Source organism: Panthera tigris, chromosome C2 (genome assembly GCF_018350195.1).
Source record: "Panthera tigris isolate Pti1 chromosome C2, P.tigris_Pti1_mat1.1, whole genome shotgun sequence".
Lineage (NCBI taxonomy): Eukaryota > Metazoa > Chordata > Mammalia > Carnivora > Felidae > Panthera > Panthera tigris.
Window position 1 is genome coordinate 83,751,635 of NC_056668.1, and position 72,089 is coordinate 83,823,723.

The 72,089-nt window shown below is 38.9% G+C and overlaps 1 long non-coding RNA gene across 1 annotated transcript; it reads left to right on the top strand.

Moving 5' to 3' along the window:
- The first annotated feature begins 10,443 nt into the window (after positions 1 to 10,443).
- On the top strand, positions 10,444 to 39,261 carry LOC122230745. Its single transcript, XR_006207813.1, has 3 exons — positions 10,444 to 10,511; positions 38,296 to 38,363; positions 39,105 to 39,261. It is a non-coding gene; the product is annotated as an uncharacterized LOC122230745 (long non-coding RNA).
- Positions 39,262 to 72,089: the final 32,828 nt, after the last annotated feature.

The following is a 72,089-nucleotide window of genomic DNA, read 5'->3' on the forward strand; positions in this document are numbered from 1 at the left end:
CCTGCTTCACATTCTGTGTCTCCCTCTCTCTGTGCCCCTCCCCCACTCACACTCTGCCTCTCTCAAAAATAAATAAACATTAACAAAATAAAAAGATAAAAAGAATAGTATTAGTCTCAGTTCTCAGCACTCTGCCTGGAACAGAGTAAGCGCTGGAAGTGCCAGCTGGCGCTACACTTGCTGATTGGTTTTGGCCAGCCCTGACAGAATTTGCTGGTGGCCACATTGGTGGCTACGGTAAACTTTGTAGTAGGGTGCTATGATATAGAACGTTCCAGATCGGCGGACTTCTCTATAAATAGCATTCCTTAAGGCTCACAAAGAAATGACTTCTGTGACCAGTAGTCGCACGTGGCACAAGTGCTATGTCAGGCCTGGTCAGGAGCTAAGCGACACCCTGTCTCATCTGGCTCACTGCTTCAATCTCATGTCATGCCCTGTGGTCCTGGAACTCCACATCCACCCATATCTGTCCCTCTTAGGTCTTAGGATGTGACACGCTCTCTTCTCTCTCAAACACACTACTGCTTCTACTTGGAATGCTCTTTCTTCACCACCACAGCCCCAGGCCCACCAGTCAGCTTGCTCACATCCATCCACATATCCCTTAGGTCTCAGTTCAGATGTCATTTCCTGGGGAGGTTTGTCCCGATGCCCTTAGACTGGTTTGGAAAAAAGTATTAAAATGCAGTACGGTCTCTAATGATGATTGAAATGAAAATTGTTACCCTGAAAACTGTAATGACATTTGCTTAACCAATTGTACATTTGTTTTATATAAACCATATGCTATTTTTTAATATCAACTAAAAGTAATTTATGCGTTATATTCTCTGCTTATTCAAGGTAGTTTACTCAGTTTCTGAATTATACAAATTTCTTTTTTTTCCTTCTTTTTCTCTTTTTGGCTACTTATTCCCTTGTGCCAGCTCTTGACAAAATCAAGATTGACTTTTTTTTTTTAAAGAAACAATGAGTTGAAACTTTCATACCATTGCAAAATCTAGAAAGTGTCAAGTGGCTTCTACTTTTCTTACAAACACTTATCTGAAACAGTATTGTACAACATTTAGCTATTGCTCACTGGTTTTAGCCCTCCTCATTTTGTAAACAAAAACAATAGAAAAAAGACAGAAAGATTTATACCTAAGCCTGACAGTGTTACCTGTGAGAGGTAGGTAAAAGCAAATTTTTACTCCTTTTGCTTCCTGTGCATTGTCTAAATTTTCTATAATGAACACACTTTGTCATAATAAAAAGTTACTAAAATTTTATAAAGAAAACAAGAACAACTTCAGTGTTCTCTGAATTCAACAAGGCTCAATAAGCAATAAGGGTTGGGAAGAAGAAGAATTCACAAAAAGTAGACTATGTCCCTGTCTCCAAGGAGATGGATATCCAGAAGATGTTTCCCTTTTAAACCTTTACTCTTTCATTCTTTTTTTTTTAACTTACCACCTGCCTTCCTGACCATTCTTTCAGTCCCTCTTTTCCAGTTATGTCTCCTTCAGATGAGATTGTTCCCCCTTCTTCTTTCCATGTCTTCCTCACCAGTGTTTTTAATCTGTATTCCACACACTGATGGCAGACAAAGGAAGCATGTGACATCGCATTTCAAGGTATTTGGGAATGTCTTTGTAGTTAGTGCTTGGAAATCTTTAAACAAGAGGTGCCTGGGGTGGCTCAGTCGGTTGGGTGTCCGACTTCAGCTCAGGTCATGATCTCACAGTTTGTGGGTTCAAGCCCTGTGCTGACAGCTCAGAGCCTGGAGCCTGCTTCAGATTCTCTGCCTCCTTTTCTCTCTGTCCACCTCCCCCCCCCCCCCCCCCCGCCACTGCTTATGCTGTCTCTCTCTCTCTCTCAAAAATAATAAATAAACTTGAAAAAAAAAGAAATCCTCAAAACTTTTCATAAAGTTTTTATAGGCATCAAGATAGAATTTTAGTGTTTTTTAAAAAAATTCCATATTATGAGAAATTAGCTATTTGGAATTGTGTTTTTGAAGACCCTTGGCTAGATTTCCTGTTACATGCCCAAAGGGCCCTGTCACTTATCATACATTTAGTATTTACCTCTCTCCTGCTGGAAGTGGCAATCTGGAAATAGTGAGCTGTGACTCTTACGTAGTTTCTAGTACATCTCACCAAGATCTGTCTGTGCCTTTCTCAGAATGATAAATTTTACATTTCAGCAAATAAAACATGTAAGTCTTTGCAAGAAATCTCTGAGCAAAAGTTGTGCCAGCCTCTTCATTAATGCCACAACTCAAGACCAGAAGAGGGTCTGCCCACTGTCCTTACTTCAGATGAGTAATAGAACTCCATGACCAATTGTTTCTGTCTAAAGAGAGGTCAGAAAGGGGGTCACAATGCCTCTCCCCTCTGAAGCAAACACCGTTTGTATAAAATTCATTGTGTCTGCTCCACAAAAAAATGGGGGTCCAGATCTGTTTGGATAGTTGATTTTTAAAAAAGTAGAATCCAGTATTATAGGTACAACATACTATTTGTTGTTTTAACTGGCATTTCTTGTGAGTCTGAACATTTTTTCATGTATTTATTGGTTCTATCTAAATATCTAGCTATATCTTATTTTGAATATTTTCTATTCATGCCCTTTGTATTCTTTTCTATTACTATGATTATCTCCATAATGATTTATATGAACTTCTCATATATTAAGACGCTATCTTTTTGTCCCACATGTTTTAAATGTTATTATTTTCCAGTGTATTTGTCTTTTAGTTTGTTTCTTATGTGAAAATTAAGAATGCATGTAGTTGAATCTTCCAATCTTGTCCTTTTAAAAATGTGTTTAAATTTTTTTTCAATGTTTATTTATTTTTGAAAGAGACAGAGCATGAGGCAGGGAGGGACAGAGAGATAGGGAGACACAGAATCCGAAGCAGCTCCAGGCTCTGAGCTGTCAGCACAGAGCCCTACACGGGGCTCGAACTCACAAACCATGATATCAAGACCTGAGCTGAAGCCGGATGCTTAACCGACTGAGCCACCCACATGCCCCTAAAGATGTGTTTTTTATTACTTCTTTATTATCCTTGTTTCCAACTCATTAGAGACCGAGAGAGAGAGACAGAGAGAGAGAGAGAGAGAGAGAGAATCCAGTGTTTTCAATGAGTTAATAATCAGCCTTTAAGTGTTATTGAATCTGAGAGTGAGGAAATAATAATAATTCTAAAACATAATTTTTTAGAAAAAAGGAGGAGGGGAGGAAATATAAATTGGCATTAATCCTGAAGTTAGGTGGCTCTGGGTGTGCTCCCCCCATTTTACGTGTCACAATGGAAAGGGAACTTAGGTGTCAGAGGTCATCTCTGTCAGCCCCCAACCCTTACTCAATGGAGGAATCCTGCCCACACTATTTTTACCATCCCCTTGACAACTGCCAGGATAGCTCGATCTTCTGCTACAACTCTGCATGTCAGCAGGACATACCTCTCTTATGTTATGCTGAAACCTGTCTGCTTGCCAGTTCCACATGCCGAGCCTAGATCTGCCCTTTGGAGCCACATAGACAAAGTCGGTTCAGCTAGGAAAACTTCACCAGCTAGAGAAAGCTGACATATCACATCTGAGACATCTCTCCAGGGCACACACCTTCAAATCTTTTCTCTCCTCCTCCCACACGATGTTGAGACTCACCACTAGCCCGTTTGCCATCTACTGGACACAACCCAGCGTCTGTCTCTTTTCTTGTATGGGCCCCGCACTGAGCCCAGATCTGTGTGCACCTGATGGGGCAGAACTGGCACAAATATGGCATGCTCCTTCTGTCTGCCTGGACCCATGCCCACTCAGGCTCCCTTTGCTGCTTTTTACTTTCTTGGCCACTGCCTCTGTGTCTCAGGAGCCCTAGAGCTGGTGGCCTAGGTACCTTGCCTTGTCTTTATCCCATTCCACCCTCGTGTGGAGGCTGGATTTTTAATTTTGTTTGTTGGGCTTGCTATTGCTGACAAAACCCTGGTAAACTCCTTACATAGCTGCTTGGCAAGAGCTGGCTGAAGACCGTTTATTTATGCTCATTTCCTTCTTCTAGTTTTAAGGTCCCTGCCTTTTGTTGACAATGGCAGCAGTTTTCAACCCGGGTTTGTGGGTCAGGGTTTTGGTTCTGGACCTTGGCCTCACTATCCTGTTAGACCAGTGTTCAGGCCTGGCTATTCAAGGGCCTCCACTGAGACTTGGCTGTTGGGGAGGGCAGGGCAGGGCATGGCTGGGGTAAAGTAAAGGTGGGGCTCATAGGGCTGGGTGGGGCTAGATTGCATGGGAAACTGACTTGTTTCTCTACATCAGTTGGGACTGGTGATGGCACAGCTGGTAGGTGGCCCAGGTGCCACCTAGCAATGGCAATGGGGGAATTGGACTTAACTGAGTCATAGTCCTGGCTAACCAGCTGGGAAACCCTGAGCAAGTCATGGGTCAATTCTCAGAGGATGACCCTGGAAGGCGGTGCCTTCTACTGCCATCTATCTAGCAATTGTTCGGGGACCATGCAGCTAGCAGGGTCATAGGAATCATCCCATTCAATTACAGCAGCAAATTCAGGACAAAAGTCCCATTCCTGTGCTCATTTTACAGATGAAGAGATAGTAACTTAGAGAGGTTAAATAGTTTGACCAAGGTCACAGTGTTTGTAAATAGCTGAGCTGGGATTTGAACCTAAGTGGTCTAAGTGCCTGTGCTCTTAACCACAACACTATGCACCCCCGGACTCCCCACCCCCAATTCTGCCCAGTTCTGTGGCCTATATGAATTCAGCAGGAGCTCAAAGGTCTGAGGAGAACCATGTTCATGTTATTTGTCAGAAGTATTGAAGCAGCATCCTGGAGACCCACGTGTTATGTTCCTGAATTTTCCACCACTGAGTTAAGGCCACTTACACTCTGCTAGCCTATATGAAACAGCCAGTGAACATTCAGGTATCAAGAGTAAATTTCTATCAGCAATGGCTTTATGTCAGTTTTGCTATCACCCTCTCCATATTCAGGGATAAAAACCCAGAAACAGAACCAAGCAGGAGTTTACCTTGAGTGGGAAACCTGTCTAAAACATTGTTATTAATTATTCATGTTGGCTGAGGCTGTTTCCTTACAATATTTTTTTGTAGACATAAAAAAATTAATTGCTCTGGCCTTTTCTCTGTGATTTCCTGATGTCTTGGCATGCCAATGCCTGAGAAAACTTAACCCACAGAATGAGTAATATTCTGTAGCTAGGAACTGGTATTTCAATTGCCCAAGGTTGTGGAAATCTTCCTGCAACATGGGAGTCAGCTCCTTAGAAAGCAAGCAAGCAAACAAGCCTGCCGTTCTCTGCTGAAAAAACCCCTCCCTCTTTAAGGATTGTAATTTGCCTTCCTTTAACACAACATGATATTGTAGTTATTATTTCCTGGGCCTTAGACGTTAGTTCAATAGGGCACAGTGATTCTTGGGTTTATGTAGTGCCTTCCGAAGAGTGCTACATTTTCATATTTATTATCATAATGTGTGCCTGTATGTGTGTGTGTGTGTGTGTGTGTGTGTATGAGAGAGAAAGAGAGAGACAGAGAAAGAGAGAGAGAGAGAGAGAGAGCAAGCCTTGATTAGAGAAATGTTTTCATATTGAAAGATAGCAGATCTGAGGCATCAGGAACTGCCAGCAAACCTGTGAGGGGCAGAAGAAGAAACCAGAGTCATATTTTTATAGATTCATGTACTTAGTGCAACCTTCCAAGAAAAACACTGAAGTCTGGGCATAAAGACTGCATGGCACTTAGTAGGTGCACTCAATATATGTCGGTTCCATTCTTCCCCTGCAGGGACCTAATCGTGTTTACCACACACTTGACATTTCCATAACAGCTAAACTTGGTGCTATCACATAAAAGTCATACTTCTTTCTCTGTAGTTGTTTATTAAGTTTATTTTGATCCCAATGAAATCACTAGGAACCCTCCGGTACCATTTATCTAAATATGGTTCTAGCTCATACGGCTTCGCCTATGTTCTCTCTCTCATTTTTGTACCTGGGTATAACTTAATCTTCTGCCTTTTTGTTTTCTTTCTGCTTAAGTGAAAAACGAGAATGCCCAGATTGCTCCAGGACACACCTGTGCACTGTTGCAGAGCGGCTGATCTTGAGGGAAGGCTGGTTTTGCCACACAGGTGGTGACTGGGCGGCCTCAACAAGCCTCCAAATAAAGAAGGGGGAAAAACAAAGCCAGTGTGTGTGGAGGTGGGGGCTGGGATGGAGGAAGAAAATACCTTTGATGGGGTATTTAGCAGATGTTGCTTAATTACTCTGAGTACCAAAATGTAATTAGAAAGCCAAATACATGTCCTGGAGAAGTAGAATTTTAACACGTGTGCATATACACATGGACCCACTCTGTCAGGTGCACATTTTCTTTCTACATTTTCTACATTTTCTTTCTCAGGTAGTTCCTCTTCCTGGACATCATGATAGAAAATTAAAGATTAGAGACTCCATCCAGTTAACCCCCACGCACTGCGGGAGTCACAGTTCAGAGGGAGATTGCCTCTAAACGTACCTGACTTTTCACTGGGGTTGAATCGCTTCTTTTTTCTCAACACTGAATGAAATCTGTCCCAACTTTGACACCACACACTGAAGAAGAACTGAACATAGCATACAGCTGTTATTGGCATTTTTGGTGCTAGTGCAGCAGGCAAAATGAGGGGTCTAGATTTTGGAGTTCTGGAACACAAGCTGAAATGCTTGTCAGGTTGTTTTTCATTGTACAGCAATGGGACTTTGTATGGCTTGGATTAGAATGGAGATAAATGTGAGTCATTTAATATTTCTGCTTTCTACTTCCTGTCTAGAGCACAGAGCATGCCCAACCCATTCTTTTTTCCTTTCAGAATTAGTATTAGCATTAGGAGGCTTGTCAACTCTTTGTTCTCTTTTAGCCATTTCCCGACATTTTTTTGGTCTCACCTTCTTCATTTACAAAATGGGAATGATTCTTGCATGTTGTGATAAATGAATAGTAGTCAATAAAAGAGGCACTTTGAATCTGTAAAATACCATGTGAAGTATTTTAACCTTAAAAAATTAGACTTCAATACAATATTAATGAAATAGTTATTTGAAGATAGTCAAATAGTCATTTGAAGATATTCTGATAAAGAAATGCACCTGAAAGAGTAATGACATTGTATTTGATAATTATCTATCAGATTGGTAAATATAAATTCAATCATAAGTAGTGTTTGTGAGAATGTGGGTATGTTGAATCAACTCTTCTGTGAGGTATACCATCAGTATATTTCAAAATTAAAAATGATCATACCTTTTGATGAAGTGACCCCTCTTTTAGAAATTTATTCTCAGGAGAAAATCAGAAAGGTATTTACAGATATATTCATAAGTTTGTTCATCTCAGCTTCATTAATAAGATTGAAAGTGGGGAATAAGATACATGCCCACGAATAGGAAATTATTAAATGGATTGTGATATACCCCCGAATAGAATAAACACTCTGTTCAAAAGGGGGACGTAACTCTGCTGATATGGAAAGATACCTAGAATATCTTGCTAAGTGGAAAGTAAATTATAGAACTATATGTTTATTATCCATTTGGATGGATATGCTTATCTTTATACCTATATTTATATTAAATACATGAAGAATATTTTTGTCTATAGTAGTCTTTGGAACAGGAGGTAATTGGAAAGGACCTTCACTTTGTACTTTATACACTTTTGACATGCTTAAACTTTTTTTTTTTATAATGAATGGTGTTATGTTGTATAATCAGCCAAGATAATAACAGTAAAGAAGAAAAAAGAACCCAAGGGGCACTGAAATGAAAAAAAACCTCTGAATTCTACTGCTTCAGCTAATTTCTCTCATTTGTAATATGACCATTGAATTGGATACACTGAACCTCTGATCAACTAAGAAGGTCCATGGGCCTAGGCTATTTACAATGGACTAAAGAAACAGTAAAAGATAAACAAGTATGAGATAAACAGTACGAAGATACGATATAAATTGGTGGGGACTGCCATAAATAACACACTAATCTATTTAATGAAATAATATATGACACGCACCCGATGGGCTTGTGAATTGAATATCATGTGAAAATAAGGTTGTTGAATTTAGCGAAAGTGATAGGGGCCACGGCCGGGGGGGGGGGGGGGTGATAGGCACTGCATTCAATGCTGTGGGAAGCGTGATTCTCTCTCCAACCTCTTTTCTTTCCGAGAGACCCAGTGGTGGGCATTAGAGACTTTCAGTCTACTTTGCCTTTATTTTGGACTGAGACCTAGATGTTATCATGTAAAAATATCCCTGCTAATGCATATTAAGATGTGACATGCTTCCTTTTTCTATTTTGTATGCCTTTGTATCATTAACCTGAGAGGGGAAAACAAAGCAAAACAAAAAAAAAAAACAAAACAAAACAAAAAAAAAGAGAACCCATATCCCGATGTGTAACTAAAAACCTCCCGGTGGGATTTGTTTAGTGTGAGAGAGTGATTAGTAATTTTTAGTGATTAGTAATTTTCTCCCTCAGGTGGTTTTTCTGCATTCCTGTAGAGATCGTGTACACAACAGGGCTGCCAAGTGAGAAGAAAAGGCTCAGGCAGAAAATATCACGCTTTAGAAAACAGTATGTGTGCGTGCGCGCGCATGTGTGCGTGTGTGTGTGTTTTAAACAACTATTTTAGTTACTTTGACAAATAAAGTGCTTTGATTTGGAATCATTGCTTTCATGTCTTATATAATCTCTGGTCTTGCGAAAAGTTCCATTATGCAACAATTTTATACAAGGGAATTATATCTGTGTTCCTATCCTCTCACAACCCTGTCTCCCTCACATCCTTTCTATCCCCCCATTGGGTTTTGGAAAGCAAACCAGCTCTAAAAATCTTAGCTTAACAATGCCTCAGGGCTTTATTTGCAAGTTTTTTTTTCTTTTCTTTTTTTTTTTTAGGGCCCACTGTGGAAATCATAGGATTGAAACAGAAGGAATTTGGCTTTTTCAATTAAAACAAAACAAAACAAAACAAAACAAAACAAAACAAAACAAAAGACTGCAGAGGTCTACAGTGAGAGTTCCATGAAGGAGGGCCATGTTTTAGTGTCTCGCCAGGACAACCCTATCTGCTTCCCAATAAAGTGGGCATTCACATGAACGCATACACCCAGATAGACAGATTGCTAGCCAGAGTGTGTGGTTGTTTTTCTTCTTGTCACTCCCTGAGGACTGAAGTCATGCAGCACAATGACGAAGCAACCCGTGTGGCCTCAGGACTCTCCCATTGAAACCTTTCATAATTTTATTTTTGCATATGCATGGGCACATATATTGAGCCCAGTGACTTCATTAGTAGCAACTGCTAGTTCCTCAGAATGTTGTTGCTCTGTGAGCCCAAGAAAATGATAGGTGGTTTCTAAGACTAAAGTTGGCACTTAGGACATAAATGAAATAAGCTTTAAAGTTGAGAGTGAAGGCACTTACACAGACAAAATTGAATAATTTGCCAACCAACCTTACCCAATTGATGGTTTTCAGTCATGTCCCCCACCACCATCATCATCATCATCATCATCATCATCATCATCATCTTCATCATGAGCAGCAACAACATATAGCTACTGCCTTTCACAGTTGTAAGTGCTTTCTCATGCACTTATATTTTTCATCATGGCAGCTCTTTGAGGTTGAGGAAGGTGTTTATCTTCTCACCATTTAAAATTTTTTTTTTAACGTTTATTTATTTTTGAGACAGAGAGAGAGCATGAACGGGGGAGGGTCAGAGAGAGGGAGACACAGAATCCAAAACAGGCTCCAGGCTCTGAGCTGTCAGCACAGAGCCCGACGCGGGGCTTGAACTCATGGAACCGCAAGAACATGACCTGAGCCGAAGTCGGCCGCTTAACTGACTGAGCCACCCAGGTGCCCCTCTTCTCACCATTTTAAATCTGAAGATGCTGAGGCTCTGAAGCCACATGTTTAGCATCAGAGCAAGGAAGAGAATCTAGACTTTCTAATTCCAAGCTCTGTACTCTTCCTGAAGCACCTCAGGGGTGGCTCTGGGAGGGGGACACCAAACACTCTAACTCTGTGCTGGGATCCTCGCCTGCCTTGAATTCCGATCTTGAGGATAGACTGAGGTTACTTTAGAATTCAAGCGATGACTTTGAACAGATAGATTAGTCATTCTGCAAGTTCAGTGTAAAAATCCAAGAAAACATGATTTCCCTGCTCTTTTGTAAATTGGCTGCATCATGGTACAAGGAGGTGTTCTGACAAGCCTGAGGCATCACCTTGTGAGGTCCTCCCAGATACCGCTTCAGGTTACCTGCTCCATGCAGTGGGTGAACCACTCCCCAGTCCTATCTCCATGGATACAAACAGAACTTGCTCACATTCTCTGAATGTGAATGGCAATCCCAGATTGGCTGTCCTAAGCCACTCAGGGCAGCAAGAAGCATTTAAATGTTCAACATGTTAAATGAATTAAAAATACAGGTGAGTGAGACTGACTCGTGGCTGGGGAAGAGGCAGAGGTGGATGGCTTTCCATTGTCCTGAAAGGAGACCATGCATGGGCTAAAATGCATCCCCCCTCCCATCCTGGCCATCACCCGTTGGTACACCAGGATTGTAAGCTGTTGTGTACTGTGGAGAGAAGAAAGGGAGCTGGGGTGGGGTAGGGGCTCAGAACAAAAGGTGGAGACAGGGAGCATTTAGAAGTTCCACAAGACAAAGCAGAGGGAAGGACAGAGAGAGAGGATCCTGAGCAGACTCTGCACTGTCAACACAGAGCCCAATGTGGGGCTCAAACTCACAAACTGTAAGAACCTGACCTGAGCTGAAACCAAGAGTCGGCTGCTCAACTGACTGAGCCACCCAGGTGCTCCTGCCTGCACTGACTTCAGATGGAATCATTTTCAGGTAGCCTGTTTCAAAAATTCTCAGCTTCCCGGGACACCTGCTTGGCTCAGTAGGTTAAGCATCCAACTTTGGCTCAGGTCATGATCTCACGGTTCATGAGTTCAAGCCCTGAATTGGGCTCTGTGCTGACAGCTCAGAGCTTGGAGCCTGCTTCGGATTCTGTGTCTCCCTCTCTCTCTGCCCCTCCCCTGCTCATGCTTTGTCTCTCTCTGTCTCTCAAAAATAAATAAACATTAAAAAAAATTCTCAGCTTTCCATTTAGTTACAATGAAACCCCAAATGATTCTGGAAAAAATGTAGGCCCTTTTAGAAAACTATTTGTGAGACAAATCATTTTTGTAACAATATGAGACCCCACACGTATGGTGGTGATTTTACCAAAATTTTAGTTCTCATACTCCTGGCTAAAGGAGTAAAAAATTTGCTTTTGGGGGGCTACTTGGCTATGTCTATCAGAATTAAAGGGTACCTGGGTAGCTAAGTCGGTTAAGCATCTAACTCTTGATGTCAGCTCAAGTCTTCAGGTCTTGATCTCAGGGTTGTTAGTTTGAGCCCTGCATTGGGCTCCATGTTGAGCATGGGGTCTACTTAAAAAAAAAAGTATTATTAAAATTTAAAAAAGTATAAACACGTTGATCTAGTAATTTTAGTTTTAGAAATCTAACTTACATAAATCTGTGCCTATAATTATGAAGATGCTTAATGCCACATTATTTGTGATTGTAAAAAACAGAAGTCATTGTAAATTTATTAACAAGGAAATTGGTAAATGAACTATGATGTGTCCACACAAAAGAATGCTATTCATCAAAATACTCTTCATTCAAAGGGAATCATGGAAATCAGGATTTATTTTTATATTTAATATGCAAGAAGCTGAATAATTTACATAGTATGATCACATTCTTTAAGATATATATGTGTATATATATGCAAATATATGTGTATATGTATATAATATATATATAATATATATAATATACACACACATGTATTTTCTACTTGTGTATACTTATGTATATGTATTCATATTTGTGGATATATACATAGGCAAAAGTCTAGAAAGACACACACCAAATAGTTAAGAATGGATATCCACAAAGAGAAGAAATGGAACAGGATGATTATATAAGTAGCTGCTCATCTACTGCTCTGATATCTTCTCTTTCCTTCTGCCATTTTGGGCCAGGTATCTTACAGGAAGATTAAATGAAATAATAGTTAACTTAGTTCTGTATTTATTAGCATTTGTGTCTATGCCTCTTTTCTCTCTGATGGCCTTGAGTGTGTGTGTGTGTGTGTGTGTGTGTGTGTGTGTGTGTGTGTGTTTGTATTTGTGGGGGAACTGAATCATTGGGAAACTATTGGTGAATTTGAGCTTGTGGGTTACTGTCAGAGTTCCTATATCTCTTTTTTTCTTGCTTCCCATGATCACTGACCATAAATAGTATGTACTACCAGGGTTAGATGAAAGATATTTATAAATCTGAGTAATGTATAATTTCCTGGGGCTTTATGTTAGCATGCAGATGACTTCTTTCTCAGATTTGAAGAAAACCTTGAACAAAATGACAAGAAAGATGCAGGTTGTTTGGTGCCCTCCCTTCCAGTGCCCATGCTCTCTTGTTATATTGAATGGCACACTTCTTTTTGAGAAGACAGTAGGTATGAATGAATGTCAGGTCCATCAGTCACCAACTATGTAAACTTGGGCCACTCATTTAGTCTTCCAAAGTTTAGTTTTCTCCTAAGTAACATAATAGTATCCATCTAGTAGGGTTTTTGTGAGGGTGAAGTCAGATACCATGTGTGAAAATGTCTAGTACACGCTGTAGATGCTCAATGACTATTTTCTTCCTTCTGATTCTTATTTTAAGGATTCTCTCAAATACGCTGTTGAGCTTTGCTGTTGTCAGAGCATTTTAATCTTCACTAGCTCCCTGTGGTTTCAGAACAGCTGCAGTTATGTCGCCTCTTTCCCAGCTGCCACCACGATTCTGTTTCCCTTGTTTGCTCTCCATTCTTCTCTCCTTAAGCGCTTCCTCTTGCCTTCGGCTCTTCCTCCTAATTTTCATTTCCACTTAGTTTTCGTCTTTTTTTAATTCCCTACCTTCATACCTTCTACTTCTCCATTCAATTCCTGAGACCACTGTGGGGGAAAGGCATGTGGTTCAGAGAGAGAGAGAAAGAAACAGAGTGTATTAAGAGAATAAAACCAACTGTTCCTCCTTCACACTTGAGCCACCCTGGGTTTCTCTCACTTCTCTAAGTGGTGCTTCATCATACCTCCGTGTCTTTGCACATGCTGTTCCTTCTTTACTTTTCCTGACTTTACCTGGCTAAATTCCACCTGTGCTTCAAGTCTCAGATGCATTATCTTCTGGGATCCTGGTCCTGGGCTCCAATATAGTAGGTCAGCTGCTCTTGCTCCCTGTGCTTATAGTGCTCCGTAGACTGTAATTGCTCATAGAACAGTCTCTCTTTCTTGTTCCAATACCAGCTTGCACACACAAGTTGTTCCTTGTTTATTTTCACGTTTCTAGTGCTTGGCTCAATGCTTAGCACTTAGCAGATGCTTATCGAATGGAGCTGTAACTTGACGTGTTCATCATGAAGATATCTATTTGGGAGACCCGACCTGTTTTTCTCAAGCTGAAGCGTACTCTGGGACCTCTGTCCTGGTCTTATACTAAAACTAGTCCACAATTTTGAGTGGCCCTCATAAAAGCAAGACAAAATTTCACATACTATCTGTGTCTATTTTATTGGAATAAATTTCCAAACTCTCCCTTAAGCCTGGGAGTTAAGTCTCCAAATAAACTTTTCAGCTTTTCAACCTTGATGAGCCTAATGATACAGTCACACAAACTTTGTCAGCATCTTTTACCGTCTTGTTCCTGCTCATGCTGTTTCTTCACTTTGCAGAGTTGTCCCCATTCTTTGACTATTGAAAGTCTTTTTATCCCTGAAGCTCCTGTTCAAATAATGGTTCTTACTTCCTGGAGTTATTGTGAAAATTAAGTAAGATAAATTGCATAAATGCATACCACAGTGGTTGCCATAGAAGTAATCACTCCATAAAGATTAGCTATTAGCATCTTTTCTTAACCAGACTTTAAGCTCAGAGAAGGTGGGATCCATGTTTACATTAATTATATCTGTACCCTAAGCACCCAGCGTAAATGGTCTAAATGACCACTCAACAGTGTGGACCACATAGTAAATGTGGCATGCTACCTCCAGGCAAAGCCAATTACCAGGTGTGGTGGGTTTATTCACATGAATTATTAAAAGCAACTCCAGTTGTTTAGACACCTAGGTATGACCTAAAAGATTTTCTGGGAATCACTAATAAGTGATCGGCTAAATATGCCTAGAGGCTACAAAAGCACAAACAATATGTAAATTGTTAGCCAAAGTTCTTTGAAATTGGAAAATGTTAAGGTGAGAACAATGAGAGGAGATTTCATGTTTGATCTGGTCCAGTTCACTGAGACCTTATAAAAAAAATCAACTTTAGAAATCCTGCTTCCTCCCATTCTCCTTCACTAGTGGTACAGTTTCAAACCAATTGTTAATAGCAAAAAATCAAATACTCTGTGTTTTGCGTGTTGAATTCTTTTAGATGAAGTCTGAAATGGTCAACTATTTTAACTAAATTGAACAGAATGCTAGATAGATCTTTTTGAAATATAAAATAGTTTTATTTTGACAAACAGTCCATGTAAAATATGAGACTGTTTTGAATGTAAGGATAGTACTTTGGCAGTATATTCATACATGAATGCAAATGTCAGTACTTGCAGAGCAGTCTATAACCCAGTCTGCAGTATTTTGGGATAAAGTTCTCCATTGCTTCTAGGTACGATTACACATGGTCCTTCTAGTAATTCTTTTTTTCCCCTCCTTCAACATTCCTTTTCCTTTTCCCATTCCCCCTTTCCAAGAGTGATAGATAATCTCACAACACCAGACTTTGAGAGGAGAAGCATTAAAGATTCAATTTTGAATGACACGGTCCTTCTTAACATTAGCTTTCATTTCTAACAATAAGAAAAACCCTTGGGTTTAAGATGATCAGCACAACTGGCACACCAAACAAATAAAAATCAACAGCAAATAAGAAGTGACTCCAAGTCCTCTGAGACCAAGTGGTAGTGTCTCCCTGAGCTGACCATCTGGACAGTTAGGAGCCATGATGATTTCATCAGCTGCTATGACAAACCAGAAGAAGCAGGTGAGCCCTCTGTTCCTTTATGCACTGGAGGTTATGGGACAGATGGGCCTCAGACCTGTCGGCATTGACATGGCTCTGGAAATCTCAAGTTATTCCTGTTCTAGAGACTGTGGAAGGTGTTAACTCAATTTGTGTAGAGAAATGACCATTTCTTCTAAAGGCTGAGGTCATTCTCATCTTCTCTGAGACGTCAAAAATGTCTGTGAGGCTCCTGAGACCTTGCTCTTTCCCAAGGCTCTGGATTCCCAGAGAAACCTAGAGCCTTCTCTACAGCACAGCTGCCTCCTGTTTAGGCCACCATTATTGGCCAATCACCCTCTCATGCCCAGAAAAGTAATCTCAACACCATTGAATAGGTCCCAGCTTATCCTTTTTCTAGCTACACTCTTTCTTTGTTTCTTTAGTGGAGTACTGGTACATATGTAGTGTGGTTTTCACTGTCTCCCTATAACCTCTGAGAAAACAAGTTGACATTAATAGCAACAACTCACATTTTAGTGGCTAATTTCCCGTCTTCTTACATAACATATATCTTTCGACCCTCTGTTCAAAGTCTCTCTCAGTTCTTTCTGGTATTATTCAGTTGTTCCCAGTCACTTCATAGGGGCTTCCATGAGCTCATGACTAATTCTATCTAGTCTGTTCTAGATCCTCCTTTGATGCCCGTGGGCATCAAATCCAAATTTGTGAAGCTGAGTCAGAGTGACTCCTCATTTTCTGCCAATCTCCATGAGGGTGTGATTTTTCTCTAGTACATTCCAAGGTTGCAAACCTGTAAGATGCCAAAATGGCACCACACTTAGCTTTCACTCCACTAGAACCACAGTGGCTCACATAGTAATTAGGTGAAAGCTCCTTTTTCCCTTTGTTACTCCGTTATGATAAAAAAAAAAAAAGCACTCTCTGTGCACCAATGTTTCACAAAATCCTCATGAAAATAACTTTTTTTGTGTGTTCTGATTGAAGCCCTGTTTTTCACAAGGCTCACAGATGATATTTTGACCTGGGTAAAGAAAAACAGTCTGCTCTGTATCTTTCCTTGTTTTGTTCTACATGTCTATACCAAACTCTTCTTTACAGACGTTTGGCTTTTGCTTGTGTGTTTATATTTTGGGGGCATTCCTCCTCTCTTTTAAGGAGATTGCCCAGAATTCCACAGAATGCATTCAGAACCTGGTTACCTGGCCATATATAGTTGTAAGAGAAACTGAGAAAATGTGGCCTTTTATTCCATGTGTTAATGTACCTAGCGAAAAATCAGTATTCTCTTAAAAAAAAAAAAAAAAAAAAAGGAGTAGGAGAATGCATTTGGTATAGAAAACCAGCAGTCTCTGCTATAGGTTTTAACCCACTTTTCCAGTTTTTCCCCCTACCACTCATCCCTTTCGTACACTTGTATGGAAGACACCCAGTTTGTTCATTGGTTTGGACACAGAAGTGTCCTTACTCACCATGTTCCCTTCTTTGAAATACCTCTGGACTCCTTTTCTTGCTCTGGAGTTTGTATCCATTGAGGCTCAGATTGGAGTTTTCCTCCTACATAAAGTATGGTGATTACATTTCTTCTAGATTTCAATGTTCTTGTCTATACCATTCATGGCAACTTTTATCTTTTAAATTTATACTCAATGCTTTCCTTGTAAACCTGTCAGTGCAAGGGCTGATAGGTTTTCTGAAGCAAAGAAGTGAGAACAATGTCTTGCTGAAAGCCAGTGCTTGGCAATTACTTATTTTTGTTGTTACGATAACCTAGGCTAAGGTTTGATGAAGTGCATTAGGGGTTGTGTAAGTGTTCCAGCCTGAGAATAGTTGAGTCAAGTCATGGGATTGTGCTATGTCTATACCTTTCTTCTGAAAGTAAAAATAATACTAGGAGCATTAGTTCATCACAGGGATGAGAAGCAGGATTAAGGGGTTTCAAAAATTATTGTAACTTTACTCCAAGAATTAAACTCTGCAATTGTTGGATTACATCAGTTTGGGGATAATATATTTATTTTTTATTATTTTTAGAATTGGTAATACATTCACATTTTGAATATAAAACATAGAAAATCTTCATAAAGACTCTTTCCCTTACCAGCCCTTCATCCAAACAACTCTATATCTCTGATAGGCAACTATTATTGATTTCTTAATATACTATGAAAGATATTTAAAAAAATTTTAATATTTATTTTTGAGAGAGGGGAGAGACAGAACGTGAGTGGAGCAGGGGCAGAAAGAGAGGGAGATACAGAATCCGAAGCAGGCTCTAGCTCTGAGCTGTAAGCACAGAGCCTGATGTGGGGCTTGAATCCACAAACAATGAGATCATGACCTGAGCTGAAGTCGGATGCTTAACCGACTGAGCCACCCAGGTGCCCCAAAGATATTTTTTAATGCAAATCAAAGCCATACAAATATGTATTCCTTTTCTGACTCAACCTCCCCCCCCACCAAATCACAAAATACTGTACATACTTTACTTTTACTCAGTATAACTTAGAAATGTTCCTTATCAATACAACAATCATCTCTTAATTCCTTTTTGACAGTTGCATGGTGTTCCATTATGTGGACATACCATAATTTACTTAATCAGCCCCCTGTTAACTAACATTTAGGTATTGGCAAATTTTTTCCCATTACAACAATCTGCAGGGAATATCCTTGTACTTAATTCATTTTACATTTGTATATCTGCAGCATAAATTCCTAAAAGTAGAATGGGATGTGTATTTGAAGCTTTGATAGATATTGGCAGATAGCCCTCCGTGAGAATCCCACCAATGTATATTCTCACCAGCAACATATAAAAGTGTCATTTTTATGCAGTTTTGCCAGAATAGTTTATTATAAAACCTCTGAAATTTTGCCAATCTGTTAGGTGGATTAGGTGGAGGAAAAAACTCCAACCTCATCTAGTTTTAATTTGCATTTTTATACCATGAGTCAGGTTGGGCATCTATTTTTTCTACTTATTTAAGAACCATATCTATTTCCATTTCTGTGAATACTCTGTATCTTTGTGAACTTTGTAATTGGATAAATGACCTTTCATTCACTCTTAGTGGATTGATAGGTACTATTTATATATGTGAGAGATTGGTAGGTACTATTTATATATGTGAGAGATTAGTCCTTTGTCTATGTTCCAAACTGCAAATATTTTTGCCTAGCTGTCATTTGTTTTTCAGTTGGCTTATTGTTTTTTCCTTAAAAAAGTTTTTTTGATTCTTACAGAGTGAATCTTACCAATTTTCAACGGTTTCTGGATTTTGTGTGAGCTACAGACTTTCAACACACAATATTATAAAACAACTCTCTCAAATTTTTCTTTATTTATTTTACACTTACATATTGAATGTATTTGAAATCTCAAGCTTCCTTTTAAACCATTTCAAACAAATATGTCCTTGAGATAGGGTTGCTAAATTTTACAAATGAAAATACAAATGCCCCATTAAATTTGAATTTCAGATAAACAGTGATTCATTTTTTAGGACAAGTGTGTCCCATGAAATATTGGGAGATTTATTTGGGACTGACTTAAAATAAATAGTGACTTATTATTTATCTGAAATTCAAATTTAACTGAGCATCCTGTATTTTATCTAGTTTGGGAGCCACTAGCCTATCTGCTTAGACATTTTAGATCAATTCTCAATTTAGGCTATGTCAGGGTCCCGTTCCTCTCCCTCATTTTCCATTTAAAAGTTTAATAGTATCATATAATGTTTGCATCCATCTCTTACAGGTTCTGAAGTTTGTGCACACAGTTGCTATTAGACAAACTGAAATAAATTAACTTACTTACTTATGAGTGAATACCTAGTTCCCTTCTGGTATTCCAAAGTGTGCTACAAGAAAATCATATTCTGGAGCAGGGAAAAACAACTACCTGGTGGCAGTGGAGAGTTAGTTCCTTGTTTGTTTTGTTCTAATGAAACAATTGAATTCCTAAGAATTTTCAGTTACCAAAATGATCGTCTCAATTATTGTTTCAAAGGTTAGAGGCCAGAGTATCAGATTTATATAAAATAAAATAATAAAACTAATATTTTTTTACAGGAGAATAAACAATAATATTTTAAAAATATAAGCATATTCTGTTCCATTATATTGGTCAAAACCAAAACTGATGCCTCTTTTCACTGCTTTTGAAAACACCCAGTAAGGAGTTTTATCTCCCTTAGCACTCTCATTATGATTAACAAAGCACAATGTTGAGATAATACTGCCCTTGCCTCCATAGGATTGTACACAAACCACAGCCATCATGATAAAGACACGTATCACTGAGGCAGCCAGGTCCCAGTTATGTTACAACCAGCGGAGGACAGTATACTTACCTCTGTCTAACTTACTTGATTGCCTTTCATTAATCCACTAATTCGTTCATTCAACAAATATTTCTTGAGTGCCTACTAACTTGTAGGTACTGTACTAGTGCTAGGTTGAACAAAACCGTCATAAACCCTGTCTTCGTGGGGCGTTGCAGTGGTGTGCTAGAGCCGGCTCCTGGAAAGCCCATTGTTACATTTTCAGGAACTCTGTGAGCCTTATAATCAGCACTCGTGAGAGTATTTATACACGAAAATTGGCAAACACTACAAATCAGGGCTTTCTTTGTTGTTTCTTTTTCTCCTTCATTGCCCCTTTTATTTAAACAGAGAGCTGGTTGTTAAACCCTGACCAGCACACCAGTGAGTTTACACAGATGCCCCCTGTCTGAGTCTTCCTTCCTGCCTTTCTACCACCACACAGGGCCCCACAGCACCAGTACACCTTGCTTTTCACAAGAAAATGGCTTCTGGAATGCTGTGAAGGAATCAAATTATTATATTATAGGTGACACGTGTTATAGGTTGTTGGCTACCTAAAGAAACCCAAAGTGGAACTTTGAAAAGATTTTTGCAATGTTAAAAGAAATCATTAGTTTATATTTAGCGATATAAGATGGGGACAACAATAACACTTACCTCATAGGGTTGTCGTGTGGATTAAATGAGCTAATATGTATAAGGCATTTAGGGACATGCCTGGCACAGTGTAACATAGAGTAAGCATCATACAGGTCAAGGTCCACCATGTTCTTATGATGCAGGATGTATCCAGATACATTTTCTTTGTGGTACTAATAATATGGAAGTGGGAAGCTTTAGCTACATCTCTTTACTCCATTTAGTCAGCTAAAATGACCTCTTTAATTTAAAAAGATCCGTAAAGGATTTTAGATCTGGAATTGTAACTGCTGGAAAAAAGGCAGAACATCATGTCCTTGGAGCCAGGAGAAATGCTTCTTTTTGCTATCTGGCAACATTAGGGCTTTTTATGAAAAAAATCATACTTTTTCCTGTCTTAGTGCTTCCTTAGCTTTCTTTCCTAAGTGAGTTAGGGCTCTCTGAGTATGTCACATGTGATTATTATGTAAGAAGAGCTCAGAAGGGAGAGGAGACCAGACAGCCTCTGATGAACTCTACTAAAGGTGGGATTTTGAAACCGAGAGTCTCACCTCTGGAAGGATTCCCCAGTTTTTACAAAGATAGAGAATATACTTTATTCCTGATTTATTTCTTGATTTTTATACACTAGAAGAGTTTTCTCTCCCCATTGAAGGTCATTTCTCACATGCAGATCCTCTATAGATTTGGTTAGATTTATGCCCAACTTGTTGCTATTGCTTTGTTCTTCCTCTTTTTAGTACTCTTGTAAATGGTATTGTGTCATAATTTCCTATTCAAGTTGTTTATCGCCAGTGTGTAGGAAAGCAGTGACTTTTGTATACTGATACTATTTCCTGCAACCTTGCTAAAATCACTTATTAGTTCCAGGATTTTTTTGTAGGCTCTTCAGAGTTCTCCACATGAACAATCATGCCATCTGCAAATAAAGGCATTTAAATTCTTTCTTTCTGATCAGTACACCTTTTATTTTTCTGGTCTTATTGTATTAGCTAGGACTTCAAATAAGAGCGATGAGAGAGGATATCTTTGCAGCGTAACTGATCTTCAGGGCAAAGTGTTGTGTCTGTAAACATTGAGCTATAGGTTTTTCATGTAAACCCTTTTTAAAGGTGATGTGTGTTCCCTTCCAGTTCTCATTTTTGGAGACCCACAGAATATAAATGGTTCGTTTGAATCTAATCTAGTGAGAGGTCTGATATGTGGTCATTCCTCTCAGGGCAAGAGTGGTTTGGAAGTGGTAGAAGGAAAGGACATTCCACCCTTGATTCCTGTGATGATTAGTCCCTGAGTCAGCTCTGTGCTGCCTCCGTCCTCCACCCCCTGTCGTAAAACCAGGAATCTCCAGCAGCTGCATTTGGGAAAGAGTCAGCATGAGGTGGAGTGATGAACTTGCTTTTAAGTCTGAAGAGCTGCCACTTCTTATCTGTGTGACCTTGGATGAATCACAAAAACCTCATTTTTAAAGTCAGGGCCATAATTATTTTATAGAGCTGTGAAGATAAGGTTGAAATGATGTAAACTTTAAAGCACTCTACATATTTATCATTTAGATTCTAAGTTCTTGGAGGGAAGGATCTGTGTCAGTTCATTTTTGTATTCCCTAGATAGTATGGAGATGTATAAATACTAATAAATAAATGGGGGTAAGTAAATGCTTAATATACATCTAATTGTTGTGCCATCACATATAGTTATCCCTTCAAGATCTCTTTGTTTGCCCGTGGGCTGTGTGTGTGGGGGTGGTGCAAGATAGTGGGCAAAATCATGTGACTCTCACCGTCAGGCTCTGTGACCTTGGACAAGTCACCCAAACTCCTTAACAGAAATCGGGCTCTGTGGATGACTACATGAGATGATCCAAGTAAAGGATTCTGCAAAATATTGGCTCACAGAAAACACTCAGAAAATGCTAGCTGTTATTTTTATTTGGGTAGAAACTTCATTATTGAGCTAGAGAGCTAGAGAGCGAAAACCATGGGAGTTTTGGCTTGTTTGTGGTTGTTTTTTGGTGTCTCCTTGAGGGAACTTTCTTGTTTGCTCATGGGTGGTAACAGAGAGCCAGAATGAGGGGGAAAAAGTGGCCAAAAGCTGACAGCTGGCCCAAATTTCCATTTGTGCCAATTCACCAATTTTCTTCTTCTTCTGTCCACTAGGTGACACTGTTTACTCATCTATACTACTCCATTTAGCCCTTTCCACAAATCTTAATTCAAAAGTAGCATGTTTTGTTTGGGGTAGTGATGAAGGGTGGGGTGGGGGACTCAACTGGGAGAGAATATATAAATAAACTGCCAGTGACCAACCTCTGAGGTACAGTTAGGGGCCAATTGTCACCCATGGTTATTTGATTTTACGGCCTAGTTTCAAACTATTTTTTAAATTGATTTTAAGAGCAATATGCAATTAGTTTCCACTTCTAGTCCAAGAAATGAAGGAAAACATGGACCGCTCCTCTTCCCAAACCTTCACAGAAGCAAAAGATAAACTGTTGTGTCTTTGAGTGTAGAGTTGAATAGATGTTCTTACATGTCTATGTTTCTGTGTCCTCCACAATAATTGGTTAATGAGGGCACAGACCACTAATAAGCAGCTGAAGCAGTTTCTAGGCTAAGTTTAAGTTGGGCCTTCAAATCTAGTAAAAATTAGTCAGTGCTGAGAAGAAACCAAATGCAATGTGTTCATTTGGATGTGGAGTTAGCAGAGGCCCCCCTTACCTTCCAGGTTGGTTATGGTCCCATTTCTGCATTTCTATATTGCCACAAAGTTAGAGGAAGCTGTCACTTACCTGCATATCCCCACGTTGAAATTTATGATGATTCCAAAATGGCTCATGTAACTGTTGAATAGAAAAAAAAAATTAGAAATGGATGTTCTTCCCTTGTATTTCCAGGCTGTGAGCCAGGGAAGTGTGTCAACCATATCAAACCAAGGGATCAAGAAATCAAAGGTTTCATCCATTTGTCTCAGAATTTAGGGTCTGTCTTTTCTGTGTATTATCACCTTTTGTCCATTATAACTCTAAAATTAACTTATTTATGCTACTTGTTATGTTTGTTTCGAGATTAATTTATTTATTTTCCCTCAGAGGTAACAACCAAAATTCTGTAACAAATATGTCCCCGTTCAGAATTTTCCTGAAGCTTTCCCGGCCTCTCGCTAATGAGCTCTAATTTTCTGTGCTTTTCTGCGTGTCTACCAGCACGCACCACCTTGAGTTGGTGTGCAATAAACAACTAAATATAGTCACAGTTTTGGCAGCCAACTTTTGGAAGACTGTCACAAGGGCCCCTAAAACAGGAATTAGGCTGATTTAAAATGAACAGGCACTCTTTTGGGCTTGGGAAGAGAGGACATTTTCATATGTTGTGAGCAGTAGTTACCACAATGTCGTCCTATATTTATGCCCTACTTTATTTAAACAACAGTAATAATTCTAATGATCGTTAGCAAAGCATTGCTAAATGCTCAGCACCCCTCTTTGAAGTGGGGCTTTTTCCAGAACATTCTTTGTGTGGAACCAATACTGTGTAATCTGAAGTTGCATGAAGAGGTTTGGGGAGCAGAGCAGGGAACAGCAGCCTTGTTACTCCACAGAACGGTCATGGCTGAGACATGCACTTTGTTCCCTGATTCAGTGTAGAGCACCCATGACATCCGGGATTTGCTCACTCACATCTCCAGCTTGCACGATCTTCTGAGGAAGAAAGGAGAGAGCAGAAAAAGGAGAAGAGGGAAAAGGGAGAGAGAAGGGGACAGTGAGAAATTCAGGGCTGGCTTCAGCGCATTTGATTTTTAACTTTGGGGCATTCTCCTAAGTAGTGAATACTAATTATACTGAGTGTGTCAAATCGTGTCCTGTTTTTGTGAATCAAACAAATGCTCCCAGGAGATAGGCGGAGGCCACCAAGCCCGTTTAGTTTGTGACCCAAGCTGAATGTAAAGCCAGGATTCTGGGGGGTGGGGGGTGGATAGGCTTTGTGAGTTTATTTAATTTTATGACATGTGCCTCGCACCTTCAGTGCTACCTTGACATGAATGTTGGAGGCTTTCATTTGAACAGTTAATATGCTATTAGGGATGGCTGTACCACTTTGTAGAAACATTGAGAGAAAACAAATTGTTTTGAGGGACATGGGTGGTAGTGCTTTTCTTGGCAAAAATGAGAAAGTTGCGTAGATGATGTTGCTCTCATCAGGAACGGCTGCAGATCTTTACCAAACTCTTGTGAGGTACTTGTGTGTGATCTACCAGTGACAGTACAACAGGGCTGCTTTTAGGAGGAAGATTTGCCATTACAGGTTACATCGGAACACTACAGGCCCTCAACGGTCCCAGGTCCCATCTGTGCCTCTTCCAGTCTTTGTGCTTCTTGCTCCCCTGGATCTCCCATGCTGACCAGATGGGACCTGGGATTTGGCTTTGCCTGTCTTCGTGGAGCCCTGTCATTCTTCCCGGGAGGCCTTCAGGGACTCTCCTCTCTGAAAGCCATCTCTTAGCAGGAGAATACCAAGAAGTTCTTCAAGAAGTTCTACCTGACTCCCTCTGCCTCTAGGCAGAGGTAATCTTCCATTTTTGGAACACCGTATCTCTTTTGTGGCATTTCACTCCTACTTTAGTTGGTAGGTACCTGTGTGTGCAGCATCTTTCCTACAAAACTACAAACTCCTAGGCACTGGGGATTAGAGAATGTGTCTGTCTCCGTGATCTGCACAGCACCCTATGTAGACTATGTGGTCATAAATATTTTTTGAGTAAATGAGTAACATAAAGCATACACACTATCTTGCTGGACTAATTTCAATAGCTGTGTCTAAGAGCTGATCATATAAAATAAAGTGTCAAAAATAAAGCAATTAGGAGTATATTTCTTTATGTGGGTTTTGCTTCAATGCTCTTTTTCAAACAGCTACCTTCTTTCAGATTGTGTTTGACACATAGTGGGTGCTCAGTCAACCAGCTCATAGCTGCTTGAATGCAGTATCACAGCAAATGAGCTTCTACAATCAGGCAAAGAGAGTTTTTAATCAGACTTTTTTGAATTTATGAACTGGAGAACAATCTTTCCAGGTTTACATGGAAACTGGAAAGCTTAAAAGGCAGAATGAATCATTTCCATTCTTGATGCACATGAATCTGTGGACTGTTGATGGTAAAGGATGGGAACCCTGTCTAAATGTAATATGAACGAACACACACTTACTGAGCACTTCTGGTATCCCAGGCACTCTGCTCATCAGTTTACATGCATCACTTCATTTGGCCTCCCAATAATTATTATATCCATTTATAGATTTAAAACACCTGGGTCTTAGAAGAGTTAAGTAAGTTGCTCAAAGACATACAGCTAGTAAGTGGCAGAACCGGGATTCAAACCCAGATAGACTAACTCCAGTGCGTATACCATTCTGCGTCTTTGTGCAAAGGTATGTCCTTCCAGAAGAGAGTGTAGTGTTTCTTGAGCAGTGTTAAAAAATGGAAGTTTTTTTTTTCAGCCCGTACCTCTTCTCAGTGCCCTCCTTTTACAGATGAAGGAACTGACACCCAGAGAGGTTATGTCACTTATCCAGGATCACAGAGATAGTGAGAAGTGGGATTAGACCACAGATATCTAGACTCCAAGTCTAGAGGACCCTCATTTAAAGATGGTGTGTTATCCCACAGATTTGGATGTATATGAGTCTGGCTATGTTCTCTTAAACATAAGCCCTGTGTTCAGTGAAAGCCAAAGGCAGCTCGGCTGACCTGAGCTGGTGTTAGTGCTGTCTGATTTATAAAGGGTTCTGACTACCTTTCCTTTTGCTCATTGGTTAATCCAGTAGTACTCCTCTGAATCCAGCATACATGCCACTATTTATGACCAAAGCAACCAAGAGTGCCACACTTGTCCGTTCACGCACCAGAGACCAACATGCTTCCTCTTCTGTGGCTGACTCAGCCCTCTTTATGCCACAACCCCAGTGTGAAGAGCTGGCTGGGTTTGGTCGAGTGTGCTGTTTCCTCTGTGGTGCCATTTGGAGTCCTCTCTACCACTTGGGGACCACAGGTATCTAAAATATCCATGAAGGATGGTCGCTTAGGGTTCAGGCACTTCTTTAAAGATGCTGAGATTGTTGGGGCACCTGTGTAGCTCAGTCGGTTAAGTGTTGACTCTTGGTTTTGGCTCAGGTCATGATCTCACGGTTTTGTGAGTTAGAGCCCCGAGTTGGGCTCTGTGCTGGCAGTACAGAACCTGCTTGGGATCCTCTTTCCCTCTCTCTTCCCCTCCCAACTTGCACCATCTCTCTCTCTCTCTCAAATAAGTAAACTCAAAAGAAAAAGATGCTGAGATTGTGGAAGCAAAACAAAATAAACAAATAGCAATGATGGCAAACAACACCAATACAGCACCGTAGTAGAGCGTCAGGAGTCAGGAAGCTGGAGGACTGGGCAGCAAAGGGTTGAGACTTGAGGGTGGGTGAGGTTTCCTTCCCAGTTAAGCAGGGGGTGGCCCTTCTTGGGCTCCACCAGGGGGTTGATAAGTGCTTAGGTTTCCGGATGTTGAGATGAGATTTGAAGTCAGAAAGACACTGTTGGTGTCAAGGGATCATGGAAAAGATACTTAGTCTGTTTGGACCTCAGTTTCTTTAATCTGTAAAATGATATAAATCTTATGGGGCTGCTGTGGCCATCGGGTTAAATTGGACAAGGTAACTGAAGGCTCTTAGTAAATGCAGCACCATACACACATCTGTTTTCCATTAATGACCAAGTGTTGCATATACATTCTGGGAGAGCAAACAAACTTAGTTATTTTTTCTATCTACATTATCTTTTAAAAGTTGGTTTTATGAGAAAGGATGATTCTGGGTAAACAGGGTATAGGTAAGGGCATTTCTCTGGTTGGGGTGAGTGGGATGCAAGGAGAAGAATGAAAAGTCAGGAGCCAGAGCATCATTTAAGGGAGGGTCTCAACAGCCAATCAATGTGAAGGCCATGGGCTGGGGATACAGATGAAGAATTTGAAGAGGTCAATCTGGGCAAACTTTTTTCATGTAACTGGCCAATAGCTGTCCTTTTGCAGGTGTCTGAGTTACCTTATGTGCTGTTAGTCACTGGGCTTTCAAGCTGCTGATACCAAACTCCTGTGGTGACCCAGCAACTTATAGATCTTGTAGTTATCAGGTCGCAGAGCCTGATATGCCAGTAGCAGGAACATGTCGGGGAAGAGATACTGAAATAGTCTTAATCAACCTCTGTATCTTCTGATTGTGTTTCCCACACCTAGGACTTTTGTTGAGAGAGGTGATGTTGGGTTATATTTTATTATATTTTCCATTTTAAATTTCAGAGACAAGCAAACCCCCATTATCAAGGTGGGCCTAGGGGTGCCTGGGTGGCTCAGTCGGTTAGGTGTTCAGGTCATGATCTCTGGGTCCATGAGTTTGAGCCCCACATCAGGCTCTGTGCTGACAGCTCAGAGCCTGGAGCCTATTTCAGATTCTGTGTCTCCCTCTCTCTCTGCCCCTCCCCCACTCATTCCCTCTCTCAAAAATAAATAAACATAAAAAAAAGGTGTGCCTTTACGTATAGGACAACTCCCAATACCAAACACATGAAAACATCAGGTAATAGTAATCACTATAATATCTACCCTGTGTATTATACCTTTCTTGCCAAACTATCAAATTAGGGTTTATAACATCTTAAAATTAAAACATAACTTAAAAATTTTCTATCCTCTATACATATTTAAATCATCCTAAATACAAAGGAAATTCCCCTGTCTTTAAGAGGAGATTCCCAGGGTCCCTTGAAAACTCACTTCAATATTTTGCTACTCTTCTCACTGAGTATTTAATCCCACTGCTATCAGTTTTTCCCTAATTGAAGATAGAGACTAGCTTATTGCCATATTTCTCTGGGAGATGCTTTGTGTCATGTTCACACTTGCATTCCCAGCATTTACCACTGCCTTGAAACAAGGCAATTATGCAATTAGTGTTTATTGAATGAATGAATGGGAAAGTGCATGAATGAATGACTCTTCTAATTTACTCTATTGGTGTGTCTCCTTTTTAGTCAGAATGATTCTAGTTCTTTAATGTTTCATGAGGAATCTACCTTCTTTTGAACATCTGAACCTTTTGATTGGCTCTTTACTCAATCCTCTCAAAGTTTTTCATGTTCCTCTTTGGTCTGAAGCCCAGAATTGGAGATCAGTGAAGCTATCAGGTGAAAATGCTAAAACTCTTCCTCATTTACAGAATGGAGTAAAAAAAAAAAAAAAAAAAAAAAAAAAAAAAAAAAAAAAAAAAAAAAGAAAGAAAGGAAGAAAGAAAGAAAAAGGAAAAGGAAAAGAAGGAGTGTCTATAACTGTCTGAGGTCTAGATTGCAGGAGGCTTTGGGCCTTGAAATGTTAGAGTTGAAAAGGATTAAGGGAATTGTTGCTAAGTGTTTTTGTTCTATTATTTTTGATTTTGTTGGTTAGTTTGTTTTGATGCAATGATGATAATGTAGTTAAGCCAAAAGTCTTTATCTCTTGGAAATACTCAAGTGTTTCCTGGTGAAATGTTATGGTGTCTAGGCTTTGCTTTAAAAAACAAAAACAAAAACAAAAACAAAAACAAAAACAAAAACAAAAACAAAAACAAAAAAACATCAGCAGTAAAGGATGGGGGGAAATTAAGGCAGGATATGAGAAGCAAGATATATTGGCAATTTTTGAGGCTAGGTTAATTATAGTGTTGTCTCTGCTTTTGTGAATGAATTTTTTTTTCATAATACAAAGAAAAACGTATGTAGACAAATGTCCTTATTCTAGATGGGAACAACCAGGATGCAGAGAGGTGAGGAGATAAACCTAGTATCACAAAGCTAGATAATAGAGCCTTGGACTACAAGGCAACTCATCTCTCTCCCACTCAGATGCTCTTTCCAATATGCTGTGTGTTAGGTCAGCTTGTCATACACTCCCTGTAGACATTACTCGTGTCACCATCATCCTGCTGATGATAACTTCGCCATGCAAAGCCCATTTATGATTCCAGTCTACTTCCAACCTAACTTAGTGTTCTGTGATTTAAATGAGCACAAAGATTTTCCCATTCCATGTAACAATCAAAAGAGCAAATAATGTTGATATAACTCCCTGTTCTACAGGATTCTTAGTGACTAAAATAAAAACATTAACAAAGAACAAAACAGACAAACATATGTGCAAGGAATTTCAACTGATGAACAGTCACTAAACATATTTAAAGTTTTAAACAAGAAAGTGCACACTGCAACAGAATCTAAGTGATGTCCTAGAAATAATTGCTAATTTAAGAGTGCAATAAAATGATAAAATGCCTTGATAGGGCTCTGGACTGCAGAGTCCCTGTGATACATCCAGCAATTTGGCAGCCATCCAAAGCTCAGCGCGGCTTCAAGTCTGGAATGTGTATTTCATCAGTAGCCAAGACCATGTCTGGAATTCACCTGGGCCCAGAAAACTCAGGGTTACATGGCTTTTCCCATATTCCTTTTGAGAAAGAAAGAGCGAGCATCTCTTTATTTGGAGGAAGGGAATGGGGGATGGGTCTAAAGAAGGGGGGGATGGAAAATTGTGTGTGTGTCAGGATGGAGGTGTGGGTGGGAGGGAGGAAATTGTTGGGATGTTAGCTTGTTGGGGTGTAGCTCTAAGAAAAATTCCATGAAATGGTTGAGCAAACTGTCAGAGTGGCATAGCCCAGAATACAAGTTTGATAGTAGGAAACCTAAGTCAGGTGACTTACTCCAGGTGAGAAGCGGTGTTTCAGGGAGTGCCTAACCAGGGGGTCTGTTCAGAATGAGGGGAGACCCCATGCAAGATGTCTCTGGAAACCAGTCATGCCATAGGGTGCTGGAGGTACTAAAAGGAAATTTCTAAACTATTGTGGAATTCAAATAGCACTCGTTTTCTTGGATAGGTTTCAAAACATTTTTGGATTAGATCTAAGACATTTTCTCTGATTTGTATTTCACAAGCAAGACATAGGTATTTTGTCCAGTTTTTTTCCCAGTCAGAACTAATTGTCTTTGCCTGTAAGATGTGGATCATCAGCATAACATTGTTTTATTCCCCCATATTTTTTTATTGTATCTTCCAATTCCCAGGGCGATATAAAACTTTTAAAGAAGTTAATGTCAAGTATGGATTTCAATATTAAATGAGCTTCTCAGTGAGGACAAGCCAGACATGAAAGCATACTTCCAAGTGAATTGTGTATTCATTTAAAGTTTAGGAAAAAAATAAAAACAAACCCTGCTCCACCTCCGCCCAGCATGTGACTCCAGGTCACCACCCTTGAAACATTGTGCTTTTGAGCTTTTGACTGGATTTGCTTCTGAGGCTAAGAGAAGTGTGTGGCAGATGTTGAGAGGCAGTTGGGGACGGGGGTGGGGTGCAGGGATGAAGGGTCTGCCAGATGTTGAGTGGGAGGGTGGAGCCGTGAGGATGAAAGCCTGCCAGATGTTTGCAGTGCAGAATGTTGGGGCACCTGCTCTCCATGATCTTCAGAAGAGGATTTGTATCACATCAGTAGGATCCCATAAAGGTCCTACCCCTCCTCAATAAATACTAAATCCAGGACTCATACAACTATTTTCTGCATGGTTTCTTGCCTTGGACTATGTCTTTTTAAAAATTCAAGTTAAAGGTTATATGAATGAAAAATACACAATCAACCAATACAGTCATTTGTACATAAAAGAGGTGTGTGTGGGGGGGGAGACTTTACATTTAAATCTGTTGTTCTAGATTATAAAGACAATCACCTTTTATTTTCTATTTATTTTATCCTTCCAATAAGGGATGATTTGCTCATCTTTCTTCCCCACAATGAATTTAATAGATTTATTCATCAAGTTTTCTAAATTTAGACACCAAACTGATGTTTTTCTCCCACTGCTTAATTTTATTCTTAGCAGCACTTACATAAAGCCAGGCAGTGAAAGATATGGCAAAATTACTAACTTGCTGTGACCTGGAATGCACTGATAGAATAAAATAACAATAATAAAGATTGATGTACCAGAGAGACTTAATACCGAGCGCTCCTAATGAAATCAGTTTTATGCTTACAGTTTTTCCCTACGGGCTACATGTTTCCTGTGGTTTTTAGGAGTCTAAGTTTTCTTTGTGATGCCTGGAATAGACTCAATTCTTAGGCTAGTAGATGGGCCACACAAAGGAAAATATGTGGATCTTATCATTCTTTTGGATTTTAGGAAACTTTAGTGTTTTCCAGGACTAGATTTGATTACAACAGGTAAAATTCCTCACTCTGATCTTGTTTGAGAGGCTTAGAAATAATGGTATCTGGGGACTTAGAGTGACCCAAGAGACTGGGAACATTAAAAGAGAAGGTACATTCGTCCTAGTGGCCTCTCAATCTTCAGAAAGCCAGGGCTTGTCATTCAACATGGACCACAGTTAGCAGTGTTGATCATTGTTCCTCTACACTGCACTGACATTCACGCGTTTGGTAAACAGTCACTGAGCACCTTGTAGGTGCCATTCTGCTAAGTTCTGGGAATATGTGGTGAAGAAGTCCTTTCCTTTTTAGAACTCCTCAGGTACTGGGGAAGACAGACATTGAACAGATAACTGCTCAAATAATTATTCATAAGGTGTGCTATGAAAAAATATACCAGTGGGAACTTTGATGGATGCCATCAGATAACCATGGATTGAATTGCTGTAGGATTTGGCAAATTGGTTCCCTCATTTAGGGTCACCAGACGGACTACAGACTCAGTTGGGTAAGTCAGTTTTCAGTGTGATGGTGTGCAAGCATTTTGTCGGGTGGTAATTTTTAAAGCCTGCATTTCAGGTTTTTCCAGGGACAACCCCAGAATTGAAATTTGTCTTCATATCCAGACCCTGTATTTTTTTAAAAATAAACTTTTAATTTTAGAATAGGTTTAGAGTTATAGAAAAGTTTTAAAGGAAGTACAGAAAGTTCCCATATACTCCACACCCAGTTTTCCCTGTTAGTAACATTCTACGTTAGGAGGGCACATTTGTCACAACTAATAAACCAGTATTAATACATTACTATTAACTGAATTTAAATTTGTTACTCAGATTTCCTTGCTTTTTACCTAATACTCTTCTTGCTCAAGGCTTTCATCTGGGATACCACATTACATTTATTAGCCACATCTCTCCAGGTGTTTTGGCTATGGCAGTTTTTCAGACTTCTCTTGTTTGCGGTGACCTTCACAGGTGACCTTTGAGGAGTACTGCTCAGGCATTTTGTAGGATGCCCCTCTTCTGGAATTTGTCTGTTGGCTTTCTTATGATTAGATAGGATTATGGGTTTTGGGGAGGAGGCCTATAGAGGTAAAGTGTCCTTGTCAGCACATCATTTCAAAGTACATCCTATCAATGTGACCTACCACTGTCGATGTTGACTTTGATCATCTGGCTGCAGTGGTGTTTTTTAGGTTTCTCTCCTGTAAGGTTACTCTTTTCACCCTTTTCCATACTGTACTCTTTGGGAGGAAGTTACCATATGCAATCTGCACTGAAGGAGTGAGAAGTTACGCTCCAGGTTCTTGAGGGTGGAGTTTCCACACATGTTAGTTGATAGTCTTCTGCACGGGAAATTTGTCTATTCTCCCCTATTTATTTCTTTATTCAGTTGTTTATTTACATCAGTATGGACTCATGAATATTTATTTTATACATTGGGTTAGAACCCATTAATTAGTACTTTATTTGACTGCTCAAATTGTTCTAGTTTTGGCCATTGGAAGCTCTTTTAGTTGGCGCTTGTCACCCTTACACGTACCACATCATTGTGGTGTGTATGTATTTTCTTCTTGCAATTTTTTGGAGTACTTCATCACTTTCTGACACTACAAGTTTCTCCAGGCTCATCTTGTCTATTTTCTGTTCTGGTTCTAGCCTCAGCATTTCTCTGAGGAGCCCTGATTTCTTTTATTGGAGAAGGGTATCAGAAACCAAGACCTGTCTGGGTGACCCCAGTTTACCTTCCACGCTACAAATAACCTGTGAAATAGCGACTGAACAGGAATGGAGAGGAGAAGACAGTCTGAGCTTCACAGTCAGGCTTTCTCTCTGTTTCCCATATTTCCTACTTATTAACTGCAGAGCTCTGGACAAATAGTTTAACCTCTTGGGAGCTTACCTTTCTCATCTACAAAATGGGCATAATCCTACTTACCCTGTAGGGTTGTGAGAATTAGAAAACAGTATAATGGGTCTGGCATGTAGCATCTGCTCCAAAAGTCATTTCTATGGACTGGTAGGTCCATTTGCGTGTCACCACCCCAGAGCTGGCCAAACACCAAGGAAAATAAATGTTTAATTTTTTTAATTGCATAAACAAAACCATATTATCCATGAAGGAAATTGAAAAAAGAGGATGTTTTACTTACAATCCTACTACCCTAACATATGTTCCCTTTTAGTCCCTGTCATTATGTGCTTATTTTAAAAATATTTTCATCACACTGTATATAATAAGAGAAATAATGCTTTACTGTTGTGGATCTAGTAATAATAAAATAGCAGCACTTACTGAGTGCTTATCTGGTACTCAGCCCTTTACGTGGATTATAATAATCTCCACTTTAGAGTTGAGGAAATTGAGGCATGGGCACGTTAAGTTCCTTCCACAGGGCATACGGCCAAGGAGAGAGACAGGATTTGAACAGAAGTCTGTCCAGTGCCAGAGCCTGAAACTCTTAATCATTATGTTGTATTTTCCTTTTTATGCAGATACTCACACACACACACACACACACACACACACACACACACACACACATAATCACATGTACACACAGATGCATATGTTTGCATTTCTTTATGCAACATATACCGGGCATCTATCATGCTAAAGGCACTGGATGTTGCTGATAACAAAAAATGACTTTTTCATAGTCACTTATTTTTAGGTGTTTGGGATTTTATAGGAGATGTCACACAGAGACAAATGACTGCGGTGCAATGCTCTATGTAATAAATGTCATTGGAGGATGCAGAGTTTGGGGTTTGGAAAAATTCTCTGTCCAGTGACACCAGGGCGAGTTTGATGGAGAAGGTGACATCTGAACTGAGACTTGAAGGTTGGGCCAGATGCGGATAGTAAAGGCATTTCAGCCAAATGGGATAGTAAAAACAAAACTGTAGAAGCTTGTGGATTAGGTCACTGAACAGCAGTTATTCATTTCATTCCCCAAACTGCATGGGTGGAGCATACTCCAAACTCAGTGACTTTGGGCTTGGCCTTGTGACTTTCTTGAGCCAACGGAATATAGGTGGAAATGTCATCATGCTATTTGTGAGTCCAGGCCTCTCGCCTAGGAAGAGCATGTGTCAGGTTGCTCCTGCAGCCTGGGGCCTGGAATGAGTGCACATGAAAGCAGGCTTGAAAGTGGCCTGGCCCGAGTCCAGCCTGGCCCAGATGAGCCCAGCTGACATCATGCAAACTTCAGCAGACATGCAGAACTGTCAGTGCAAAATAAATGTCAGTTACAAATCCCCGAGATTTAGGGGGTTGTTTGCTGTGCAGCATAATCTTGGCAAAAATCTGATTGATACAAGGACAGAAAGCATAGGCCAAATTAGAAGAGAAGGTACTTGTCCGGTTTGGTTGAAGAATACATATGCATGTCTGCACGTAAACAGAGAAGAATTTTAACCTAATCCATGAAAGTGAGTAAAATGACCCAGACTTTGTTGGAATTTGCCTGCCAAAATGGCCAAGGTGATTTTACAGGCATCTTATATAGGATTTATGAAAAATCTACAAAGTTATGGACTTGGAATAAAGCACAGAATGTCTTTGGTATTTTTTCTTCTCTCCCCTGCTTCTTTTGTGGGACCTAGCACATACCAGGTAAACATTAGGGACATGGGTCTTCCCTCAAAGGACCTTAACAATTGAGTCAACAAGATAGATATATACACAGGAAAAACAAGGAGAGTTCTTACAAACAGGAAAGTCACAGGATTTAAGGTAAAGAAGGAAGCTGATACCGTTTTAGTTTAGTGACACAAAGGCCATCTGCTAGCAAGATGTTAACTATGGTTGTATGAATGGTATGATTCATTCATAAATACCTTCTCCTGAGGCCAGGTGATTACCAAAGGTCCTCTACTCTCTCTTCTTTTTCATCTTCAGAATCCAGGAATATAAGTGCATATTGTTGATGATTGACAAGCCACTCGAATGCTTAGCCCAAGGTAGAGCACCAGTGGGAGGAAACAAAATGTTTTAAGGCAAAAGAGGTATGGAAGAAAACAAATTGAGTGAGTGGGTGGCTCTGTGGGAAAGGACCACACCGGGGGTGGCTTTTTGGGAAAACCCTAGGGTACGGAACGGAAACATGCTGAGGCCAGGGCTCAGTGGAATGAATAGAGAGGCTTTCTTTAATACCCACCCCTCTGGACTAAGGTTGGAAGCTGTCTCTCTAACTTCCTTCTGGTTTTTCTGTGCTTTGCTATCAGTAAGACATTTGGTGATGGGCTGTGCCATCCCTGTCTCCCACTTACAAGTCACTTGTATATCATTATGCCCAGAGAGCTTGTCCCCTCTTTGCCTTCAGGACATGCTGTTGGTTGATGTATCTCCTTTATGAGATATACTGGTGCCATCACTTTTCAGAGAATGGATTCTGTACCATCGAGTACATTTGGAACCATAACTTCCCTCTGGCTTAAAGATGAGGAAAAATTTGTAACCATGGTACACAATTTTTGAGGTGCTTCTAGCACTGCCTCAGTCTCCAGTGGATCAAATTTTACTCTGTCCAGGGTGGGCAAGAGAAATCTAAGTTCTAATTGAGCACGGCTCCAAACGCCTCTCCTGGCGTGACTGCAGGGACCCTGACTGTAGCCATAAGTCAGCTCCATAGGAAGCCTTGCCACTTAAAGTTCTACAAAACATAATCTGCCAACATTTGTTGAACACTTGTTCTTTGACAAGCATTGTGGTAGGCATAGCAAGGGACATAAAATGAATAAGACATGGTTCTCTCCTCCATGGGGGTTTATAATCTCGTGGAGAAATAGATAGGCACAGAAGCAACACAAGGATGTGGGAGGCTGAGTGTTAGAACAAGTTTGAGCATGGGCCAAATATGGAACCACCCAGCCTCTAGGTTCAAATTGGAACATAGTGTAACAGAAATCTTACCCTGGCCACATGGAAAAACAGAGGCAGTCTGGATGGAGGGGACTGATTTAAAACATTATCTAGCATGGTGGTCAAAGCTGAGGTAGCCTAGACTGATCTGGGGAGAGAAGAACAGACCCATATGGATAAAAGTTCCTCTTTTTTAAAGCCCCACTTCAGCAATTTTTCTTCCTAACTTTCTATTTGTGTCTCACCTCCCAGAGGCACTGTCTAGGAGGCTTCTAGAACACTCTTTGCCTGGGGGATGAAGGCTGTATGATTCAGGTGGGCCCCAGATCAGAACCAAGTGGGTTTATATTTTTAGCAACAAAACCACGGCACTCACCATGAGCTGATTTCCCTTTGAACTAAGTAGAAGTGAAGGTAGCTCTCCTTTCCTCTATGTAAAAATTAGGCTTCTTCCAGCTTCAGTGAATGCTCAAGGAGATCATCTTGGAGATCTGGTAGCAAAATACCACTTGCTAATAGTTCATTCATTTTTTCCTTAAGTGGAACAGTCTTAGAAGACAGGCATGGGAATTAGACTTATAGGCTGGGAAAACAGACAGGGATTGGGGCAGCAGCTGTTTTTAATGTGTTTGGAGACTACATATGTACTATGTAGAGAACACATTGCATTCGGTAAGATCATAAAATATGCATGTGAGCGTGGCAAGAACATGACAATAAAAATGGTGCTGCCAACACAGTGGGAATACTTCGTTATGCTGGCTGAACCATGTGTCTCCATGTCTCAGAACATGGCAGCCGGGCTGTATTCTTTACAGCTGCGATTTGTTGTGTTCTAATGCTACAATTCTCTATCTTTCCCACATGATTAATATACAACATTGATAGAATTGCTAGTGGTAACTTCCAACATCTGGGGAGAACGCAAGGCTGTCCCTGAGATCTATGGAAATGTTTAAGGACAATATAGTTAAAGACAAAAATCTTCAGATACAGGGAATTTACCATGCTAGCAACAGATAAAGCTTTGAGGGGGGAGGGTCACCGTATCATGATTAAAATTAGGTGAGGTAAGCAATCTCTTAAACTCTCAGGGTACCCCCAAATTGTTCTTTTTATGTTAATAAAGTTTTTATTTTGATATAATTTTGATTCACAGTGAAATTGCAAAGATAGTACGGAGAGTTCCCTTAAAATCCCTTAACCAGTCTCAGTCTTCCCTAGTGTTATGATCTTACAGTGTCATGGTACATTTGTCAAAAATAAGACACCAATATTGGTACACTACTATTAACTGTAGACTTTGTTTGGATTTTACCAGTTTTTCCATTAATGCCTTTTCTTCTGTTCCAGGATCTAATCCAGGATACTGCATTCCATTTACTTGTCATATTTCCTTAATCTCCTCTGGTCTGGGACAGTTTCTCAGTCCTTCCTTGTTTTTATAACCTTACAGATTCGAGCAGTAGGAGAAGTATTTTGTAGGATGTAAAAACCAAACATGCTGTGCTTTAAAATGAGGCCCAAACCTCCCTTGCTTGGGAGAAACTGCTTTGTCTTGGAAGGCCAGAGAGGAAACACAATGGATGCCGGGGGAGAGAAGGCATGGAGGAGGGTGCTGTAACTCCCCTCACTCTCATTTTCTGCTCAGAGGTTGGGAGAGCACCTGAGGACTCTGGGTGGTCCAGTGTATTTGAGGGCAATCCCTGGAGTCTGTGGTGTGAGCCCTCGGCACATCAGAATCACTGGAGAGCTTTTAAATGTACTGATGCCCAAAATTCACCCCAGACCAATGGAATCAGAAGTTCTGGGGATGTAACTCAGGCATGGGTATTTTTTAACAGCATAGCAGGTGATTCTAATGTGCAGTCAGGACTGAGAACTGCAGACTTAGCTAGCAATAAAGAACATATTTGCCTAAGCACCCTAGAAACAGCCATGGAAAAGGAGTAGGCCTTAGCTATGCCACTGGGATTTGGGGTTTGGGATCCTGGAAAATATCTTTATCATAGACTTAATTGGCAGTATTCTACTTACTTTTCTTTTAACTAGCTCGAGAGCTGTGTGCCAAGCAGTGGATTTGTTTCCTTAATCATCAGTCTGATGTGAGGCTAAAACAAGTGAGTTATGGAACCCTCTTCCTCACTGAGTATCCTACTTTTAGCTGTCTAGTGATCAGAGCTGACTATTTGGAGGTACAATCTATAACACAGATAACAATGCCAGACTGGGAATCAGAAACCTGATTCCGGTCTGAGAGTTTGAAAAGCCATTTGGCCATTGGCTGGTCAAGTTACTTAATTTCTCTGGAACTCAGGGCCCTCACCAGAAAATGAAGGGTTTGAATTAGGTCACCACTGAGATCTCATCTGGCTCTAAAATGCTGTGATTTTTCTTAAATCCCAGTTTATCGCTTACTAAATGTTCTACAATGAGTGAACCAATTAATCTTAGGTCTCATTTTCTCATCTGTGAAATAGGGACAGGGATGCCTCACTTTTGGGTCACTCTGGGCTCTACTTGAGACCATTCTTTGTGAGGTGTTGCACAATTCTAGCTGTAATGTTTTCTGAAAAGGGAGTGATCGTTCCCTCCCTAGGGGATCATTGTGTCACCGGTGTATCTCTTTTCCCCCACTATGTAATGCCTCCAAATACTCAGTAAGTATTTGTGGACTGAGTAAATGGCATAATTTGAAGATAAAAACTAGTCAACATAGCAGTAGATTTCAACAGTGGCTTCCCATTAGATTTATCTGATGAGCTTTAAAAACCATGACTCTTCCATTGCACTAGAGACCAATCAAATTAGAAATCTCTGGGGTGGAATCCAAATGGCAGGTTTTTTTTTTTTTTTTAAAGGTTCCCAGGTGATTTCCATGTGCAGCCAAAGCTGAGAACCACTGTCCTGCAAGGCCAGATCTTCTTCTTCTTCTTGCTCATCAAGTTGAGGAAACTGAGGATGGCTGGAGTATTAAAGGCTGCCCAGTCCTTGAGAGACGTGCACTGTATCTTTACTTCTGTGTCCATCTACCACAACACTTAGCAGCCGTGCATGGCAGGAACTCAACATGAATTTGTTGAACTGGATGGCATTAAAAAAAATTCCAGCTCAGCATTTCCTCCCTCAGTCCTTTCACTGATTATGTGATATGATATGAAGAGCAGGTGAAGTCAAGGGTTCTGACTCATGTTCCCCCTCAATCATATTCTCACTATAATATAGGGTCTTTTTTTTTTTTTTTTTGATTCATACAATTTAATGAGTCTAGTTTAAAAAAGAGCCTCCCTCATTTCACCCCCACACTGCAGCCCCATGCTGGTCCAGTGATACAGTCCTGCAGCTGATTGGTGCCTGGGGCTGGAGAGCAAGGTAGGCATCAGTGTGAAAGTGGTGGCATTTTCAGTGGCTGGAGTCACTGTGAGGAGCCCAGCACATGTCACCACTTCAAGGTGTTTCACCCATTGACCGTAGGCACCCGATTTGATCTCACTCCTTTAGGTTCTCAATGCTTTATTTATCTTCATGTTAAGTATGTATTTTTAAAAAGATTCCGAGATGCTCTCCTTATTATTAATACAGGTGCTTACTTAGTTCCAGATAAATACAGACCCCCCCCTCCTTTTTTTGAATGTGTTGTAGCTTTATATGAAGCTAATGGAGCAAGGCAATGCTCAAACGTCAAATTAAACTGCACAGCTCTGTAATCACTCAGACTGACATGGCATAAAAGGATAATTAGTAGTTCATTACATGGAACATTGTTTGTTCAGCTAAATTGATTTCTCAGCTGCCCATGTTTTCTGTTTACTTAGTAAGCGCTCCACTGCACATTTTTATTTGAGAGCTAGGAAATCCCTTTCCCTGAACTTTTTTTTTTTTTTTTTATCAGTGCAGTTTTAAAATATAATTTGCTCGAGTTGGGTGAACCTCCGAATGACATCCAGGTGTACGGTAACAATCCCGAGTGCGGATTGATGCTCGGAACATAAAACCAGCTGTGGTCAGAAATCTGCGAGACTACCCGAAGGCCGGAACATACCCAGTGGCTTTGTACCTGGAAATGCTTTTGTGGCTGTTTGCTTTTCAACTTAAGAGTGAACTTCCCTCTCAGAAAGGGAGGGAGTGAGAGAGAAATTGGAATAGACACCTAATCCCTTGCTGTTCAAAGTGGAAATTGTCCAACAAAGTTTTCTTAAAGCCTTCATGTTGCCTGTTAATGCCAATACAAAGGAAACAGTGGCTGTTTTAGGATTTCCTGCAACCCTGTTCACCATTGGTAGGATTTAGAAAAAAGGCTAAATGCTAGCTTTGAAACTTTCTGAAATTGCTACCTTACAAAGATAGTGTGCATTTGCTAGGTTGGGGTAGGGGGGCTATCCATTGCTCATGCCCCTTGGTTGTTTTCATGTCCTTTGCACTTCTCTCTGATGAGTGAGGCATCCACAGAGATTTTTCTGGGCAAATACAGACATTCAGATGTGCAGCTTTTGACACCATCAGCACCTGGCTCTGCTTGACCAATGGGTTGATGCATCGAACTAAATGACCTTGGAGTTTTGATAGCCACAAAGAGAGGAGAGAAGCCAGTTCTGCAGCAAGTTCAAGCCTTGAGCACATGATGAAATATAAGTCTGGGCAGCATGTCAGGCTGAAAGTTCTACCACAAAGAAGTTTGTTTCCTGAAAGATTCTCAATATTAACTAGGTTTTGCTAGTCCTTGGAGGAACTTAGGAATCATTTCTTTTCTTGTCTTTTGCCTTTTCTTTTCTCTTTTGATTAAACATCTACATCATCTGTGTTAAATGGAGAAGGTGAGTCTATGAGAGAAGAGGGGAGGCCTTTTGAGGCCGGGCAAAGGAAAGCTCAGTGGCTCACTCTGGCTAAGTATTCTTTCAAAAGATATGTGTGCAGCTGGGGTTCACGCTAGGGAAACGAAAAACTGGATTAAATTCCACCGCAACCAAGTTCTGGGTTTCTTTCCTTGGCCCATTAGAGGGCTCTTATAACATAAACACAACATATTGAGAAGGCATCTCTCAGTTACCAATATTAATGGGAGGAAATAGAGCCTGCATGAATGAAATCCATGGATAATCCCCAAGGCTCACCAATGCTTTTTGATTTAATCTTCTTCCCCTAGCAACATTATTAGGTGCTGGACTCAGAGTTGAAGGTATACTCAGAGGAAGAGAATCCTGGCATTTGAAGAGAGCATGGACATATGATAGTTGTATTCTGAGCACACAAAAACCTAGCAGAAATGTGAAATTTGAAAATTTCAGTTTGCAATGCCATTTCAAAGGTTTTTCTGTACAAATAGTAATTTGGGGGTCAAAGTCCCAGACAGGCCATTCCCTTGCAGTCTTTGAATGTGGAAACCAGTCAGTGTGGAGATCTGTGATTGCCCCATATATAGTGGGACATTGCTCTGGTTAAAACAACAATAATGAGGGGCACCTGGGTGGCTTAGTCGGTTAAGCGTCCAACTTTGGCTCAGGTCATGATCTCGCACTCTGGAGTTGAAGCCCGCGTTGGGCTCTGTGCTGACAGCTCGGAGCCTGGAGCCTGCTTCGGATTCTGTGTCTCCTTCTCTCTCTGGCCCTCCCCCGTTCATGCTCTGTCTCTCTCTGTCTGAAAAATAAATAAACATTAAAAAATTAAACAACAACAACAACAGCAACAATAATGAGTGTTCTGTCATGAACTGCAGCCTTGCTATGTATTTAGCCTCTGCCATTGTGGTGTCTATCCTCCCCACTGGAACTGCAGGCTTCCTTTCCCTTCTTGGGCCAGCCCTGTACTCTAGGTAATATCAGTATCTGACTGTCCCTTATTCCTGAGCAATACCTGGCACCTGGACATTTGACTAGATGCTTGCCCACTCTCTTTATGTCCTGCAAACCCCTTGGTTTCTCTTGGCCAGGGCGTGGACCTTCTGCTTCCCTTTGTCATCCCCTATCTCATTTCTCCTGTTGCTGTTTTCCCTAATTTTTGTCAGAGTGGCTGTTGTTCATACCCCCAGTCCCCACCACTAATGGGGAAGTGTGGCCTCAAACCCAGCTCAGTTCCTAAGCTGATGCCAGCAAAGGCTGAATGTATGTAAGCAATCTTCCCTGACTTACTCATGCAGCAATTTTATTAAAGTTCTACTGTCAGAACTGAATTACCTGGATTGTCTTGTTGCAAACCTCTGGGTTCTCATTTTCCGCTAACTCTCCTTGGTTGCCAAAGAGACCCATGAACTGCTTCTCTAAGGGCAAATCCTGGGCTCCATGCACCTGTCTCCTCAACCACAGCCTCCCTTTGGCCCTCTTGCCTTGGCCCAAGACATAGGGCTATAATTCTGTCCAGATGCTGCTACGGGTTGCAGAGATCAGAGACCAGTCCAAGCCAGCCTTTCTTTTCCTGCCTCTCTTCATTTCCTTCCCTTCTCCATTTTAAGGTGCTCTCATTTGGCTCCACGGTTTCAAATCCTAGCTGTACATGCTGATGTCTCCTCATGTAGTATCTCCTAGTCTTGACCTTTCTCCTGAGCTCTAGACTCATAGCCAAATGCCTCACCAGCATTTTAGGTATAATAGGCATCTTTAACTTAACAGAGCTTAAAAGGAATTTGGGATTTCTTTCCTGAAATCTGTCTCTTTCCTTCCTCTAAGTTAATAGCTACATCTGGTTGTTAATGCTAAAAACCTAGGAATCATCCTTGATTATTCTCTTTTCCTTACCTCCATACCCAATCCATCAGTGAGTCCTGGAGATTCCTATTTTCAAAATGTACTTCCAGCTTGTTAACTTTTCTCTGGCTTCCAGCTAACTATGGCAATACCCTCCTTACAACTCCTCCCTGCTTCTGCTTTTGCCCCTCATCCTATTCTTAGCAGAGTAGGTGGAGTGCTCTTTCAAAAACAAAATTCAGGATTGTATCATTTTCCAGTTTGAAAACTTCTATGGTGTTTACTGTAGTTGGAATAATATCTAAACATCACATGTCCCTCTGGCTCCACATGATCTAACCCCTTCTCACTTTCTGACATCATTTCACACTTTCGCCTCTTCCCTGAAGTGGCCATGTTTCTCTGACAGCAGAGCCCTTGCATTTATTGTTCTGTCTGCCTAGAATACTCTTCCTCCTATCTTGGTATGATTGTTTCTGCCTCATATATTAGGTTGCAGCTCAAGTCCTTGCTCAGAAAGATTTTTCCTGGACCTCATCTAAAGTCATTCTCGGTCAAATTATCCTATATTATTCCCTTTCTAGCATAAATAATTCCTTGACTTTCTAAAAAAATTGTTTTTGGATTGTTTTTACTTCTTTTTTTTTTAAGTTTAATTAGAGAGTGAGCATGAGTGGGGGAGGGGCAGAGAGAGAGGGAGAAGGAGAGAGAGAATCCCAAGCAGGCTCCGCACTGTCAGCACAGAGCCCGACAAGGGGAGTGAACTCATGAACAGTGAGATCATGACCTGAGCTGAAATCAAGAGTCAGATGCTTAACCGACTGGGCCACCCAGGCACCCCTGGATTGTTTACTTCTTAGTAATAGGCTCCATGAGGACAGAGCCTTTGTTTTGTTGACGACTGAATCTCTTGTGCTTAGAATAATGCCAGGCATGTAACAGGTGCTCAATATTGTTGAATGAATAAAGTCCAGCATCCTTGTCTAGACTGGGGAAGGGTCCCACCTGTACCTATTAACAGTCATGTCTCTGCTCTTCATCTACCAATATCTTTGAAGCTGGTTTTCTTAGCTTTCACTCTGCCCTCTCTTGCTGTGTGTGGCTACGAGAACTATGATGTCTCACCCCTGAGTCCATAAAGCTGAGTTACAACAGCTGTGCCCTCCAGTTTCCCATTTTAATCTCTTGGCTTTTCATCTTTGCTTCAAGCTTCTGAGGCTCTGGACATCTGCTTCAATCGCTGTTTTCATGGATGACTTTGGTTTGTCAAGGTCTCGTTCTCTCTGATGTTGACCTAAACTACTAGGTCTTGCTTCATATTCCCTAGGGCCAGTTGCCTACCACATTCTGGAGAAGCAAGGCATCGGGGGAAACGTTTTGAAGTTAAACCCCAGCAGAGCCTGATGAAGGCAAGTTGACTCTCCATCTCAAGGGACAGTTTCCATTGCAGTCATGTTCCACGAATGTTCACCACCACTTGCCTGAGGCATTTTATTTCACCACTTGACCCTCACTGGTGAAGAACAGCCCCTTAGCTGAGTATCTTAAGGCCCATTAAAATGCAAACTCTGGTTGTAATATAAACCAAGAAAAGCAAAATTTACAAAATCCCCTGTTTGAGACACAGTGTAAAAGACTGATATGGAAAAGAAAGGTAATAGACGCGAAAAGGAAATTCCACTCTGATGTCCTATCTATTGTTTGGCTTTTTTGAGAGTAGGTGTGAGTACAGGAGTGTAAATAATTTGCATATATCTATACTCCAATTACTGGTTTATACATGATGTATGTAAAGTGTAGGTGATATCTATATTTTACTTTAATGAAAACTTATAAAATGAGTAATAGTTATTCGAGAACCTAAAATAACTTTTTTGGATTTACTTGGATGATTAGGCCAGAAACACATTCAGAAAATTATATATGTATCTATCTAAGAAATACCTAACAATATCTAAAAACTATCTCTCTGAAAGAACAAAGTACTAGTTCTGCAGCACTTCAACCTGTCAAGCAAATATATATGAACATGTTTTCCTTTTGAAAGGCATATTATTATGTACCCAGTAAATCAAAATAAGCTCCTCTGAGTGACTTACATCTGTCAAATAAATAAAATTTAATCCTAAATACACACACACACACACACACACACACACACATATATATATATATATATCACCTGTTAAACAAATCCAACTTAGGGACAAAACTAATTCAGTTATGCAATGCCTGTAAAAACAAAACAAAATTAAAATAGGTAAAATGAAACAAAACTTGTTTTAAAAAAGAATTATAGGGGCGCCTGGATGGCTTAGTCGGTTGAGTGTCTGACTCTTGATTTTGGCTCAGGTCATGATCCCAGGTTTGTGGGATTGAGACCCACACTGGGCTCTGTGTTGAATGTGGAACCTGCTTGGGATTCTCTCTCTCTTTCTCTCTCTCTCCCTCTGCCCCTTCCCAACTTGTGCACACACACTCTCTCTCTCTCTTTTACCCTCTGCCCCTCCCCAGCTTGTGTGCTCTCTCTCTCTAAAATAAAATAAAAAAGAATTATATCCCATACTATTGATAATTTGTAATTTATTTAACCATTCTACTACTAATGGACATTTAATATTAATTTATTGTGTGATTATAAACAATGTTTATATTTGTATCCACATGAAAATATTTCTATTAGGTTCAGTTCTTAAAGTGAAATTACTATTTAAAGAGATTATGCATTTTTTTAAAGATTTTATTTTTAAGTAATCTCTACACCCAATGTGGGGCTGGAACTTATTACCCTGAGATCAAGAGTCGTGTACTGTATGGACTGAGCCAGCCAGGTGCCCCTAGATTGTGTGTTTTAAATGATCCATACTGTGAGATTTAAGTTACAACCAACATTGCATGAAGTTCACTACTTTATACTGTCTTCACTACTGGACTCCTAGTTGTGCTCATTTGATGAGTGAAAAGTTCCCCTACCCTCTTTTTTATAATTTTATTCAAGTATAATTTACACACATTAAGCTTCACATGTAACTTTCTGTGTGTGTGTGTGTGTGTGTGTGTGTGTGTGTGTGTGTGTGTGAAAACTACCAAGCTAATAAACCAAGCTAATAAACCAAAACCAAGCTAATAAACATTGCTATTACTTCTAGAGGTTTCTTTGTGCCCTGATTTAATTTCTCACCACCTCTCCCATCCCCTCCCTACATTGTCTGCAGGCAACCACTGATCTGCTTTCTGTCTCTATTCTATTTTCTAGGCTTTTATTTAAATGGAATCAAATAGTTTTCCTTTTTGTCTGGCTTCTTCCACTTAGCATTATTATTTTGAGGTTCATTTATGTTGTTGTATGTATCAATACTTCATACCTATTTATTGCTGAATAGTATTGCATTGAATGGATATACCACAATTTATTTTTCATTCACTTGTTCATGCATATTTAGGTTGTTTTCAAATCTCTCGGCTATTAGAATTATGTGTCTCCATGCTTTTAAAATGGTTGAATGGTTTTCCAAAATGGTTGTAACATGTTATATTCCCACAGAGTTCCAGTTGAATCACATCCTCTCCAACACTCATTAAGTCTGTTAAATTTTAATTATCTTAGTGGATATGCAGTGGTATCTCATTTCAATTTTAATTTTCACTTCTCTAATGACTAATGATGTTGAAAATCTTACTGGGTGCTTATTTGCCATCCATACATCTTCTTTGGTGATGTGTCTAACATTTTGTCTATGGTTTTATTTAGTTGTTGTGTTCTTATTACTAAGTTGTAAGAATTCTTTATACATTCGAGGTACAAGTCCTCTGTGGGAAATATGTTCTGCGAATATTTTCTTCCGGTCTGTGGCTTGTCATCATCATTTTCTCCTTTTTCTTCTTCTTTTGTTATAGTGTCTTTTGAAGAGAAAAGTTTTTAATTTTGATACAATCTGTCTTATTGATTTTTTCCTTATAGTTTGTGCTTTTGGGTTATATTTAAGATATCTTTGCCAAATCCAGTATCACTTGCTGGCTTTGAAGGTAGAGGAAGGGGGCTACAGTTCAAGGAATTAAGCAGACTCTAGAAGTTGGAAAAGGCAGAAAAATGGATGTATGCCTAATGCTTCTAGAAAGGAAAACAACTTTGTCAACATCTTGATGTTTTCTAGTGAGGCCCACATCAGATTTCTAATATACAGAACTTTAAGATAGTAGTATGATTCCATTTTGATTAAGTATTTATGCACAATATTGTGTTTGTATGTATACTGACAGAATGTAACCATCTCCACTAAAATGTAAGCTCCTTGGGGCACCTGAGTGGCTCAGTCAGTTGAATGCCCAACTCTTAAGTTTGGCTCACCTCATGATCTTACAGTTCCTGGTCTTGAGCCCTGTGGTGGGCTCTGTTCTGGCAGTGCAGAGCCTGCTTGGGATTCTCCCCACCCAACCCCCCCCCCCCCCCCCCCGTCCCTCCCTTGCTTGTGCTATAAATTAAAAAAAAAAAAAAAAAGTAAGCTCCTTGAGGCCAGGGGCACATTGTTTTATCTCAGTGTCTGTAACAGTACATGGCAGAGAGTTGGGAGGGGGTCAATATAAATTGTTGAATTAATGAATTAATAATCCATAATGTTACCACATTTATATAAAATAACTATACAGGTATAAGTTATGTGGAGGAGGTTGCATATTTTATATCCATATATGTATCTAAATGCACAGAACACTGTTTGGGAGAATATATACCAAACTGTTTTCAATGGTTATCTCTGGGGAAGGAATAGGATTGGGTAGAGGGAAAGTGAAAATAGACATTTACTATTACCTGATATATTTCTGAAATTGTATGTTCCTGTCATCATATATTATTCTTATAAATAAAAATATCAGTAAAGGAAATAATTACTGTCTCAATTCTAATCAAACATCTTTAAATTTGATTTGAATATCCTGTTTTACATCATTAAACACTATGTTTGCCTAGGAGATTTTAAGGAGACACAAATCAGTATTAAATAATTAAAACTAATGACGAAGTGATTATTATCAGGAAGTGCAAGCTGGACTTGGAACATGGCAGAAATAAATATGGGTGCATGGTGAATTTCATCATCAGGCTTTGGGAAAGATTTAGAAGGTAGTGTCAGAGTGTGTAGATCAGTAGGGTTGTAACGAGTATTATGTGAGAAGACACTAAGTTACTTCGTAAAGAAACTGGTAATCTGGTATCCAGGTATGAAATTTAGAAACTAGAGAAGAAAAATACACAATACTTCTGATGAACAGACTTATGAGTCATGGGGCAGCTTGGATGATTTTTGCTTGCTAAATTTTATGCCCCAGTAGTACATATAGCAGTTCTCATATCTGAGGTCATTATAAAGTTTCCAGATGGCTCAAATTAGACAAAATCATTCCTTTTGATCAGCTTCATAATCGGTATTGATTGTCAAAGGTAAATGTATCATGTAATCATTCATATTTCATTTAAGAAGAGTTTATGGAATGCTTGTAGGACATAAGGGTCTGGCATAGGTTCTGTCAGGGAGGCAGAGATAAATCAGGTATGGATCCTCTTCTCTAAAAACAGAATCTTAGGAGATGAATCGAAGCAGGAATGTAAATTGCTATGAAAGGATTAGGGTGATGAAGATATAAGTTGTGAAGTAAGACAGTATCAGTGGGACAGAATGGCAGGGATGAATGAGAGAGTAATTGAAGAGGGATTGGAAAGAGCATGGCCATTGATTGGCTATAGTGACTGTAAGAAAACTGCCAAGACTGTTGGATTCATTGAACACCCCAGGTGACTCTCTTGAGGGAGTGGCTTTAGCAGGATTTGCTTAGTTCCAAAGATTTCCTGGACTATAAATACAGCTACTTATTAATTATAATACAGCTATTTATTAAGTGGTGTCTGCAACCTCTATGGAAAGCAAAGGAACTATTCAAGACTCTGACCTGATCAGGACAACCCATATTTTACTTATTTATCTCACTCACCAGCCTGCAAGGTCCTTCTGGGAGAGGATTCATAGTTCTCTATTGCTAGTATCTTACACATTGCTTGGTATATAGCAGATACTCAATTTTTACTTGAACACAAAAGCAATAATTGGTCATTAGGAAGAGAGACCATGACCAATATATAGGACTCCAATAAATAAACAAATTTGGTCTGTCTAGTAGAATGGAGTCCCTGATTACATGTGATATTCATTTTACAGAAAGCAACACTGGGGTTGCATACATCCATTGTATCTGTTGGGCAGACTGCTCCTGGACAACTAGAACATCAAGTCTTTCTATGCCAGAACTTATGCTAATTTTCTGGGGGTATAGATTGATTATGATAAGGTGCCTCTCCCAAGGAACTTAGAGTCCAGAGAGAGTTCATCGGCTGTACTAGATGGATGCAGAAGGAAACTATAACTCTAAAAGGGTGAGTATGCCCACATGTATTATTCAGGATGGGCTTGGTTATATTGTGGCCACAAGCAACCTCCATATCTCAGTGGTTCCCAAGGACAGTTTTTTGCCTACCATGTCCATTTTGAGTTGGCTACAGGTATGCTCCACATATTCACTCAGGGACCAAGGCTGAACTGCTTATCTTTTTCACTTCAAACGTTGCTGGTCATTGTGGCAGAGGCATGAATTGGCTTTTCTTCCTGGAAGTGACATACATCACTTCACGCATTTTGTCAACCAGAGCAGGTCGTATGGGCACACCTGAGTTCAACAGGCTAAATGAATATAATCATCCCATGGGAATGAGTATTGATTAACAGAAATATAATCTATGGCATCATTCCTCTGCAGTCCAATTTCTCAACCCTAAGACTCCAAGTCTTAGATGAGAATCTTGAGACTTTAAGATGTTTCTGGAGAACAAGGAATAGGTTACAGGAATAAAGAGGATGTTCTGAGAGAAGCTGGGATTGTTGGAGAAAATTCAAATAAAGGAAACATCAAGATAAATGTGAGAAGACTTTTAATTTAGTCATATACCCAATGGGGTAGTTGGTAGAGATGGTTGTGAAGTCACGGAATTTTATTTTTCTCTGCAGATGATATTATCATATGCTTGTCACGACTAGGCTATTACTGTGAATTTTTTAAAAGAAGAAAAATGAAAAGATTTTGATCTAATGTCATCTTTATTTCAGAAAAAAGATAAGAACACTAATTGTTAAGACTGACAAAGATTTAATTTCTAGTTGCATTGAGAGGAAAAAAATTAACAGACTAACAAAATTATAACCTTAACATGATTGAACTCATTACTTTTGAAATGTGGAGCAGATACTTTGTGTTGGTTTTTTAGTTTGTTTATAGAACTGGAAATGACTTTAGCATGTTAATATTTTATCAAATTAAAATTAATATCATTATGTTTTGAGAATCAAAATGTAAATGTAATGTAAATGCCATTATATATGTGAGAATATATGTTTTATTTTTTATAAAAATAATAGATGCTTATTATCAAAATATCAAGCAACACAAAAAGTATGAGGAAAGAAAAAATTGCTTATAAATAACCTAGTATGATATTTGGTGAACAAGATGAATTGATAGTCAGAGAGATAGGTAGGTAGGTAGGTAGGTAGGTAGAGAGATAGAGAATAGTTTTATAAGAATGGGATTATCCTATGCCAACTATTTTTTTTTTAATTTTTTTTTTTTAACGTTTATTTATTTTTGAGACAGAGAGAGACAGAGCATGAACGGGGGAGGGTCAGAGAGAGGGAGACACAGAATCTGAAACAGGCTCCAGGCTCTGAGCTGTTAGCACAGAGCCCGACGCGGGGCTTGAACTCACGGACTGTGAGATCATGACCTGAGCCGAAGTAGGCCGCTTAACCGACTGAGCCACCCAGGCGCCCCCTTATGCCAACTATTAAAAAACATTTTATTTTATTCTAATTTACTAGATATTGAAATGCAGAATTTTTGAATTTTTGATAAATGTGTTTCTTCTTAAGAGATATTACGTCCTTAAAATCCTAAGCTGAAAGATTTTGAAAACCATCAAGACATTAGCAACATCACATTTGAAAGCTGAAATGTTCCAGTTTTTACAGTTCTCACTGATTTCCTGCTATGAAGGAGAAAGCCTTTAAATACTCTTATCCTCCCTTCCTCTCCTTCAATTCTATTTTTTTGTCCTGATTTTATTTAATTTTAATATAATTTCAAACTTATTCCAATGTGGCAAGAACAATGAGAGGCATTCCCATATACCCTTAACCAAATTTTTATATTTTACCTCATTTTATTCTCTATAATTTATACACTGTATATTATTTTTTCTAAACCATACTTAATACATAGTTAAATATGCACTTCTGAAGAACAAGAACATTTTCTCAAATAATCACAGTGCAATTTTCAAAAGCAGGAAATTTAACACGATGCAATAGTATTATCTACTCTACAGTTCATATTCAAATTTTTTCAGTTATTCCAACATGCCTTTTACAGATTTCTTTTTCTTAGTACAGGATCTAATCTACAATCATGCATTACTTGATTATCATGTCTCTTTAGTCTCCTTTAATCTGAAGCAATTCTTCAGCCTTTTATTTTTCTTGATCTTGACATTTGTGAGTTTAGGCCAGTTATATTGTATAATGTCCCTCAATTTGGATTTGTCTAATATTTCTTCATGATTTGATTCAGGTTATGCGTTTTTGGCAAGAATACCACTGAGGTAATGTGCTTTCTCAATGTATCATGTTAGAAGGCACTAGATGTCTGTTTGTCCCAATGTTGGTAATGATAACATCAATCGCATGATTAAAGTGGTGTCTACCAGGTTTCTCTTCTGTAAAGGTAACATTTCCCCCTTTTTAGTTAGTGAGTATAGTAAGCAGACACATTCTAACAGTATTTAATATCCCATGGCATCAAAATTTTGCCCACTATTTTAAGCATCCATTGATGATTTTCTATTTTTATAATTTCTTCTGTATTAGTTGGCTTTCTACCACAAAGACGACTTTTATTTTATCCTTCATTTATTTATTTTTTCATTGCAGTATGAACTTTTATGTTTTGAATTGTTTCTCTCTCACCTCCAAGTCCTAACCCCTAGTACCTGAGAATGTGACCTTATTTGGAAACAAAGTCTTTGCAGATTTAATCAAGTTAGGATGAGGTTATTAGGTTGAACCTGAATCCAAGATGACCGGTGTCCCTATAAAAAGGGAAAATTTGGACACAGACACACACACAGAAAAGATTGTATGAAGACACACAGGGAAGACACCATGTGAACAAGGAGGATCAGAGATATGCATCTACTAGCTAAGGACTGCCAAATATTTCTGGCAAACCACCTATCAAGGTGCCAAGAGGCAAACAAGGATTTCCCTAGGGGTTTCAGAGGGAGCATAGCCCTGATAATGCACCTCAATTCTGGACTTCTAATCTCAAAACTGTGAGACAATAAATCTGGTTTTTCAGGTCACCCAATTTGTGGTAACTTTATTATGGCAGCCCTAGGGAACTAATACAATATGTGTGGATTTTTATTTTATTCAAACAGTTGTAATCAATTACCATCATTATTTATTTTGATGCATTTATAGTCCCAGAGTTTGCTGGAAGGAGCCACCTGTAGCTGGCTTAAGCATGCTTTTGACTCCATTGTTCTTGGAGCATTTCCTTAATTTTTGGCACAAGAAGATGGTCCGGCTCATCTTGTAATTCCTCTGCCCTAGGCCCCCAATTTTACAGCTAGGCAATACCTCTTTCTTTTCTTTCTTTCTTTTTCTTTCTTTCTTTCTTTCTTTCTTTCTTTCTTTCTTTCTTTCTTTCTTTCTTTCTTTCTTTCTTTCTTTCTCTCTCTATGTCCTTTTATGTCCCTATCTATCTATCTATCTATCTATCTATCTATCTATCTATCATCTTTCCCCTGAGTTTATACTTATACTCTTAGTTTCAGTTTGACATCTCAGAATACATTCTTGGCTTCCTTTTCTTTTTTGTATTTGCAATTCCCTATGCCACAAGGAGAAATCTGGCTCTAATTATGTTCAATATATTCCTCATTTGCTCAGCCCTAAAAAATATATATTTATTTCCCTAAACTCACACTAATTCATTTTAGAATTGCTAATCTGTACCACAGATAAAAGCAAATTTACTAACCAGAGGTCAATATTTGTATGTAGTTTTTTCACTTTTGGGGGGTACAATTTATTATTATTATTTTTAAATTAATTAATATATTAATTATTTTAAGTTTTTATTTAAATTCTAGTTAGTTAACATATATTGTAATATTGGTTTCAGGAGTAGAATTTAGTGATTCATCACTTAATATTACACCCAGCTCATCACAAGTGCCCTATTTAATAGCCACCCTGGGTAGTAAAATTTTCTTTTTAATTTAACTATTTTTAATTTATATCCAAATTAGTTAGCATATAGTGCAACAATGATTTCAGGAGTAGATTCCTTAATGCCCCTTACCCATCTAGCCCATCACCCCTCCCACAAGCCCTCCAGTAACCCTGTTTGTTCTCCATATTTAAGAGGCTCTTATGTTTTGTCCCCCTCCTTGTTTTTATATTATTTTTGTTTCCCTTCCCTAATGTTCATCTGTTTTGCCTCTTAAAGCCCTCATATGAGTGAAGTCATATGATATTTGTCTTTCTCTGACTAATTTCGCTTAGCATAATACCCTCCAGTTCCATCCACGTGGTTGCAAATGGCAAGATTTCACTCTTTTTGATTGCCAAGTAATACTCCATTGTGTGTGTGTGTGTGTGTGTATATATATATATATATATATATATATATATATATATATATATACACCACATCTTCTGTACCCAACCATGGATGGACATTTGGGCTCTTCCCATACTTTGGCTATTGTCGATAGTGCTGCTGTAAACATTCAGGTGCATCTATCCCTTCAAAACAGCATACCTGTATCCCTTTGATAAATACCTAGTAGTGCAATTTCTGGGCCATAGGGTAGTTCTATTTTTAATTTTTTGAGGAAGCTCCACAGTGTTTTCCAGAGTGGCTGCACCAGTCTGCATTCCCACCAGCAGTGCAAAAGAGATCCTCTTTCTCAGCATCCTCGTCAACATCTGTTGTTGGCTGAGTTGTTAATATTAGCCATTCTGACAGGTGTGAGGTTGTATCTCATTGTGGCTTTGATTTGTATTTCCCTGATGATGAGTGATGTTGAGCATTTTTTCATGTGTCGGTTGGCCATCTGGATGTCTTCTTTGGAGAAGTGTCTATTCATGTCTTTTGCCCATTTCTTCACAGGGTTATTTGTTTTTTGGGTGTTGAGTTTGATAAGTTCTTTATAGATTTTGGATACTAACCCTTTATCTGATAGGTAGTTGGCAGATATCTTCTCCCATTCCATCGGTTGCCTTTTAGTTTTGTTGATTGTTTCCTTTGCAGAAGCTTTTTATTTTGATGAGGTCCCAATAGTTCATTTTTGCTTTTGTTTCCCTTGCCTCTGGAGATACGTTGAGTAAGAAGTTGCTGTGGCCAAGATCAAAAAGGTTTTTGCCTGCTTTCTCCTCGAGGATTTTGATGGCTTCCTGTCTTACATTGAGGTCTTGCATCCATTTTGAGTTTATTTTTGCGTATGGTGTAAGAAAGTGGTCCAAGTTCATTTTTCTGCATGTCGCTGTCCAGTTTTCCCAGCACCACTTGCTGAAAAGACTATCTTTATTCCATTGGATATTCTTTCCTGCTTTGTCAAATATTAGTTGGCCAAACGTTTCTGGGTTCTCTATTCTGTTCCACTGATCTGAGTGTCTGTTCTTGTGCCAATACCATATTGTCTTGATGATTACAACTTTCTAGTATAGCTTGAAGTCTGGGATTGTGATGCCTCCTGCTTTGGTTTTCTTTTTCAAGATTGCTTTGGCTATTCAGGGTCTTTTGTGGCTCCATACAAATTTTAGGATTGTTTGTTCTAGCACTGTGAAGAATGCTGGTGTTATTTTGACAGGGATTGCATTGGGTAGTGTCAAAATTTTAACAATATTGGTTCTTCCTATCTGGGAGCATGGAACCTTTTTCCATTTTTTTGTGTCTTCTTCAATTTCTTTCATAAGCTTTCTATGGTTTTCAGTGTAGATTTTTCACCTCTTTGGTAAGATTTATTCCTAAGTATTTCACGGTTTTTGGTGCAATTGTAAATGGGATAGAGTCCTTGATTTCTCTTTCTGTTGATTCATTGTTGGTGACTAGGATGCAACTGATTTCTGTGCATTGATTTTATATCTTGCAACTTTGCTGAATTCATGAATCAGTTATAGCAGTGTTTTGGTGGAATATTTTGGGTTTTCCATATAGAATATCATGTCATCTGTGAAGAGTGAAAGTCTGACCTCCTTCTGGCTGATTTGGATGCCTTATGTCTTTGTGTTGTCTGATGGCTGAGGCTAAGACTTGCAATACTATGTTGAATAACAGTGTCAAGAGTGAATGTCCCTGTCTTGTTCCTGACCTTAGGGGGAAAGCTCTCAATTTTTCCCCATTGAGGATGAAATTAGTGTTGGGTCATTCATATATGGCTTTTATGTTCTTGAGGTATGCTCCTTCTATCCCTACTTTCTTGAGGGTTTTTATCAAGAAAGGATGCTGTATTTTGTCAAATGCTTTCTCTGCATCTGTTGAGAGGATCGTATGGTTCTTGTCCTTTCTTTTATTGATGTGATGAATCACGTTAATTGTTTTGTGGATATTGAACCAGCCCTGCATCCCAGGTATAAATCCCATTTGGTTGTGGTGAATAATTTTTTTAATATATTGTTGGATCTGGTTGGCTAATATCTTATTGAGGATATTTACATCTATGTTCATCAGGGAAATTGGTCTATAGTTTTCCTTTTTAGTGGGGTCTCTGGTTTTCGAATCAAGGTAATGCTGGCCTCATAGAAAGAGTTTGGAAATTTTCCTTCCATTTCTATTTTTTGGAACAGTGTCAAGAGAATAGGTGTTAACTCTTACTTAAGTGTTTGGTAGAATTCCCCTGTAAAGCCATCTGGCCCTGGACTCTTGTTTTTTGGCAGATTTTTGGTTACTAATTTGATTTCTTGACTGGTTATGGGTCTGTTCAAATTTTCTATTTCTTTCTGTTTCAGTTTTGGTAGTGTATATGTTTCTAGGAATTTGTCCATTTCTTCCAGATTGCCCATTTTATTGCCATATATTTGCTCATATTATTCTCTTATTGTTTTTACTTCTGCTGTGTTGGTTGTGATGTCTCCTCTTTCATTCTTGATTTTATTTATTTGGGCCCTTTCCTTTTTCTTTTTGATCAAACTGGCTAGTAGTTATCAATTTTGTTAATTCTTTCAAAGAACCAGCTTCTGGTTTCATTAATCTGTTCTACTGTTGTTTTTTTGTTTTTTTGGGTTTTTTTGGTTTCGATAGCATTAATTTCTGCTCTAATATTTATTATTTCCTGTCCTCTGCTGGTTTTGGGTTTTATTTGCTGTTCTTTTTCCAGCTCTTTAAAGCATAAATTTATGTTGTGTATCTGAGACCTTTCTTCCTTCTTTAGGAAGGCCTGGATCACTATACACTTTCCTCTTATGACCACCTTTGCTGCATCCCATAGGTTTTGGGTTGTGGTGTTATCATTTTCATTGGCTTCCATGTACTTTTTAATTTCCTCTTTAACTTCTTGGTTGGCCCATTCATTCTTTAGTAGGATGTTCTTTAGTCTCCAAGTATTTGTTATCTTTCCAAATTTTTTCTTGTGGTTGATTTCAAATTTCATAGCATTGTGGTCTGAAAATATGCATGGCATGGTCTCGATCTTTTTGTACTTGCTGAGGTCTATTTGTGTCCCAGTATGTAGTCTATTCTGGAGAACGTTCCATGTGCACTGAAGAAGAATGTATATTCCTCTGATTTAGGATGAAATATCTGAATATATCTGTTAAGTCCATCTGGTCCCGTGTGTCATTCAAAGCCATTGTTTCCTTGTTGATTTTTTGATTAGATGATCTGTCCATTGCTGTGATGGGGTGTTGAAGTCTTCTACTATTATGGTATTACTATCGATGAATTTCTTTATGTTTGTGATTAATTGATTTATATATTTTGGTGCTTTCACATTTGATGCATAAATGTTTACAATTGTTAAGTCTTCTTGGTAGGTAGACCCCTTGATTATGATATAATGCCCTTCTTCATCTCTTGATACAGTCTATTTTAAAGTCTAGATTGTCTGGTGTAAGTATGGCTACTCCAGCTTTCTTTTGTGATAGATTGTTCTCTATCCCTTACTTTCAATCTGAAGGTGTCTTTAGGTCTAAAGTGAGTCTCTTGAAAACAGCATATAGATGGATCTTGTTTTCTTATCCATTCTGTTACTCTATGTCTTTTGATTGGAACATTGAGTGCATTGACATTTAGAGTGAGTACTGAAAGATATGAATTTATTTCCATTATGTTGCTTGTAGAGTTGGAGTTTCTGGTGGTGTTCTCTGGTCCTTTCTAATCTTTGTTGCTTTTAGTATCTATCTATCTATCTATCTATTCATTTTTTCTCCCCTCAGAGAGTCCCCCTTAAAATTTCTTGCAGGGCTGGTTTAGTGGTCACAAACTCCTTTAATTTTTGTTTGTCTGGGAAACTTTTTATCTCTCCTTCTATTTTGAATGACAGCCTTCCTGGATAAAGAATTCTTGGCTGCATTTTTTTCTGATCAGCACATTGAATATATCCTGCCACTCCTTTCTGGCCTGCCAAGTTTCTGTGGATAGGTCTGCTCCAATCCTGATCTGTCTTCCCTTGTAGGTTAAGGACTTTTTTTTTCCTTTGCTGCTTTCATGATTCTCTCCTTGCCTGAGTATTTTGTGAATTTGACTATGATATGCCTTGTGGATGGCCTATTTTTGTTAAATCTAATGGGAGTCCTCTGTGCTTCCTGGATTTTGATGTCTGTGTCTTTCCCCAGGTTAGGAAAGTTTTCTGCTATGATTTGCTCACATAACCCTTCTACCGCTATTTCTCTCTCTTCCTCTTCTGGGACCCCTATGATTCTGTTGTTTTTCCTTTTTAATGAATCACTGATTTCTCTAATTCTTAAATTGTGCTCTTTTCTCTTTATCTCCTCTTTTTTTTCTGCTTCATTATTCTCCATAAGTTTGTCCTCTATATTGTTGATTCTCTGTTCTGCCTCATCCATCCTTGCCGCTGTGGCATTCATTCGAGATTGCAGCTCAGTTATAGCATTTTTTATTTAATCCTGACTAGATTTACTTCTTTTATCTCCACAGAAAGGGATTCTAATCTATTTTCGACTCCAGCTAGTAATCTTATTATCGTGATTCTCAGTTCTGGTGCAGACATCTTGCTTGTATCTGTGTTGGTTAAGTCCCTGGCTGTCGTTTCTTCCTGCTCTTTATTTTGGGGTGAATTCATCATTTCATCATTTTGAAGGGATGAAAGGAATTAGTGAGGTAGAAAAAATTAAAATTAATAAAATTAATATTAAAATATATTAAAATTAAGAAATTAAAAGCCAACACACACACACACACACACACACAAAATCGAATAAATGATGCTAGATCCTAGGTGTGTTTTGGTCTGGGTGTTGAAAGTGGCTTGATAGATGAGAGAAAAAAGGGTACAAAAAGAAAAAAAAAGGAAATCATTTGAAAATTTGAGAAAATGAATATGCTGAAGTAGACTAAAATGAAATGATGGAAGTAAAATAGGATATGAAAAAATTTACACAAAAGGAAAAATTTTAGTAGAAAAAGAATTAAAGAAAAATATTTTTAATAAAAATTAAAAGTAAAAATTAATTTTTTCTCTTTTGGTATTCAAGAAAAAGAAAAGAAACAAAAAAGAGAAAAAAAGGAAAGAAAGAATGAAAATTGAATAGTTGTACTAGCTAACAGACTGAAAAGGACTGAAATTACTTCGTTTTCACCCCAGAAGTCAAACTATGAAGTCCTTTATAGTCCATAAACTAAGCAGGTGCTGAGACTTGTGTTCTTGAAGAGTGAGGTTGCCACAGTTGGGTGGAGCTTAGTGTAATGGCTCCATTCTCCACTAGATGGTGCTGCTAGCCTACTGGGGTGGATTGTTGTGGCGCTTATAGGTGTGTATGCACATGCCGGGAGAGGTGAAAATGGCGTCCCCTAGCAACCCAGTCTCTAGTATCAGAATTCTGTTCTCCCTGATCAACAATCGTGCACCCGTCCTTCATCTTTGGCTTCCGTCCACTCCCCGCTTCCACACTGTCTGTGACCAAGCCCCAGGCAGCACTTCCCTCCCGAGTTTTGTCTCAGATGTGGCTGCCTTCCCTGGCCCCCCACTTCTGAGGGACTGTGGCTTTGACCCACTCTACCCCTCTGTGGAGGGTCTCACCGAGCAATGGCTGAATGCTGCTGCATCCAGGAATGCTTGCAGGACCGTGCTATTGCTCATGCCCAGAGACTGAGGCCAGGTGCCAGCCCACCCCAGAAAAAGTTCGAGAGACAGTGTAGCAGCAGCGCCTCAGGGATTATGGAAAAATCACAACACACATCTGGCACTAGGCTTCACTCCCAATGACCTTGGTCCAGCACCAGTGAATGTGGCCATTCTCTGGAGTCTGCTGGGCCCAGGTGACCTCACAGCCTCTACCAAATGTCCTTCCAGCAGTGGAACCGCTTCTCCCCGTGTGGCCTGAGAACCTTCCGGACCCCACTTTGCTCCTGGGGATTTGCCCTTCCCACCAGAGTACCACCAATTATCAAGCTGCAGAGTTTCAGACTCTGCTCCCCGTTTACAGTCTTAATGGAATTTAAGCCCTCTCCTTTCTTCTTTCTCCCTTTTTAGTTCAGTCCCTGCAGCTGTTTCCAATTTTCCACTTTCTTTCCAGCTGCTTTTGGGGAGGGATGCTTTTCCTGTATTCTCCCCCCTGTCTCTGTCCTTTCTCCGCAGTCAAAAGTGGTTCCCTGCCCTCTGAGTCTTCTGTCTTCCCAGTTCACCTCTTCATGCCACATACCTGCTGAATTCTGTGGTTCAGGTTGGGCAGATTGTTGTGTTAATCCTCAGATCAGTTTTCTAGGTGTGCAGGATGGTTTAGTGTTGTCCTGGCTGTATTTCATGGATGTGAGACACACAGAAAACTTCCATGTTGTTCCACCATCTTGGCTCCTCCCCTGGGGAGTAAAATTTAAATACAGTGATATCTCCATCATCTGATGAATGGATAAGGAATATATGGTGTATGTGTATATACAATGGAATACTACTTGGTGAAGAAAAAAATGAAATCTTGCTATTTGCAGCAATGTGGATAGAACTAGAATGTATTATGCTAAGTGATATAAGTGAGTCAGAGAAAGACAAATATCATATGATTTCACACATGTATAATTTAAGAAACACAACAGATGAACTAGGGGAAGGGAAAAATAATATAAAAATACAGAGGGAGGCAAACAATAAAAGACTCCTAAATACAGAAAAGAAACAGGGTTGCTGGAGGTGAGGTGGGTGAGGATGGGTTAAACAAGAGATGGGTACTAAGGAGGGCACTTGTTGAGATGAGCACTGGGTGTCATATATAAGAGATAAATCACTAAATTCTACTCCTGAAACCAATTCTGGTTCTATTTCTGAAACAAGGATGACACTGTATGTTAACTAACTTGAATTTAAAATAAATAAATAAAGTATTTTCAGGCCTTAAAATACATACATACAGGGCGCCTGGGTGACTCAGTCAGTTAAGCATTTGACTCTTGATTTCAGCTCAGGTCATGATCTCATGGTTTGTGAGTTCAAGCCCTGTGTTGGATTGTGCTGACAGCGTGGAGCCTAGTTGGGATTCTCTCTCCCCCTCTCTCTCTACCGCTCTCTCACTTGTTGATGTGCTCTCTCTCTCTCAAAATAAATATATAAAAATAAAAAAATAAAAAAAATACAGTGATACAAACAAGTATTAAGTATACAATTTGTCAAGTTTTGACAAATGCATATGTGTATGTCTTCCATATCTTTATCAATATACAAAACCTTTCCATTACTCCAGAAAGATTCCTTATGTCTGTTACCAGTTAATCCCCTCCCCAAGGCAATATGTTTTCCAGTTTTTGTCACCATTGTCTGTGTGATTTTTAGTTGTAACTCCTTTTTTTATTCCTATGTTAGTAATTTTGTTTTCCTTTTTTTCTTATATTTTCTAGATTTATCAAGCATTGTTTTCCATTTCATTGATTTCTTCTCTTTATTTTTCTTTCTTGTTACTGAATTTGATTTTAATTTGTTAATTTTTGCCTTCTTAAAATTGAAGCTTGATCATTGGTTGTAAACTTTTTGTCTATTATAACTATTTGACTCTATAAATTTCCATCTAAACACTGCTTTAGCTGCATCCCATAAATTTGGTATATAGTAATTTAATCATCATCCTATTAAAAGTATTTAATGATTTTTTTGTTTCCTTTAACTCATGTATTATTTAGAAGTGTGTTGTTTAATTTACAAATATTTGGTGGCTTTTTAAAATATCTTTTTTTTTTCATGGACCAATCTAATTATTTAAGCCACTTCCTAACATAAGCAAAGGGATGGAAGATCAGTATACTGGTCATAATTTAATACAAGTAAGGAAGGTGAGCTTAAGGTCCCATATACTTTTCTGGTCCGTGTGCAGAGTCATGGTCCAAACCAGTGCTGTGGTCCCCACTGGGTTATGGCCCAGGTTCTCTTTATTCATCTTCATAGCCGGTCAGAAGTGGATTCACATGAGAGTTATGGAATAGAGTATGATTACCATCTCCCCAGGGAAAGGGCTTGGACCTGATGCGGGGATAGGGGTAGGTGATGAACTTGGGTCTCTCCTGTTCTCCATGATGCGACTTCAGGAAGACGTTCAGCATGCTCACTCCCACGCAGGGAAGAACTGAGCCCTCCTCGTTGTGGGCGCCACTTGACAGGGACCACCCCAGCTGTGCCCCGGACCGACCTAGCAGCGGAGAAAACCGGGCACAGCTCCCACCGCCATTTTCGACCTGGACTAAAATATCTTATAACTATTGATTTCTAACTTCCTTTATGATTAGAGAATATACCCTGTAAGGTTCCAGACTTTTGAAATTCATTGAGACATTTTATGCCTCAGCATATAGAGATTATTTTGGTAAATGTTCTTTGTGTACTTGAAAAGAATATATATTCTGAAGTTTTGAGGTGTTCCATAAATGTCATTAGGACAAAGTGGGTAATAGTGTTGTTCAGCACTTTTATGTTCTTACTGATTTTTTTTAGTGTTTTTTTTCTCAATAACTAAGTTAGGTAAAATGTACAGAATACATTTTATTCTGTAGCCAAATTTCCCCCAAGGAATAGTCTTTGGTATATATTTAAATAGATTAAAATTTCACCATCACTTCCCTTACCGTATCTTATTTAATGCTGATTTCTTCATTTAGATTTCTCATAGTATTATAGGTATTTTATTTCCTAAATTCTTTAAAATTTAAATATATCTGGCCTATTGTCTTTCATTTTGAATGGCAATGTGATTGGATATAACATTCTTGGTCACAGATATTTTTTTCTCCTAGGAGTTGAATTCAAGGGGGCGCCTGGGTGGCTCAGGCAGTTAAGCATCCAACTTCAGCTCAAGTCATGATCTCTTGGTTCACAAGTTTGGACCTCACATCTGGTTCTGTGCTGACAGCTCAGAGCCTGGAGCTTGCTTCAGATTCTGTGTCTCCCTCTTTCTCTGCCCCTGCCCCACTTGTGCTCTGTCTCTGTCTGTCTCAAAAATAAATAAACATTTAAAAAAATTATTTAAAAAGAGTTGAATTCAGTAATTGGATGATGTTGCATAGATGTCAGAATATAGACTGGTATTTTTTTTTTCAGAGGTGACTTAATTTTTCTGTTTAGATATGATAAGGATTCTTTCTTTATCCTTAAATTTCAATAACAGGATTTGTCTTTATGTAGATGGTTTTGTGTCATTTTCCCTGGTATATGCTACATCTTTTTGATCTTCAGATTTAGTTCTTTCATGTTAGTATTCCTACATATTGCTAATTTCTTTCTATTCTTTTGGTTGGGTTCTCTGATACAAGGACATGGATTATCGTTATGTTGTGAAGATTTTACCTCTCTTTCACATCTTACAATTTCTTTGTAATTGCTTTAATAACTTGTCTTTTTTCTTTTATATTTAAAAAATATATGTATATTTATATTGTATAATATATACATATATTGCTTTTATATGAAATCATCCCAAGCCCTTCTTCTTTACCATTAATTTGGATTTTTTTTAGCCATATGCTTGTTGTTTTCAACTCCTTTATAAGAACTTCAATGTTGTTATTTGATTCTTAATTTGTTGATCTGGGGTCTTCTGTGTGTTTAATTATGTTATTTTACCATTCCATCTTTGAATAGATATTCTTTTAAGTTCTTTTACGGATAAAGAAGTCTTGGGAATATTGCATTCTTTGATAATATTTTCTGAGTTCTTTATCAAGTTTTTACTCTGTAAGTTATTTGGTGCTTTTGAAAATTCTTTTTTTCTGTCGTATTATTATAAACTTGTCTTATAATTAATATTCAAATTACTCAAGCTTAATGTGTGAAGCTCAGTCTAGATCTTATATTTGATTTGACTTTTCTTTGGCACTATTTTTCTCGATTTTTTGGTCTGATCAGTGTGGGGACAAAGTGTTGCTTTCTAGGTACCTTCTTAGAGCCTGAGGGAATGTGGGTGGAGTAGGCCGATCTCCCTTGATGTCCAGCATACCTACCCTGGGAGCCCTGCTGTGTTGAGAACCTGCTTAATATTCTGTACCAGGATCTACAGATGTACCATAATGCCATGAGCTTCAGCTCATTCCCCAACACACCACAGAACCCTGGGACATTGCAAGCTCAGCCTACTACTCATGCATTATACAGGAACTTCTACTTTTAAAAGTTCTTCCTTGCAATATTCTAGGGAACTTTATTCACCTGAGTCTCCTTTGCTCCAAGAGCACTGTTCAAAAATCTCAAGATTTTGCTGACACACTTTGTTTCCTCAGTTCTGCTTTTAATAGGTTAGAAGTTGTGGGAGCAAGGTTAGAAGGGGAGCTCTGATAAACCAGAATCTTTTGTTTCTTCCCCTGGCCACCATTTTCTGAGTTTAGAAACCAAACCCATTACCCTGTCTTCCAGGTTACTAATCCTTTCTACGTCTGTTGTTGAACCCCTTTAGTGTATGTTTCAGTTCAGTTATTACATTCTTCAGCTCTGTGACTTCTGTTTGGTTCTTTATTATATTTTATGTTTCTGTTGAAGTTCACACTGTTTATCCCAGATTGGTGAGCATCTTTGTGAATATTACTGTGAACTCTATATCAAGTAAATTACTTACCTTTTCATCAAGGTTTTTTTTTCTGGGTTTTTATCTTGTTCTTTCATTTGTAACATATTCCCCTGTTTATTCATTTTGTTTGTTTCTAGTTATTGGGTTAACCAGCTATCTCTCCCAGTCTTGAAAGATTGGTAACAGAAAGAGTCTGGGGGGTATGTTTCAGTATGCTGTCTGTGCAGTGCTCTGGGATTGGTAGCCTGCCAAGAACTATCTCTCCAATTATTTCAGAGATTGTTTTAGTGTATGGGGCCCAGAGATGCAAGAGCCCTGGCCATCAGAGCTAGGCATTCAAATGGCATCGCCTGTGTGCTCTGTGCATATCCACCAGATATGTGGAGCCACTGGGGAGTGCTAGGCTGAGGCATGTCCAACCCTCAGGTTTAGCAGGGTGGGGCTTCATGAGAGCTCAGGGCTGGGGTGAGTGGTGCTAACAAGGTAGACGAAGAGTATAAAAATGGCACCTGCCAGTGTCTCCATCCTCAGAGAGAGTTCCAACAGACCCTTGCTCCTGTGGCAGACACTTTAAGATAAGCCAGTGGATCATTTTCACATATGATCTAAGCACTTTTCAGCTTGCTGCTATTTTTAAAAGAAAATTTTAATTCCACTATAGTTAACATACACTGCTATATTAGTTTTGGGTGTAAAATATAGTGATTCAATAATTCTGTATATTTCTCAGTGCTCATCATGATAAGTGTACTTTTAATCCCTCTCACCTATTTCACATATCTCCCTACTATCCTTCCCTCTGGTAACCATCCATTCTCTATAGTTAAGAGTCTATTTTTTTGGTTTTTCTCTTTTTTTTAATTGTTCATTTATTTCCTAAATTCTACATATAAATTAAAATATGGCATTTGTCTTTCTCTGACTGACTTATTTCACTTAGCATTATACTCTAGATGCATCCATGTTGTTGCAAATGACAAAATTTCATTCTCTTTATGGCTGAGTTATATTCCATTATATATGTGTACCACCTCTTTATCCATTCATCTATCAGTGAACATTTAGGCTGCTCCCATAATTTGTCTATTATAAATAATGCTGCAATAAATATAGGGGTGTATTTACCTTTTGAATTAGTGTTTTTGTTTTTGATAGTGGAATTACTTGATCATAAGTAGTTCTATTTTTAATTTTTTGAAGAACCTCCATACCATTTTCTACAGTTGCTGTACTAGTTTTTATTCCCACCATCAGGGCACAGGGTTCATTTTTCTCCACATCCTCACCAACATTTGTTGTTTTTTGTGTTTTTGATTTTAGCTATCCTGACAGGTATGAGGTGATATCTTCTTATAGTTTTGATTTGCATTTCCCTTATGATGACTGATGTTGAGCATCTTTTCATGTGTCTATTGGCCATCTGGATGTCTTCTTTGGAGAAATACCTGTTCATGTCTTCTGCCCATTTTTTAAATTGGATTTATTGGGGTTTTTTTGTTTGTTTGTTTTGTTTTGTTTTGTTTATGGTGTCGAGTTGTATAAGTTCTTTATATATTTTGTATACTAATTCTGTATCAGATATATCATTTGCAAATACCTTCTCCCATTCAGTTGATTGTCTTTTAGTTTTATTGATTGTTTTCACTGCTGTGCAAAAGCTTTTTATTTTGATGTAGTCTCAGTAGTTTATTTTTGTTTTTCTTTCCCTTGCTCAGGAGACATATCTAAAAAAAATGTTGCTATGGCTGATGTCAGAGAAATTACTGTCTGTGCTCTCTTCTAGGATTTTTGTAGTTGGAGGTCTCACATTTAGGTCCTTGATTCATTTTGATTTATTTTTGTATATGATATAGGAAAGTAGTCCCGTTTCATTGTTTTGCAAGTAGCTGTCCAGGTTTCCCAATACCATTTGTTGAAGAGACTTATCTTTTTTTGATTGCATATTCTTGCCTCCTTTGTCAAAGATTAACTGACCGTATAACTGTGGGTTTATTTCTGGGCTCTCTATATGATCCATTGATCTATATGGATCTATTGATCCATTGATCTTTATGTCTATTTTTGTGCCAGTCATACCGTTTTGATTACAACAGCCCAGTAATATATCTTGAAATTTGGTATTGTGATACCTCCAGTTTTGTTCTGTTTCAAGATTGCTTGGTTATTTGGGATCTTTTGTTTTCATACAAATTTTAGGATTATTTGTCCTAGTTCTGTGAAAAATGTTGTTGGTATTTTAACAGGGATTGTATTACATCTGTAGATTCCTTTGTTCCTAGTATGAACATTTTAACAATATTTGTTCTTGCCATCCATAAGCATGAAATATCTTTCCATTTCTTAGTGTCATCAATTTTTTCATCCATGTTTTATAGTTTTCAGAGTATAGGTCATACACCTCCTTAGTTAAGTTTCTTCCTAGGTATTTTATTATTTTTGGTTCAATTGTAAATGAGATTGTTTTCCTAATTTCTCTTTCTACAACTTAATTATTAGTATATAGAAATGAAATGAATTTCTACATATTGATTTTGTATCTTGCAATCTTACTGAATTTATCGATCAGTTTTAGTAGTTTTTTTTGTGCCCTTTAGTGTTTCCTATATATAGTATCATGTCATCTGCAAATAGTGAATATTTTACTTCTTCCTCACCAATTTGGATGCCTTTTATTTATTTTTCTTATCTAATTATTGTGGCTAGCATTCCCAGTACTGTGCTGAATAAAAGTGGTTTGAACATCCTTATCTTGTTCCTGATCTCAGGGTAAAATCTCTGTTTTTCACCACTGACTATGATGTTAGTTGTGGATTTCATATATGGCCTTTACTTATTGAAGTATGTTCCCTCTAACCATACTTTGTTGAAGGCTTTTATCATGAGTGGATGTTGTATTTTGTTAAATGCTTTTTTTGGATGTACTGAAAAGATCATATGGTTTTTATCCTTTCTCTTGTGATGTATCATGCTGATTGATTGGCAAATACTGAACCAGCCTTGAATCCCAGGAATAAATCCCACCTTTTCATGGCAAATGAGTTTGTTTAACGTATCGTTAGATTTGGTTTGCTAATATTTTGTGGGGGATCTTTACATCTATGTTCATCAGAGATATTGACCTATAGTTCTCTTTTATTTTTGGTAGTGTCTTTATCTGGTTTCAGTATCAAAGTAATGTTGGTTTCCAGAATGAATTTGGAAGCTTTCCTTCCTCTTCTACTTTTTATAATAGTTTGAGAAGAATAGGTATTAACTCTTCTTTAAGTGTTCGATAGAATTCAGCTGTGAAGCCATGTGATCATGGACTTTTCTTTGTTGGGAGTTTTTTGATTACTGATTCAATTTCATTGCTGGTAATTGATCTGTTCAAATTTTTTATTCCTTACTGATTCAGATTTGGGAGGTTATATATTTCTAGGAATTTATCCAATTCTTCTAGATTGTCCAATTTGTTGGCATATAATTTTTCATAATATTCTCTTATCATCCTTTGTATTTCTGTGGTGTCAATTATTTCTCCTCTTTCATTTCTTTTTTTCTCTTCTTTAATTTCTGACTTTATTTGAGTCTTGTCTCTCTCCCTCTCTCTCTCTCAATCTCTCTCTCTCTCTCTCCTTCCCTCCTCCCTCCTCCCCACCTCTTTCTCTGCTGAGTCTGGCTAAAGGTTTATCAATTTTGTTGATCTTTTCAAAGAACCAGCTCCTGGTTTCCTTTATCTGTTCTGTTTTTTTTTTTTTTTTTAAGTTTCTACTCTATTTCATTTACTTCTATTCTAATCTTGATTCTACTAGCTTGGGCATTTGTTTGTTCTTCTTTTTGTACCTTCTTTAAGTATAAGATTAGGTTGTTTATTTGAGATTTTTCTTGCTTCTTGAGATGGGCCTGTATTGCTGTAAACTTCTCTCTTAGAACAGCTTTTGCTACATCCCAAAGATTTTGGACTATTTGTTTTCATTTTCATTTGTCTCCATGTATTTTTTTAAATTCCCTCTTTGATTCCTTCATTGACCCATTCATTGTTTAGTAGCATGTTATTTAACTTCCATGTATTTGTTTTTTTTCCAGATATTTTTCTTTTGGTTAATTTCTAGTCTCATAACACTGTGGATGGAAAAGATGCATGGTATGATCTCAGTCTTTCTAAATTTGTTGAGACTTGTTTTGTGGCCTAATATGTGATCTGTTCTAGAGAATGTTCCATGTGCACTTGAAAAAAATATGTATTCTGCTGTTTTGAGTTGGAATGTTCTGAATATATCTGCTAGATCCATCTGGTCCAATGTGTCATTCAAAGGCACTGTTTCTTGTTGATTTTCTGTTTGGATGATCTATCCATTGATGTAAGTGGTGTTTTAAAGTCCCCTACTGTAATTGTATTACTTACTATCGATTATTTCCTTTATGTTTGTTATTAACTGCTTATGTTTTTGGGCCTCCCATATTGGGTGAATAAATATTTACAATTTTTATATCCTCTGGTTGGATTATTTTCTTTATGATTATATAGTATCTTTCTTTGTCTCTTATTACAGTCTTTTTTTTAAAGTATTTTGTCCAATATAAATATTGCTACCCCAGCTTTCTTTTCACTTCCACTTGCATGATAAATGCTTTTCTACACTCAACTTTCAACCAGCATGTGTCTTTAATTCTGAAATGAGTCTCTTGAAGGTAGCATATACATGGGTCTTGCTTTTTATCCATTCATCACACTCTGTCTTTTGATTGGAGTGTTTAATCCATTTACATTCAAAGTAATTATTGATAGATATGTACTTATTGCCATTTTGTTACGTGTGTAGTGGTTGCTTTTGTGGTTCTTCTCTGTTCCTTTCTTCTCTTGCTCTCTTTTCTCACAGTTTGTTGGGTTTTTTTGGTGATATACCTGAACTTCTTTCTCTTTATTTTTTTGCTTATAGATTACTGGTTTTTGATTTATGGTTGCCATTAGGTTTGTATATAACATCGTCTGCATATAGCAGTCTATATTAAGTTGATGGTCACTTAAGTTTGAACCCATTCTTTATTCCTCTCCCCCATATGTTCTAAGTATATGGTGTCATACTTTACATCCTCTCATTTTGTGAATCCCTTAACTGATTTTTATAGATATACTTAATTTTTGCTGCTTATATTCTTCCTACTTTTCTAACTTCTACCTATGGTCTTTGCTTTCCTCTCAAAGAGTCCCCTTTAACATTTCTTGTAGAGCTGGCTTAGTGGCCATGAATTCTTTTAACTTTTATTTGTTAAAGAAACTCTTTTTCTCTCCTTCTGTTTTGAATGATAGCCTTTTTGGATAGAGTATTCTTTGCTGCACGTTTTTTTTCAGCACTTTGAATTTATTATGCCACTCCCTCCTGGCCTACAAAGTTTCTGTTGAAAAATCAGCTGATAGCATTATGGAGTTTCCCTTGTATGTAACTATCTTCTTTTCTCTTGCTGCTTTAAAAATTCTCTTAAGCACTACTTGTTGTCATTTTAATTACTATGTGCCTTGGTGTAGATTTCCTTGGGTTGATTTTTGGGGGACTCTCTGTTTCCTTCCCCAGATCTGGGAATTTTGTAGCTATTATTTCTTCAAATAAATTTTCTACCCACTTTTCTCTCTCTTCTCCTTCTGAGATCCCTTTGATGTGAATGTTATTTTGCTTGATGGTGTCACCAAGTTTCCTAAATCTAATGTATTTTCAGGGGCATCTGAGTGGCTCAGTTGGTTAAGTGTCTGACTCTTAATTTTGGCTAAGGTCATGATTTCACGGTTTGTGAGTTCAAGTCCTGCATTGGACTCTGCAATGACAATGCAGAGCCTTCTTGGGATTTTCTCTGTCTCTGACCCTGCTCATGCTCTCTCTCTCTCTCACTCTCTCTCAAAATAAATAAACTTAAAAAATTTTTCTATTTTGTTTTTATTGTGTTTTTTTTTTTTCCTCTCTCCTCTTTGGCTTGATTATTTTCCATTGTTCTCTCCTCCAGGTCACAGTTTTATTCTTATGCTTCCTCTAGTCTACTATTTATTCCCTCTGGTGTATTTTTAGTTTTAGTTATTAAGGTCTTTATCTCTGATTGGTTCTTTTTAATATTTTCTGTCTCTTTGTTAAGAGTCTCATTGAGGTCCCCCACTGTTTTCTCAAGTCCAGTGAGTATCTTTATGACCATTACTTTGAATTGTCTCTCAGGCATATTTCTTAACTCCATTTTGTTTAGGTCTTTTTGCTGTGAATTTGTTCTGTTCTTTCATTTGAGACATATTCCTCTGTCTCCTCATTTTGTCTGACTCTCTGTATCTGTTTCTATGTGTTAGGAAAGTTGGCTACATCTGCTCTTGAAAGTAGTGGTCTTATGAAGAAGAGGTCCTGTAGTGCCCTGCAGTGCAATGTCCCCTGTTCACCCAAACTTGACTCTTTGGGGGTGTCTCCTATGCATGTTGCTGCACCCTATTGTTGTGGCTGAGCTGCTTTTTCCTTGAGTCCAGTCACTGCAATGACTCTCTTTGCCTGTTGTGGGAAGGGTTTAGTCCCTGTGTTATTAGTGGGCCAGTCTGGGGCTACCTTGGGCGTAAGTTGAGTCACACCAGGCATTTGCTAGAGATGCAGTAGGACCAAACTGCAAGAGAACATGAGAGTTTGTTGCATGGTGCCAGAAATGTCTGTGCCAGAGGGTAAATGCAGTAGCTGGGACTGAGGAAGGCCAAGTTGGAGAAGACAGAGCCACTGAAGTGTATGGTAGCAGGACATTCAGTGTTAGCAAGGTTTGTGGTCTGCTCTGGGAGGAGACCTGGAGCCAGGTCTCTTGGAAGGGGTGTGTCCACAGAAGAACACGTGGGCAAGGTGGACTGTTATCAAGCTACATAGCAAGTGTTGGCACCATGATGGCTTTAAGCTCGGAGGTGGGGGAGGAAAATGGCACCTGTCAGCTCATTTGTTCCTGGAGAAGTCTCCCAAAGATCCCTGCCCTACCAGCACATGCTCTGAGATTAGTAAAATCATATTCCTCCTGTATACCCCCAATTATTTTAAAAAAAAATTTAGAGAGTGGTGGGAGGGAGAGGGGCAAGGGAAAGAAAGAATCGTAAGCAGTCTCCATGCTCAGTGTAGAGCCCAACAAGGAGCTTAATCCCACAACCGGAGATCATGATCTGAGCTGAAATTAAGAGTCAAACACTCAATCACCTGAGCCACCCAAGTGTCCTCACCCAGGCAGTTTTAAAACTGCTGCTTCTATACTGTATCTTTTTGGAGTTGTTTGTTTGTGCTATCTTTTTTAGGGCAGGGTCTTAATTTCCTCTCACCTCTCTGGCTCTCTCATTAGCCTGCTGATTTTTAAAGTTCCAGGTTTTAAGCCCTGCTGATTGTAAGAATTTGGGAAATTTGGCTTCTCTGATTTTCTTTTCTTTCTTTTTATTTTCTTTATTTACAAAGTTTTAATGTTTATTTATTTTTGAGAGAGAGAGGGAAAGACAGAGTGCGAGTGGGGGAGGACCAGAGAGAGGGAGACATAGAATCTGAAACAGGATCCAGGCTCTGAGCTGTCAGCACAGAGCCCGACAGGAGGCTTGAACTCACAAACCGTGAGATGATGACCTGAGCCAAAGTGGGCCGCTTAACTGACTGAACTACCCAGGTGCCCCGGCCCCTCTGGTTTTCAAAGCCAAATGTGGAGATTCGTCTTCCCTGTCCTGTTGTCTAGTGTGAAAGTCTGTTTCTTTCCCCTCTTTGAGGCTGCAGTATCCCTCCCTCCCACAGATAGTCCTGTGGGTCTGTTTAACTCCAGTCCATGTGTCACACTTCTTACCCTTTTCAATGTGACCTCTTCTCTACATTTAGCTTGGAGAGTAGTCTGCCAGGTC